This window comes from Electrophorus electricus, chromosome 10 (assembly GCF_013358815.1).
Source record: "Electrophorus electricus isolate fEleEle1 chromosome 10, fEleEle1.pri, whole genome shotgun sequence".
Taxonomy (NCBI): domain Eukaryota; kingdom Metazoa; phylum Chordata; class Actinopteri; order Gymnotiformes; family Gymnotidae; genus Electrophorus; species Electrophorus electricus.
In genome coordinates this window covers 16,782,405-16,853,622 of record NC_049544.1, presented here as the reverse complement: position 1 = coordinate 16,853,622, position 71,218 = coordinate 16,782,405, and the positions used below count along the sequence as shown (strand labels likewise).

The 71,218-nt window shown below is 40.3% G+C and overlaps 3 protein-coding genes across 7 annotated transcripts; 2 read left to right on the top strand and 1 right to left on the bottom strand.

Moving 5' to 3' along the window:
• Positions 1-13,367: 13,367 nt before the first annotated feature.
• On the top strand, positions 13,368-40,967 carry LOC113579398 (NEDD4-like E3 ubiquitin-protein ligase WWP1). 3 transcript variants are annotated; one of them, XM_027013312.2, is made up of 25 exons: positions 13,368-13,533; positions 23,328-23,385; positions 23,957-24,047; positions 24,723-24,861; positions 26,952-27,076; positions 27,346-27,486; positions 27,653-27,716; positions 29,492-29,676; positions 30,213-30,549; positions 30,845-30,940; positions 31,031-31,205; positions 32,314-32,368; positions 32,484-32,568; positions 32,712-32,840; positions 32,971-33,043; positions 33,156-33,227; positions 33,486-33,574; positions 33,764-33,923; positions 37,504-37,637; positions 39,053-39,193; positions 39,290-39,410; positions 39,507-39,611; positions 39,785-39,881; positions 40,070-40,142; positions 40,253-40,967. In XM_027013312.2, exons 3-25 carry the CDS (start codon positions 23,978-23,980, stop codon positions 40,350-40,352), a joined length of 2,766 nt encoding a protein of 921 aa, XP_026869113.2. In that variant the 5' UTR covers positions 13,368-13,533; positions 23,328-23,385; positions 23,957-23,977; the 3' UTR covers positions 40,353-40,967. The 3 variants fall into 3 exon arrangements, with proteins under 3 accessions (XP_026869113.2, XP_026869114.2, XP_026869112.2); XM_027013313.2 differs by having other exon boundaries at positions 27,650-27,716; positions 30,249-30,549; XM_027013311.2 differs by having other exon boundaries at positions 27,650-27,716.
• A 2,073-nt stretch (positions 40,968-43,040) lies between these two features.
• rmdn1 (regulator of microtubule dynamics 1) lies at positions 43,041-46,584 on the bottom strand. Of its 2 annotated transcripts, XM_027013309.2 has the most exons (9): positions 46,416-46,584; positions 45,893-45,998; positions 45,686-45,773; positions 44,750-44,909; positions 44,574-44,663; positions 44,357-44,412; positions 44,069-44,156; positions 43,852-43,882; positions 43,041-43,743 (listed from the first exon to the last, which is right to left on the bottom strand). In XM_027013309.2, exons 1-9 carry the CDS (start codon positions 46,509-46,511, stop codon positions 43,565-43,567), a joined length of 894 nt encoding a protein of 297 aa, XP_026869110.1. In that variant the 5' UTR covers positions 46,512-46,584; the 3' UTR covers positions 43,041-43,564. The 2 variants fall into 2 exon arrangements, with proteins under 2 accessions (XP_026869110.1, XP_026869111.1); XM_027013310.2 differs by lacking the exon at positions 43,852-43,882 and having other exon boundaries at positions 43,655-43,784.
• Positions 46,585-56,323: 9,739 nt separating this feature from the next.
• On the top strand, positions 56,324-70,951 carry cul2 (cullin 2). 2 transcript variants are annotated; one of them, XM_027013322.2, is made up of 22 exons: positions 56,324-56,351; positions 56,536-56,628; positions 57,677-57,818; positions 58,088-58,190; positions 58,339-58,433; positions 59,362-59,467; positions 59,708-59,790; positions 59,964-60,060; positions 60,286-60,396; positions 61,686-61,848; positions 63,794-63,918; positions 64,370-64,477; positions 65,037-65,096; positions 65,265-65,393; positions 66,269-66,355; positions 66,652-66,804; positions 67,195-67,272; positions 67,459-67,525; positions 68,309-68,511; positions 68,801-68,902; positions 68,995-69,111; positions 70,344-70,951. In XM_027013322.2, exons 3-22 carry the CDS (start codon positions 57,700-57,702, stop codon positions 70,473-70,475), a joined length of 2,238 nt encoding a protein of 745 aa, XP_026869123.1. In that variant the 5' UTR covers positions 56,324-56,351; positions 56,536-56,628; positions 57,677-57,699; the 3' UTR covers positions 70,476-70,951. The 2 variants fall into 2 exon arrangements, with proteins under 2 accessions (XP_026869123.1, XP_026869122.1); XM_027013321.2 differs by having other exon boundaries at positions 56,325-56,351; positions 57,680-57,818.
• The last annotated feature ends 267 nt before the right edge of the window (positions 70,952-71,218 follow it).

The following is a 71,218-nucleotide window of genomic DNA, read 5'->3' as shown; positions in this document are numbered from 1 at the left end:
GTAACTTCCTATCGATGACTCAACCACAGGTCAAGCCTGCTCTGAAAACATTATACTTAATCTCATACATGTCATACTTAACCAATACTGAAAATACTATATATAGGAAGAAAAAAAATAAACAAACAAACATATATATATATATATATATATATATATATATATATATATATATATATATATATATGTGTGTGTGTGTGTGTGTGTGTGTATGTATAACTACATTAGTTATTCTTAACACTGAAAACCCCATACCCTATGTGGTATTACATCAGTCATACATAACCAAAACCGGAAATACTATATATAGTATTACATCAGTTATTCTTTACACTGAAAACACCATTCTACATATGGTATTAAAACAGTCGTACTTGATCTTAACTCTCAATAAATTGGCATGTATAAAACTGGCTGATTTTTTTTTCTACATTTCTTTGATGGAAGTCCTTTCCATTTCTTTCAATTATTGTGAATGTGACTTCCAACCTTTTTTTTTAGTAATTTGATGTCTGTTTTCAACCTCCGATTGATCAATGGGCAAAAAGCAATAGTTTCCAGCAAACTGCAGTTTCAAAGCAAACTTTCTGTACAAGTGTGCAGTCCCAAAACTTCCAAGATTCTCCACTGCTCAGATGAATTGATTAATATTTAGAGGATTTACTTAAGGTATTGCATTTCTAAGGAGGGTTTTCTTTTAACCACTGTATCCTTCTAAACCATGAACAATCCACGATTGACCTGCGTCTGACCTGTTTCAGAAAAGCAGAAGTAATGTGTAAAATAAGCTATTGCAGACACTTGTCATACAGTCCTGTAGCAGACTGACTCGTTGGAGAGGGGGAAAACCAATTCAAAATGCCAGGGAGGGTTAATGCCAGTTTCAGGGGAGAAAGGAACAGAGGCCTAGAAATGCGTAAACAGAAGTGTCGCATCCTAAAATGTATGCAGGTCTGGCCTTACAAGTATTAAAGATGGTTAAAGGATTTAGATGGTTAAACAATTTAGCTACAATCATTATCATGAAACAATTTTGTTTATTTTCAGTGCTAATGCAAATTATTTAAACCATTAGGCTTTACGATAAAAAAGATTCTGAAGTGAATTAAATACAAACAACTTAAGTATAAATATTGGAATAAATTGGCTTCATTCAATTTATAATTGAATAATTGAATAAATATAATTGAATAATTGAATAAAAGCGTTGATCCTCCAATGCTTGTACTAGAGGATCACAACATGTTATTTTTGGTATGTAGGTATGCGCACTGTCAATTTTAGACAAGCTTACTGATGGTTATTGGTTTGTAATCTGCACCAGATATTGCTCTGCTATTAAATCTGCTTCAGTTTCTTTATTTTGTAGTGCGGTCTTTAGGTCTGTAGTGCCGTGTCCTTCATTTCTGAAAAGTTCTTGTCCCTCATGAAATTAGACGACACAGTTTCCCTAATACCTTTCAAGTGCCCAGTGTGATCTGGTTTACATCAGGGCTCTGAAAGTATTGAGACCCAATGATCAATGATCATTGATCAATGATGATTAAGAGAGAAAAAAAAAAAGATGTTTGAATAAAGGTTTGATTGAAGATGAACAAATGTTAATGGAATGAGAGAACAAAGTTTGCCTTTTGTTTATTGGTATGACTGAATTTTGTTTTATCCTGTAAATAATAATATTTTATATGCTCAGATATTCATTTTAAATGAGCACTGGAAAATAGTACAGGAAGAATGACCAAGTAAATAAAGCAATATAAGAACTTGCACTGGGTCAAAGCCTTGAACACACTAACAGCTAAACTTGCTAAGTATTAGCTGAGGATTTGTCTGGTAGAAAACACCATTATTTTCACAGACCAACTCTTGAGCTGCTTTTGTCAATGCATAAAGATAATCAGTTAAAAAATGGCAAAACCATAAAGGAAAATTTAGAACATGATTTGAGGACCTATTTCTCCTTTACAAATAATCTATGTAAGCATCCAACTTTTGAATCACAGCAAGGTTCTTACAGACAAATGTTGCCTCACATGTCTGCCTGGGATGATGTTTCGTCTGATCTTTCGTCTGATTTTTCATCTCCTTTAGTTCTGAAATGCTATCAGTCCTTAAGCTGTTGAAATTGGCTCAGTTAAATCCCTGACTTTTGCTTTTGCTCCTGCCTAATGTCACGAGGACTGTGAGAGCGCTTAAAGCTCTCTTAGGTGGGAAGCATCTTGTGGATCTCGCAATACATTTCATTCTTAATACATTTATTCTACAAATATGTCACACAAACAATTCAATCATTCAATACTTTTTGCTGGGACTGTCTCCAAATAAGCTATCTTCCTCATTTCCTCATTATCACTTTCTGAGCTACACATTTCAAGGTGTGTCAGACGTTTTTGTTAACGGCAATGAGAGATTTGACTTAATTAGAAATTTGTCATTATATTTTTAAATTAGGGGCTGGATTTGCTGTATCCAAATGTCATAATTATATTTTCTAAAGTCGGCTTGATTTGTATGTGAATTCTTGAAGCGAAACTTTTTTTTTTCATAAGAACTTTGAAAAATAAATCAATCTCAGACAGCATTCTTGGTTTATGCACAGTTAATCTATTTTGGTGCAGTGTAACTCAGAAAAAGGCATGTTGGCTTTCCGAGTAAAGATTCATCTATTACTTTCAGAGTAGTCCATTACTTGTTCAAATAAAATATTTAGGTAAATGTTTTTAAAAATAGGTTTACAATCTTTACAGTCTAATACTAAATACCATTTGAAGATTTTACCCTTTAATCATTTAAGTCACTGAGGTCACAATTATAATTATAGCAGGTCCTGTCCATACAACACGATATAAAGACTTGTATAACTCGAAGGAAATTCAAACAGGTGTATGCTGCATTTCTCTCAAGTAAGTAAAATACGATATGAGGGTGTTAAATCATAAAATACAGGATGTCATTTTCAAATGATCCCCCGAAAACTATATACAAAATAAAAACTGTTGGAAAAATAAATAAATCAGTAAAATCGTTCAAGGTTAGTTTTTGCTGTTTCAGTGTAAGTTGCACTTGTCTTTCAGAGTCTTAATGTTTACATGACCATGACAAGAGCTTGGCATGTAAAGAAAGTTCTTTGTGTGAAGAAAATAAACAAACAGAAGCAAAGAAAAGAAAGAAGTACTCAAGAAGTACTGGAAGTCATGGAGTGATATGAAGACCTCTGTTAAACGTCCTGTCCTGTGGGAGTTTCGCCAAGGCATTATTCCATTTTGGAAGAATAATCCTATTATCAGTATTAATGCAGTGTTTGGCTGTATCTGATTTTGTCATTGTTGATTTGTGTCAAATATTAAAAGCTGTTTTAACAGACGTTATGTGGTTGTTTATCTAGAAATACTTTGTATTCTGCACATAACAAAAAACATCTTATATATTTGTCTTCTCCTGAAAAACAATGACTCTTTAGGTCGAGTATGTGGCAATTCACAGCTTTTTCTAGGAAATCTTCTAAACTGCTGTAATCAGCACCACAGTTCTAGTTAGGAGTGCTATTTAGCAAAACAAATTCATTGGATTTTCGCACAGCACAGGGAACTTTGTTTCTTTTTGGGGTGAACTAGGTCTACGTTTAATGATAACGCTCCCTTTTACTAACGACCTCTTGTGTAGCCTAATATTCCTCAATAGGGATTATTAATTCTAACAATATTGGAATGACGGAATGACATATTCTTGTGCCTGTCGGAAATCTGCTAGACATCACGAAGACTTTCAAAACGTTGCAGATAATTTTTATTTTTATTTTTTTTATTTATTTTTTATTTTTCATTGTAACAGTAGTAGCAGAAGCCGATATAATAGCCAAATAAGCTCTGGAAATGGGTGGGATGTTGAATTGTACATACACAGACTCTGTGTATACACTTTATGTCTACACTTCAAGGCGAATATAAACCGGTTATTTTCCAAAGCTAGTGCACGAGTTAATTTTTCTCGACTTCCGTACCGCTTTAGTCTGTTATTTGACGAGAACCCATCAAGCTGTTTGAGGCAGAGATGAACGTCGCTATACACTGTGGATTTGTCTTCCCCTCAGGAAATGAAGAACATGGTGTCATGTCCCTCGACACAGGTAAAGGACGTTTCAACATGCCTGCCTTGTATAACACACTGTGGAGAGAGAAAAGGTGTACTGCCATTTAAATGATCTGTTTTCAACATTCCCCAACATTTCATAGTCTTCCTACTATTTCTTTTGCCATCTACCAAATGAGGGCACTGGAGTACCTCTTACTATAGTGGATTATTTCTTCATCTTCTTCTTCTTCTTCCAGCATATTGACAGGCTTATTGCATATTGGACATGTCAGCAGCGCTGAAACCATGGTATGTCCTCTCATACTACATACTGCCCTTTGACCCAGTTGTCTCCCACTCATACAGTATCCCTCCATCAAAGTTCTTTGTTTTTCACTACAGAATCCTACTCTGAATTTTCCTTCCTTCATTTAAAACCATTACAGGAATTGATGTTTCAAGCATGTTCTACATTCCGGCAATGTCCTTCTGTTGTCCTCAGACAAGCGAAAAGAAATCAGTATGGTCATCGTCTTTTCCACAGATCTCTGGAATCAGGGCAAATTATGGAATTTGTTTGCCAGAAGTGAAGTTGTGCAGTATGAGAAATTCCCAGCAATGGTAGGCTTTCATATGACAGTGTCTTATCAAGTTCACTTGTGTCTCATAAAATCATGATCCAGTGGGGAAACATGCCACAAAGATTGGGGACAATCTGATTATTCTCTTGGACAGGGGGAAAGAAGCATCATTCTGCATATCTGTACCATCTCTGAACTTATGTCAGACTGCGAATTAGTGTGCAGCATTGAGAGATGATTGAGAGAGATGGTCTGGACATAGCAGGACAGAAAAACAATCCTGTCCTCATTCATCTCACGAGATTGTTGTGCTCTTCCATGACAATGGTATAATATTTTTGTTTGTTTTTGTCATTGTTAAAATGAACTCCTGGGATTTCCATTCCCCAACATTTGACGTTTTTAATAATTGAAATAATTTTTTTACTGAAATAAATTTTGTTTTCAGCCATGTGAATGTGATTTCTCCTGATGGTGTTAGAGAGAAAGACAAAGAAAGAGAAAGATAGAGAGAAAGAAAGAGAGGGAGAGAAAGACAAACACAGAGAGAGAGAGAGAGAGAGAGAGAGAGAGAGAGAGAAAAGAAGAAGTACAAGCAAGCTTCATTTAATCTTTGTCCATAACAGAATCTCACTGGGGACAAAGCGTACTGCCACCAGACAATCCCTACAATCCATTATTCAGACATAAACATTCGCAAACTAACCACGTTTTATTAAACAGCAGCAACAACGAACAACAGTACTATAACTACAACTACTACCATTTCAACTACAACAACTACTACCATTACAACTACAACTACAACTACTACCATTTCAACTACAACTACTACCATAACAGCTACAACTACAACGACTACCATTTCAACTACAACTACTACCATTACAACTACAACTACAACTACTACCATTTCAACTACAACTACTACCATTACAACTACAACAACTACTACCATTACAACTACAACTACTACTACCATTACAACTACAACTACTACAACTACTACCATTACAGTTACAACTACTACAACTACAACTACTACCATTACAACTATTAGTAACACTACTACAGCTACTACCATTATTACTACAACTACTACTACTAGAGCTACTACCATTACAACTACAACTACTACTACTACCATTACAACTACTACAACTACAACAACTACTACCATTACTACTACAACTACTACAACTACAACTACTACCATTACAACTACAACTACTACAACTACAACTACTACCATTACAACTACTACCATTACTACTAATAATAATAATAAGAAGAAGAAGTAGAAGAAGAAGAAGTAGAAGAAGACAAATAAGAATAATAAGAATAATGAAATGAATAATAATTACATTTACATTATTAATAATAATAGATGAAAATAATAATAGATTAAAATAATAATAATAATAATAATAATAATAATAATAATAATAATAATAATAATAATAATAATAGGGAAAAGAACAAAAGTTCTTGTCCCTCATGAAATTAGACGACACAGTTTCCCCAATACACAGTTTCCCCAATGTTCAAAAATTAGCAAAATATGAAGCTTCATTCACACAGATCTAGATGAATAGACCAGTACAGTGAGGTAATTTAACTGAAATAACACATATTGAATAAGACTGCATTACAGTACAAATGCTGGGTAGAGTGAATAATTTGTATTTTTGTACTGTGGAAAAAGATAATAGACCAAATATTAAAATAAGAGGTACTTAATGTATTAATGCTTGAATTTATCACAGTTATATTTTAGGTTTGATGCAGCACAAAGTGTCCTGTTTAAACAAAAAATGACTGTGGAATCGATGTTGATTAATGATTTAAGTAAATCCACTGGATCAGAAGAACATGTGGTCATTGGTGGCACATAAGAAAACCATTCAAAAAACAGTTTTAAAAGTTGCTTCGTTGTTATAAAATCAAGTTATAAGAATCAGTTGGGGTTTTTTGTATAGGTATAGATAATGCATTATTAACTTTTACTAAGTATATTACTATGTTCATTTCAATATTTGTAAATTTTTTATCTAGTCAAATAGGTACAATGACAATCCAGTTTCTGATTGTTTGTATTTTGAAATGTGTTTGGATGGATTTATTTTTAATTAATAGTGTATTTCTTAGAATGCAAGAACATATATTTCAGTTTTTATTTATTGCATGAGCTTTATTTAAATAATATTAATAAATCCTTGTTTTGATACATATTTCTATGGTACTGAGTCATTAGAGCATTAAACATGCAAACTCAGAGGCAGAGGAATCAGGCTTTTTTGCCTCAAAAACTCAACATTGGCTTTTTGCAGCATATTTCCAAAATCAGTCCAAAGTATGAAAAGTAAAGACTTGCCTTTTTATTGTTCAGTGCAATAAAAGTTGAGATAGTTGTGGTAAAAAGTACCATCAGCAAAATCAATGCTTGGGTTTCTGAGAGTTAAATGATGTGTAAAAGTTGTTCTACATATCCGAGGTGCCTAAAAAGAATGGTTTTAAAAATAAATAAAGTTCAGTTCACATCACTTCAGATCTTTATTGTCCCAAAAGGGGGAATCTGTTTTCCAACATGACACATGAAACAAATAACACCAGTATCATAAAGACAATGAAAAACAATGAAAATAATCAAAACTTAAAACAATGATCATCCAATAGCTCATACACCGTACAAGCGCGATAATTCACAAACCCCTAAAGGCAAAAAGAGACAAAAATCATCTGAAATATATACACAAATTTGTATTTCTTAAAATGTTCATGTGGATAACAGCAGCTTTAAAAAGATGCATTTGGCCAAAGTCTTTCTAACTTAGCAGGACTTAGAGCCAAATGACCAGTTTTTATGATTGTAAGGGCAGTAGTGGAGCAGGTCTTCTTTTCTCTGATCATTTTCAGATCTTGTCTGTACTGTTGTATTGGTTGGACCGGTGATTGGTACTTTGTCATTGTCTGGAGGTTGTTCTTCAGGTGTAATATCTGGGAGTGACTATAAACAAAGTAACAAAAAATATAAACAATCAAAACAAAAACTGCATTTATTTATTAGATCCATCAATTGGATATTTATTTTTCCAATAGTTCTTGCTTATACATAGATAACACACATGGTGTAATTATTCTTTTTTCAATCTTTTGAAGAACCTTTTGAAGAACTTTTGAAGAAACGATGATCAAAAGCATATCGGATTACTGGGACTGTTTCTACTCTTCCAAAAAAGGGTTTGCGTGTCAGTGTAATCTTAATGTAACATATAGGAAATTGTTTTTATCTATTTTTTCAGTAAATTTGTAGATCAATGTCTTATGCCCTGAATCAAATAGTTATTTCCAAAAAATACCATCATGCCTTTCATGTTTATGTAATTCAGAATGCTGTACCAAACACTTTAAATGTTTAAATACAAAAAGTACCTGCATTTTACAAATACTGAACATCAGTTATTAAGACTGAAGCAGTTGTTTGACAGAACAGCAAACATTTCTCTTGACATTTCCTGAACATCTATGCCTTAACCTCTAAATCCAGTTACCAAAACTACATGCAAAAAATAACATATTACCATAAACTCTTACAGTGCACTTTATGCAAACACTTCAAACAGAGATTTTTTCTTGAGTTATAACTCAACGTTAGTTTGTCTGTGTCATATTTCCAATTAAAAATGAAGTTATCAGACTGATAAATAATTAGCTACACTTCATGTACTAATAAATTAATAAACACAGGAAATAGTGTTTTCATGTGACTATTTCATTGTTTTTTATAACCATTTATAATAAGTAACATTTACTTTCATTCATCATTAATCCATCTGCATTTAAGAAAGTTTCATTTGTTTTGTTACTTTTCTCTAAATAAACCATGTATTCTGTGGAAACTCTGCTTCTTTCACTGTCTGTGGACAATGCTTCCAGATACACTCACTCTGCTGGCTGCAAGCAGAACCTGCCAGGTTTTCTGTACTCCAAGCAGTTGAATAATACATGAAACCATCACAGGTTTGAAAAAACACAGCCTCAAAGTAAAGCCAACTAGTAGTGCCTGAATTTGGACAGATCTGAATTTGCATCTCTAACTTGTTTCATATTGACATAGACAGTTGAGAGCGCAGCAGGCCATCTTCACAATTAAACAATTTTCATTCACAAGGAGACATTCCCATTTCATTCAGCCGATGCATTGTACGGATGGGTATTATGGGTAAATTAAGTAATTTAAGTTACAGTTTAAGTCATGATGCCTTGATGTAATTTGGAATAAAGAAAACTAGTTTTGTCAGTCATGACAATCAAGTTGTGTCATTCATGATAAAAAGAAAATTACAGAGAATGCTAAAATAAAATGAAAATGAAAAGTGAAAAAAAATGTACTTGTTTAACTGAAAAATAAAAATGAGTTTTAAAAATACAATAACTAAAGCAGAACTATAATGTTCACTACAACATGAATGAAATCAAAACGGAATTGCATAAGGAAAAACTGTAGATTTTGCATTTATGCTAAAGTATTGGTGGCTTTAGAGTGAATTCCTCATGTCAAAAACTAGGAGATGTCATTAAGTATCCTTTGGAGGGAATGCATTAACATCACTTTTGTGTCAGAATATGGCCCCTCAGTCTGACCGAGTGGCAAAAAAATTAAATTAGAGTGTTCTGTGTGCTGTGTGTGTGTGTGTGTGTGTGTGTGTGTGGTGTATATATATATATATATATATATATATATATATATATATATATATATATATATATATATATATATATATATATATATATTTAGAGAGAGAGAGAGAGAGAGATCCCATGATGAGGTACACCTCCTTGCAGACTGTAAATCTTTTATGTTTAAATGTTGTTGATTATAACTGATGTGGTGTATGTGTCTCAGATATTTTAATTGTGTCTTCTTGCAGTTTAAAGGTGTATTTTGGAAAGTTACTGCCCATTAGCCAGTTGCTATTCTGCCCGTTTCTTGGCCTGTTAATGAAAGTATTCATAAGCATAAATTATAAGTCCTGAGTTGTCTTCTGTGAGAATGCTTGCTCTTCAAATGGGTCCTTGAATTATAGACATCCTGCTCCATCAATCTGAACACTCCCCAGGTGTCAGGAATGTGTGAAATCACTGTACAGATGTTGACAAGACAAGAGTTGGTTGCAGACTTCAGACAGATGCACATGCCTTACACCTTTCTGGTGGTAGTTCAGTGGAAACAGGGCATTGCTTCATGTTCACGGCAATTAAAATCACAGACAATCTCTCATGGTCCTTAAACACATCCTCTTTACTGAAGAAAACTCAAGCTCAACAACACCTTTACTAAGGAATCTGAAGAAAGCCTGTATGTCCACACCCATTCTTAACTGGAAAGGTACCTTCCTCAACACTGAAACCATTCTATTCATTTAGAATGAATAAAAATGGGACATAAATGGGACAAAGATTTCTTAAGAATTTGAAATGTTAGATAACAGGTCCTTGCTGACCAGGTTACCTCAGGAACTTCAAAATAAACGCAGGCAATATAAAAATTAATGGAGAAAGTAGTTTATTTGCAGATGTGATGGACCAACAGAGAGAACAGCAGCAACATGTGAGGACATGTGGAAGTATTCTTTGCCTGCAAATCCCTGACATCCGACTTTGTAGTAGGATGAACAATAGACTGACTGACTGGGACAAGAAGCTACAGATGCTAAAATTATACAAATGGTCAGTGGTTCTCTTAATTGGTTGGAAATTAATGCATTAAGGCCAATAAGAGAAGATAAAACTTTGATAAACAATGATCCTATATGTAATATTTTGGAATAATATATCATTGTGAATGACAATAAAAAAAATATGTATCTAAAGAGAAGATTGTTTTTATTTTACAGTAAACCACATTTCTGGTTTATATCACAATAGTGAAAACCTCTGATTCTAATACTTATCGGGAATTGCACCATGTCTCATTTGCTAAGACAAAAAAATTAAATTTCTTCGAATTATCCATGGAACAGAAAAGAATTCTGCATGGGTCATGGTTAGGGGTAGAGTTGTATACAGAACATATGGCTGTGTCCAGAATGTCCAGTGGTAATGGTCATTATGGTAACAATATAAGTAATTTATTATCCCTTGAACATTTGAGTGGAAGACAGACTGCTTCCATATGTTATGCATCTGTAAACCAACAGAGAGCAAGAGAGAGAAAGCATTACCTTGTTTTGCTTGTGGTTCCTTCTGACTTCTTCTAATAAAGTATTCCTTATAAAATATACAGGGCCCAGTTATGCCCAGAACATGACAATGAAGGCAAAGCAAATTTATTTATATAGCACCTTTCATATACTGCAGTCACTTAAAGAGCTTTACAGATAAGAGCTTACAAAGAAACAGATATAGGATAATAGAAATAAAACAGAAATATGATAATAAATAAAATGGACTGAAAAGAACAAAAAGAGAAATAAAATCATAGATAATCCTGAGATCTAGCACCTCAGAAAGGCTAAAAATTAAGTTAAAAATTAAGACACGAAATAAATTAAAACAAGGAAAAATTATACATACAGTGAATACAGTGAAAAACTAAAAGTACTATGAAGTTAAATTGAAAAGGCCAACAAGTTATTAATGAGTATAAATATGTTCTTGCTCCTTGGAGTTTTTATGTTTTTGACAGCTTTGTATAAGAAACCCTTATAGGATTATCCAAGTCTGAAATAAGTCAGAAACAACATTCTGCAGAGCTTTCAGGAAAAAAAAAGGATAAATTACTACTTCACTTGGAATGGAATACTCATTGACATGTTCTTGAAGCGCACCTACAAGGCCTGCAAGGAACACAGTTACTATTAATATAAGCATGCACCACATGTTGATTGTGTGGGTTGTTTTTTAGGGGCAATTTAAGAATTTGTGTGCCTCAGAGAAATAAGGTGATGTGGCGTCATCTGCTGGTCATGATCATATAATAGGCTTTATTTATGTTGCAAGTGCAATATATGGCCAAAGTTACGAGGACATTCATCTTAATTATTGAGTTCAGGTGTTTCAACCACACCCATTGTTTAAAATCAATCTGCTGCACACAAGCCTACACTTTGCACAATGTCCAGCAGGAGTGTTGTAAATTGTGCTGCCACTGGACTCTGGGACAGTTTTATAACAGTTCTCTGAAGTGGAAAATCATACTTGACTATCTAGCAGGCTGATGGGCTAATCTGGGTTTGGCAGATGTCAACTGATTATTAATGCCCATGATTTTGGAATGGGAAGTTCAACAAGCTTATATAACTGTGGTGACTAGGACAGGTCCAGTTCTATCTTATTTATGAATTTATGCACAAAGAAAAATGTAAATGAGAACAATATTTTTAAATACATCTAGCAATAGCCTAAATAGTTTTCATTTGGAACTTTATTTTCTCAGACAAGTGCTCTGCATATGCTAAACTTTAAGGAACTGTATGAGCTTTTAAGAGCATTCTGGCTGGCTACTTCATGAACCTGTTTGAGGGGATGCCGAGTGTGCAAAGCTGGTATCAAAGCAAAGGGCCCGTTTCCCAATCCCAGATTAAACCCAGGGCAAGACTAAAGAATTCACAATGGAAATTCAAAATTGGCACTGTAATCTAACCTATGCCCAGAGTCAGCCCCTAAAGAATTTGATTTTTTTTAAAAGCTCCATAATTGCATGTATTTCCTAATCTTGATGCCTTCACTATTTCAAAAAGTTTATAAATAGTAGGACTAAAGAAAGAGTTGGTGTATACATGCAGGTTGGTATATTTTATCTAGTTAGTTTGTTACTTTTATAAGTCGTTCTGGATACGATCGTCTACTAAATGCCATAAATGTAAATGTAGTCATCAGTCCATCCATTTAGGCATGTCAGTCCCAATACAATTGAAGAGGAGCTGTGCAGTCAGGAGGATCTTGGGTGCTTATAAAGTTTAATTATCTATGACTTTTAAAACTTCAATTGTTTTATACACTGCACTACTACTAAATACACACAATACTTCATTATAAACAATTTGTTAGAAACACCTTTTTAAAGTGCCAAGCATTTTGAGTTCTTTAATATAGAAATTACTGCAATGCAATACAAAATGTAGTAATACAATCATGATTATCGTTATGTAGGTTTAGCTCTAATAAATCCGTTCATCTTCACTACACGACATCATTTGAATTCAAGTGTCAGAATTCCCTTGTCAAACTGTTTACTTCTAGGTATATGCGTTTTTTGAAATATTTTGAGTGAATTTCAAAGTTTAGAATAACATCACAGTCACTGCAAAATCTCTATTATTGTTCTAATGAGTTAGAGACGTTTATCACACCTACATCTCCTCAGTTGTTCATTAAACTGAAACATTTTTCCAGGGCCGCTAAAATAGCCACGTCCGATTATGCTACTCGCCAATATTACACATTTCCAAATGGAATTCGTTTAAATCAATGAAGAACCACAGACTTTAAAAAATCAGGACGGCATATTTATTAATGCGTTTATTGAAATAAGCTAACATTTTAGTCACATATTAATGACAAGTTTAGCTAGGGAAACGTCTTAGATAGACGCGTGAGACGCGATAAGCGTTGCATTCATGACGTAAGACGCGTGAGACGCGATAACGCGCTCCATTCATGACGTAAGACGCGATAACGCGCTCCATTCATGACGTAAGACGCGTCAGGCGTCCTGTTTCGCTGCGGCGTGAAGCTGTCAGTGGACTGAGAAATGGCTCTCGGCAGAGTCCAATCTGCCTAGGTGAACACACAAGCGGCACATCGGGGGGACATAAAAAAAAAAGAAAAAGAAAAAAAAAAAACCCACTGCGAACTTTGGCGAGGGGTAGCTGACTCGGTAAGTTTTGAAAATCACCGATTTTGACGTCTTAATTCGTTTGCAGGTCGCGCTGGGAATCTTTTCGTAACCCGTCCACCACAGCTGTATCCGGAGTATACGAACTAGCTGGTGTGATTTAGGAAAATCATCGACGGTAACGCTGACTATGTTCGGTGGCTTCAGAAAAGCCAGCTAGTTACCTGGGATAGCCGATCCGGATGAATTTGAGCAAGGCAACTGCTAGCTGGCGTCTTTGCTACTGCTGCTTCAGTAAAAATGGCGGTCGGTAGCCTAGGCCTTGCCGATATTTACTTGTACACACTTTGCCGTGTGAAAACGCTGTAGCCCCGTAGCTATCTTAACTAACGAACGCTGTCGTTTATTGTCCAGCGTAGAGCATGAGGAAAATAAAATGTCGCATATGTGTCTGGTTGTGTTGGATAGCTAGGTAAGATAGAGACACACGATGAATGCCAATTAAGTAGATACCCATGACCAACTTGACTTTTTTTAGCTTTTAGCGAGTAGCAGCAAATAATATATAATATAGCCAGTTATTCAGAACCAGCTAACTTCAAACTAAATTGTCTGCAGTGGGATGTGCAAGTTAATTCAACAAAGCCAGACAGATTTGGATGGCTAACCTACCTAGATTAGCTAACCTAGCTAAGGTAGCACGTAAGCTATTTGCTTCCCCTAGGATATATAGTTAGCTAATAGCTGAACTCGTTCGTGTAAATATAGTTAGTTCGCTATCCACCTACCGTTATCGGTCACCCTACATGTATCCTAACTACCTCACTGCTTGGATATCTAGCGTTAGTTAGTCGTTCTCTGATTCAAAGGTGTTAACCTGTAATCCTCTCACCCTTCGTTGCTAGGATACATATTCCAATGCTACCGGCAATTTAGCTAGCTAGCGAGGTTAGCTACCTACAGTAACCGGGTACCAGTGTTTCTAGCTGTCTGGTAGTGTTATTCCGCTAGCTTTAACAATTTAACTTACAACACCTAACACTTTAAAGCATTTAAAGATGTTTATCCACCTACAACAACATAAAACTGGGCAACGCTAGCCAAAGCATTTTTAATGTTATTGTGACTAACTTTTCTAGTTAGCATAGCTGGATAGCTAAGCTAACCTACCTGACCAATTAAGACTTCGACATGGAGGGCTAAAATAGAGCGGGTCCTAATTAACTAACCATTAAACCTAAGTGGCTAACAAATACACCTTAAGTGTTTTGTTATTGTAACACACGTTTAGTTCAGATGCCCTGTAGAAATCATTTACATGCATAAATGTCTGGAAACAGTAGGCCTAAGTGAAATCCATTTGTGAGCGGTGAGTTAGCTGGCTGGCTAGGCAATTCTGTTGGCTGAAGGAACCCTGCTGAATGATCGAAAACCAATATTAAGCTACGCCGTAAACCAATACTTTAAATGGAGTTCGCGCAGAGCTCATAAATCCCCCCTATTTGGACTGATTGCGTTGCTTATGGACTACTGTTTGGTGATCTCCCTCTGTCCGCCTTGTCGGTTGTGCCCTCCAACGCTGTGACGAAACTGGTTACGGTAAGATGTTTGAGTAACGGCACTGGATCTCGTAAATGTTTCTGTCTTTCGTATCGTTCCTAGACTAGAGAGCACCACCCAATTTGTAGTTGTTTCGACTTATTCTGATTTATTATTATCTAAAGTGAGTGTTGTCCAGTAGAAACGCATCGTACTTCTCTTATTAGACAAACTCGACTTGGTTAAGTGGGAAATACCTCCCGTGTTTTATAGGACACTGAAGTGCAAGTACTTTACATTATAATCAAATATACATTTTGATATGTTTAATATATACTTCTACTTAAACATGCATTTGAAGACTTTTAATTGTGGTAGTTTAATAGTAAGCATTTCACATATTTACACGTTTATGTAGTTTTACCCATTTAAATGTAATTTTAGAAGTGCCTACAAAAATAAGTGAATGTTATAACCCAGGAAAAGTATGTGCTTTACATATGATTTCCCTGGGTGGTTTGGGAGGGGGCGGGGGAGGGTGTATTTCCCCCCCCCCCCCCCCCTTTTTTTTTTTTTGTTCTAGTCAGCATTTGTTATTTAAAGCATATGTTAACTTTTTCAACTGAAACAGGAACTGTCATTGCATGTATTAGTGTAATGTGTCTCTAGCTCACTGAACTTTGACATTAACCGCCCATATGCACTGAGATGCATGCACCTTTACTGCTTCTCTCTTAGCACTTTAAACAACAAGCAACACCTTGCCCATGTGCAATAGGATTGAAACTTGCATGAGGAAATGGGGGAAAAAAAAGTCTTTATAATGCACTCCTCTGCAAAGCAAAAAGATTTTCTTTAGCCTTCTTACATAGTGCTGATAATATATGCGATGGGCTGACTGGTTGTGCAGTATGCGTGACATTTTTTGCTGCTGTTAAAATGGATAGAAGTGGAAAACAATTGAAGCAATTGGATTCATCAAATGAGTATTTTTCCCACATCTTTCAGGAGATCTGTGCAGTGTCTGCAGAAGTGTGCATGGCATGCAGAGGAAAGGCTGCTGATGCGCACAGTAGACACCAACAATGTAGCTTAATCAGGCTGTAGCTTGCTGAAGGGCAGCGGTGGCTTCCCACTATAATTGGTGGTGTCTCTCTCCTCAAATGAGTGCTCAAATTCCAGATTGATTTGTGTGTGTGTGCGCACACTTGAATTCAACTGGGCGACTTTTGGACATTGATTTAACAAACCGTGTAAGCCCTGATGTCAACATCGTGAAACCTCATCATAAGCTTTGGGAAACACATTTGGATGCTGTTGAGTGGCACCTGTCTGAATTTCAGCATTACACTGGGCTCTGTGTTTGGACTTCCCAGGGTCCACACATTACCTAAGCACTGAATTAATGCACTCAGAAGCTCTGTACATATGCAGCTGTGCTGATCAGCATGAAAGACCGTCATCTTCATATGCCAAGGGTCTTCCCCAACCAGTCTCTGAGTCCTGCAGTCTGGAGTTTCGCAACAGCACTTCAGGCTGGTATCATTTTACGAGGGAACCAAGGAGAGTGAATCTGCTGGTGGCATTCAACATGACCAACAGAAGATGATCTGACTCTAATATATCCTGTATACTGCATGGTTTTGATTCAGAATAACACAGTCCAACTTCTCCAAAATGGGGACGAAGCTGAGTCACAAAAAAGGAAACGGACTAGGCTATTGGCAGGATGGAGCAGTGTGTGGTGTATTCTCTGATTCAGTGCATGTGGTTCATCTATTTCGTTTTAATAATCTTTCTTGAGGACCCTTGGAAATGGACAGCAGTTCAGTTCTCTCTTGCGATCTCCTTTTGATTGTCAGAGGGCCTGTAGCTTTAAGTCCCACAAAACACACTTCATTCAAATCTGCTGATGTCCAAGTTCAAGTGATAAATTGGAGGCAGTGGAGGAGCTAATCAGAGTTTTAGCTAATCACTGCTGGTTTGCGGAACTTCAGGATCAAAGTTGTTCACGCCTGTCCTAATGGGGTGAATGTAGACCATAGAGCTCAATGTTTCAAATAAATTCTATGGGAGGAGAATTTCAAGTAGTGCTTAATGACTCATTGATTGGAGGCATAGGTTATATTCCAAGTTATCAGTTCTCTGATATCCATGACATCAATTTGCTGTTATTTGTTCTGACTTGATATGGTTTAAATGTAATAAATTGCAGTATTAGCAAAATACTAGGATATTGCTTGTATCTGTGTGTGCATGCGTGTTGGTCCGTGGTGTATGCTCTGCATGTACAGTCTATTGTTACCTAGCTAGCTTTCAGCTTTGGAAAGCCTCCTAGGCAAATAGGCAAGGCACACGATTCCGCACACACTTCAGAAGCTGTCTAATGAGGGCAAGCCACTAGGTGAAGCTAGCACAAAGATATCTCTGTATTCTGCACACGAGAGTGCCGTCTGACATACCACAGATTCAGTGCTTTTGAAACAAATGATTAAAAAGCTGCCTCTGGTCACCTTTTCTGACCTGCTGTGTGTGGTGTTTTCTGTGGTGAGTGCCCTGTAATCTCAGGGCTAGCACCTCTGCCCAGTGTTCTCAGTTTACACTGATGACCATGGCAGATATTAACTGACTGTGGTGTAGCGTAAGACTTGCAGGAGGGTGTGTGTATGTGTATATTTGGAGGTAGTGGAGGACAGGGTTGCCACTGCTTTGTAAGTAGAACTCTTTTTGTTTAAATGAGCTACATGAGCACAAAAGCAGTTTGTTCTCCTCAGGGTACTGCTTCAATTTAATGCACTCGAACTCCTCTGGTGCTTCCCAAACAGCTCATTTGTTCTTAATGGCAATGATTTATTTGCTTGTTAATTAGCTACTCTGTAGTTTGTAAGTGCAGAGCAATGTGGTACAAGGACAGTGGTGGGGGTTGGGGGTTATCGGGCAGAAGGGCAGCATCAAACACTTTTTGGGTTTGGTTTTAGTGGCGTACAGGGTGCTTGTGAGTGAGTGTCAGATGTAATATATATGGTCACACACGGTCAACCCTGAGCTTTATTTTCAGCGTGCTAATGAATCATCTGTCCAAAATACCTCACAGAGAACACAGAACAGAGCAAGGCTTATTCATTTTAGTAATCTCCTGTGATCCACTTAATGATGCTGTGTCATGGTGTCTGTCTACCCATCTCTTATCTGATCTCTGTGCTTGGCCTGAGTTGGTTAGGCTTAGATCACAGCAGGAGCCTGGTGGTGGTGTACTCTTCTAAAGCTTCAGCGTGTGTTCATATCACAGGTGTAAGATGATGATGGCTGTTGGCATTTGGCTTTCGCCATATCTAATTGAGGAAACTAGGCTCACATACACATGACTGTTCCTTGTGTATAAAAGTCTGTTTGTAAGGGGGCAAAACCCTGAATATTGATTGAAATTAAGTGCAAATTACTCAAAGCACCTGTCCAATATGATGTTACTAGCCATCAACAAAACTGGAACTTTGAAATGAAGGTGTGATCTGTGGTAACAATGAAAACAAAGTTTGCATAAGGATATTTTAGAAACAATTGAAGTATGCCTTTTAAACTGTAGCATATCTGGTCCACAAGCAAACTCGTAACTTCTGAGATATAATTGTAATGCATTAATTTATCCTATTTGTAGATTTGTTTAATAATATAGTCCCTATGGTAGAGAGCATTATGTGAGTATGTACACCATTCATCCAGAAGTGCGTTGATTGTGAGGTCAGACACTGGTGATGGACGAGAGGGTCTGGCTCGCAATCTCCATTTCTATCTTAGGGCTGAAACAGTTCCTTGAGAAACTCAAGTAACTCTATTGCTAAAAATCATTAATGCAACATTTTATTACTGTATAAAATCTACTGTGGAAAGGTGGGGGGATAATATGAAGAAGCTAAAAGTGACTTTCTGAAGTATTTTTGCATATTTTCTTGAAATCATTAGCAAGAGGTAGAGAGGCTATGAATAAGCTCCCAGAATCCAGTATCTTCATAGCTGTAAGGTTGAGCGTGTTCTAATGAAGGCAATAGAGGAATACGTTTACTTTAACGCGGACATCGAGTCTAGCCATGGAACAGTCCGTACCATCATCCTTGGGTGATCATTGTAGAGACAGGAGAGGTGCACACAGCAGGGTGATAGTCATTCTGCTGCTATTTTAGACAAGGTTATTTGGCAAAGTAGCTTGTTCGCTAACTATGTGAGATTGTTGAATTGTACCAGAGTGACTTCTCATCATGTTTATTGGCAGGGATGTGGAATTTTAAATTTTTAAAAAAAAATCTATGCAGAAGGCATTATGCTAAATGGACTGGTCCAAGTTGTGTTGCATGCAGCTGTATTTCCAACGAATGAATTAAGTGAATGAACAAATAACTGTTTGGGAATTACCTTTTGTACTCCTGGGGAGGTAATAACTTCTCAGAACACAGAGCAGTTTTTGCTACAGTTTTCAAAAACTCACATGCTGAGGCCCCCTGAGTGCTAAGGAAAGTAGCAAGTAGCAAATTACTTTTACAAATTAGTTTTACCTGGTTTAAATTTTTGATGTTTGTAAACCTAACTGTTTTGTTTGCCGTTAATATCAACAATCACTTAGCAATGATTCTTCCATTCACAAACAGATGTCCTGCATGTCTTGAAAAATAAAAAGGTCAAGTAAAAAAATATCATGGCTCCCTTTTAAAAATAACTTTCAATTGATTTCAATAGATTTTTTACTTTTGTTTTTGCATTCCAGAAAATGTTTTATTTAAAACCCAGAATGTAATATGGCACTTAACCTAATTTAGTGTATTTTTGACAATGCAATTGAAGCAATAAAAATGTTGACTTGTCTAAAACAGAAACCAGTTTTTAATTTTTAAGATGCAGGTCTTGTATTCTCTTTGTAAATAAAAAATATTTCTGATTACTCGATTCATTGATGGAGTAATTGATTGAATACCGGATTACTAATACAATATATTACTGCAGCCCGCCCGCCCCCGAAACAAAGAAAAGTAGGGTTGGGGTTGAGGTCAGGACTCTGTGCGGGCCAGTCTGGTTCTTCCACACCAAACCTACCCGATCTTGACTTTATAGACCTGAACCTTACTTTGTACACTGGTGCACAGTCATGCTGGAACAGAAAAGGGCCTTTCCGAAACTGCATACAATTGTCAAATGTTTTTATATGCTGAAACGTTAAGATTTCCCTTGATTGTTTTTCAGGGGTTAGTTCCAATCTCATAGCATTATCCCTCCACCAGAAATTACAGTTGGCGCAAAGCAGTCAGACAGGCAACACACTCCTGCCACTCCATCCGACACTTGGCATTGGCCTTGGTGATCTAAGGCGTGCATGCTGCTGCTTGGCCATGGAAACCCATGCTCCCAGTGCACAGTTTTTGTGCTGATGTTGCTGCCAGAGGAGGTTTGAAACTGCAGTTATTGAGTCAGCAGACTGTTGGCAACTTGTACACTCTATGCACCTCAGCACTCCTGCTCTGTAATCTTACGAGGTCTGCCATTTCTGTGGTTCCTAAATGCTTCTGCTTTTTAATAATACCACTCAGTTGATCGTGGTATATGTAGGAAGGAAGAAACTTTTGCAAGCTGGCTTTTTGCAAGTTGTTTGTAAAGGCATACTGCTAGGTGCTCGATTTTATTGAATTAAACACCTGACTTCAGTAATTAAGCGATGTCCCTATACTTTTGGCCATATAAGTATAATTTGGAAAGGCACACACTTGGACCTAAGCCCAAAATGTACTCCATATACAACCTTGAATACAGTCCTGAACCTTCCTAGAATTGTTTTAATTTGGCATCCAGGGACCTTGGTGCAGTCATCACAGTGAGATGCCATGAACGCACGTATTGATTTTCAGTTAAGAGGTCAAGCCACATGAAAACTAACAGAATTGTTTTTTCATTCAGGCCCTTATTCTGTATGTTGCTATAGAAAAGCAATGTCATGTATTGCACTTTTTTTTTTTTCCCACCGTCATGATTTCCATTTGAATTTGACATGAATTCCCTCCTGTACTGCTGGATTTTTGCTCAATTATTTTCATGTCTCAGCATTGCTTCCTAACTGCGGGGGGGGGGAGACGACATCTTAAATGTCTAACTATGAAGCCACAGTTCAGAATTATATATTGGTGACATTTTGGTTATGTAGCCAGTTAACCTAGCCCGCTTCTTACATTGAAACACTTGAAAAAGAAATCAACCATGACCCTGGATATGTGTTGCCATGTTTTGGTGCTTCGTGTTTGCTCTTTTGCTGAGCACATGGTGAAGCTTGATAATGTACTGCAGAACCCACCTCCTCTCAGTAAGCTTCCTTCCTTTTACTGCTTAAGGCACAGACGCCATGTGGTATGGCTGAATAGTTTCCATCAACATGGATGAATATAGAGTTTTTGCTAGAGGGCTGTGGGATCATTTACTGTAGCTGCTGGGTCTATCGGTTTTCTCTGTATGTAATACTTTAGAGCCCGTAAATTCACAGAGAAAAGGGTTTCCATCTCATGAGCCATCTTAACACCATCAGTTGCCACAGTGCAATATTGCAGTAAGAGTTAAAGGTGAAAGCCTTAAGACATTATTGAAGTTAAGGTGGGGTTGGCTGGTTATGTCAGGGCCCCAGGACACCGCAGGACACAAACTCAGCACTAGGCCCTCCAAAGTAACCGCTGGCACTCTGTTCCCATGGCCAAGCCCGTAGCCTGGTACACTGAACCTGGCCTTTGTTGATTTGCAGTAATTGAATGATGTCATTTACTCAGAGTGCAAAGTATGACTTCTGTGTAATGTACCTGGGCTACCTGAGTACCTGGGGTGATATGTCAGGCTGGCACATTGGAGCATTTAGCCAGTGGAACATTATTGGTAGTATTAGTAGTGGTGGTGGTGGTGGTATGTGGCTCTTGTTGTGGGTCCAACAAGGAATTCCTGATGGATGTTAAGGTGGAAAAACTGGAGAGCCTTTGAAGCCTTGCATTGCACCCATGAAGTCTCTTTTTCCATGGTGATTCTGAGGGTTCATTTGAAAGGACCTGTACCGATGAATAACAGTCAAATCTCATGTTATTGTAATACAAATGTGTATTATGCTACAAATGCATAAATTGTGTTTGTTATTTTCTAAAAGTGTTATAAATGTTTGTCATGCTGAATGAACTGTTATGATAGGACAGCTGTCAGCAGTGAATGATCAGAGTGCAGTCAGCCCACATGGTGCCAACTGCTCTAATTTGCTAGAGAGCTTTAGAGGGTTGATGCTTATTGAAACACAAAATGCTTTATTATGGTGTTGGCTTACGAAGAAGAATGCTTTGTGGTCTTTGCAAAGGCCAAAACTAAGATTCCTTAGTCAAATGTGTATTGTTTAGAGGTAAATTGTGTGAAATCTGATCATATCAGCCTAACCAACTGGCTTGCGAAACGTAATATACCAGCCATTTATCTTGGCTATCTAAAGATCCTAACCAGGAAGATGAGAATGAAATGAAATAATTATGACATGATTGAGGTTTAGCACACAACCTTCTCAGAGTGCTGCGGTCTCCTATGGTTCAGTGTCAATTGCTCACAGCCACCTAGTTACATCTGGTACTAAATGCAGATGCAGTTTTTATACTCTGCACCTGCAAAGGTGGACTAACTTGCCTAAAAATTCATTGTGCAGTTCTAGGACCTACAGTAATGTCGTTTAAATTTCCTGTACTACTGTTGCCGATGCACCTTTTCTCCTTTCTTAAAAAAATAAGTGTTAACATGTTTTTGTTAAAGTGAAGGTGAGCACTATTTTACCAAAACCTGCATATTTGGCAAAAATATTCGCCTCTTGTTTCTTCTTTACTCTGTACCTGGAGTCCCAGTTATATCGGGTCGTGTGCGTGCGTTCATGTTTACATGGTGTCACGCTCTTTATTCTTTACGCAGTGTCCCACTAGTGCTTTGTGTGTGAGGGAGCAAGAGTGCATGCCTGTCTTCCTGTGCAGTGATGGTTTAGTGCCGCTGATCTGCCTTGCCGTCAGCGTGGAGCTAATGCTAGCTTTAAGCATCTTAAAACGAAGCCAGTTAGAGCGGCTCGAGTCTCCTCTTCAGCCTCCAGGTCAAAGACGCCGTGCACCCAGCCCTCATCACATACTCTGTGTTGACCAAGCTGTGCCCCTCTGTGAGTTTTCACACTTCAGTGTAACGGACCTGCAGCGTGCTGTGGTCAGTCTCTGCCTTTTGTCAGTCTGCTTTTGTTATCATTGCTGACTACTTCCTCTTTCCCACCCTAGTGGTAATCATGGGACACAGTGTGGGATAAGGATCTGGAGGGCTTCGCACATACCTACTGTGAGTAAACCAAAATCAGCCTCCAACTCCCTGCAAAGTGAAGTATTTGTGTATATTCACTGTATCCAGCAAAAAAAAATCCGTTGCTTAGGGGGAGAGAGCTAAGGAAGGATTTTCAGATGTACTAAATGTTAAATTTAGCCCAAGCACTGTTAAACAACATTAACCTGCAAATCTGTTTGTTGGTGATATTAACAATCTCAAGATAGCGGGGCACAATGAGATTGCTTTGTAGTGCAGTCCCATATAATGCTAGTTGCTCCACTTAAGATAATGATTTGTAAGAAAGTGCACCTTGCACTCCTGAGAGTTTGCTGCGCTCAGCTTTCTCTGAGAACTTCCTGGTTCAGGCTAAGTGCATTTGTCCTCCTTCTTTGGGTCTGTGGTCCCCTCTGTCACTGTACCGCTCTGGCGCAGTCCATCTCCCGGCACCATCCTGATGAAAATACCGAAGGCTCCCTGATCGTGGCCATTTCCTCTGATGCACTTTGCAGCACAGAGTTGTTGGGGGTTTCTGCCTCCTTCCCCTTTTGCTTCCCGTATTTCCTCACACTTCATTTGTTTTTCTCAGGCTTCCATCTCTGTGTATGACATGGCCACAGCCTCGTCCAGAGCTGACTGTAGTAATAACCACGGAAGGACGTCACAGCTACGTGCCATCGGTAAGGACAGCGCATGTACAGACACGAACTGAACAGCAGCAGGACGTTCGTCACTATTTTCTGAGGTGTTTCACTGCCACCGTGCACCAAATTTGGTGTTGGCCTTGAACTGAGCATTCCAGCATGAGTAATCATCACACTGGGTAAGCTAAAGGTGTTGGGCTGCCCTGGAGTGCTATGAGTAGGGATGCATCAGTGTTGAATTTCTTGGACTGATGCAATAACCGAAAATTAATAAAATGATTATTAATCACCGATCACTTTACCTTCATTCATTTATAGCAGGTTCAAATTCTAATCTGTGCAGTGCAGTTGGTGTAAAACACAAACTTTTAAAAATGGATGCCAGATTAATTATTCATAGGCATGACGCCAGTAAATCAGACATCACAATTATGGTAAACATGCATTGCAGTTAACACTAGTCATTTCATTACACATTTTCTGACATTTCCCAGATGTTAAGTTCCAGTTTTTGGCCTTGAAGTGGTGCAGCTATGAGAGAGACTAGGGCTGGAGAACCTAACTGCAAATCCACACAGTCCTTTTATTAAAATTGTCCTTGTTGTCAAAAAATATATTTGCCGCAGACCAATTACACGCCTCTTTCTGAAGGCAAGTTTGTTGCCGGCGTCAAGTCTTGGCCGGGTTAAAGCCGCTTTTCTTTTGCTTTAGTTTCATGTGCCAAGATCAAGCGGAAGAAGAACTGGTTCGGGACGGCCATTTATGTGGAGGTGACAGCTGAGGGCGAGAGCAGGAAGACGGTCAAGTCCCACAGCTCCTCCAGCCCAAAGTGGGAGGAGCACCTTACCCTGTAAGGGAGCCTCTCCCCAAGCCAGCACATGAATTGGATGTTTTACTCAAAAATGAGCATGTACAGACGAATGTCATCCGGGTACTTGGCATCTCGTACCTGGTTTTTACCTTTTAATTTAAAAAAAAAAAAAAAAAAAAAAAGCCCTCTAACCAAAAAAGGGGTAATTTAATTTTCTGGCTTGATTCTAAAGCTTTAAGGTTTGTTGCCTTGGAGGTAGCGAGGGAACCTTAAATTCCCATTCTCAGCTCCACTCATTTTCCGGCAGGCAGTTATAGCCGTAATATTCTGTCAGGATAAGTGTGTATGTATGCAACCTTGTATACTTCACTGCAATTTTGGCATGGCTACGTGTTTTATTACAGTGTATTACTATATACTGCGTGTGCGTACATGCCGTCGGGTTGTAAGTCAAAGCACCCAGTTGGAGAGTGTGACTGAGCAGGTAGCCCAGCTGTGGCCCATCCCTGTTCTACTGCACGAGGATTTCTACTGCTGCGTTTAGGCATGGCTTGTCCTTGCATTTCTTGGTTTTTGTTGTTTTTTTTGTGGATTTGTTTCCTCTGATGTGATGTTTCTGTGAAATCTGATGAGGGAGGTTTTCCCACAGGCATGTATGCGTAGAGAGTGATGTTTAAAATCTTAGAAGTTTATGGGGTTCTCACAGGAGGAGGGGGCGTGTCGGAATACATTTTGTAGGCGTGAGGACTGAAAATGTCTGCTTTGCCAACAGTGGTGGGGAGGCCACATTCTCTAGTGTCCAGGAGCAAATGTCTTCAGCGTTGTAATTCGGGGTCATTTTTTTACTGTAGCTCCTCATGCTGCAGTTTGGCTGTGCTCTGACAGGAGTTTTGTTGTGAGGCGCTGAATGCGTTTGTGATTAGAGGAAATACTGCAGTGCTGTCGAGTTGGTCACTGCAGCGGTTTGGTGGAGCGCTCTCGATGCACGGCTGCCTCTTAACTCTTTGTTCTGAACATCATTGCCATGTTGACTGTTGTTTAGGATTTTTTTTTATCCAGAAACATTTATAATATATTTCTTCATTTATCTGTAGCGTTAATGGTTTGTAGAGCCAGGTTTTTGCTTTAAGAGTTTGTAAGCTCATGTCCTGCTCAGGGGACCGGTTGGCTGTGCCGAGCTCAAGGCAAGAGCCGGCTGGGAGTGTAACTCGTCTCCCTGTGAGCGCTGATTGAGCTAATGGGGGAGAACGTGACGGAAGGGAGGCTGGTGGGGCAGAGCCCCTGTGTGCTGAATACTAACTGCCACGCTCATCCGCAGCGAACAGGGAGGGAGGGTATAGGAGACCGGGAAAGAGAGCGAGCGAGAGAGACTTTGTCCTTCAGACCAGTTTTAGAGGTGTTTACGCACCATTCTGGCCCACCAACTGGCTGCATGGTGCAGGCTGACTAGGTCTGCACGCTTGGCCATCCAGAGCGGGGTAGGAACTCTCGGCGGCTCTAAGGGAGCATGCCGTTTAAAAGGCAACACCACCCCTCCGTCTGTCTCTCACCTCTGAGTCACAGGAGAGGAGTGGCACACGCACGTCATGTGGGAGATCTTTGCAGGCAGGACAGGGGAAACGTGATGAGGTCTGTTGCCTGCCGTGTCTCTGATGAATCAAGGATACGGTCGCAGGATGAGGGGGAAAAGCATAGGAGTCCACAGAGGCAAGACATAGCCATAGTGAAGCGAGCAAAGGCTGAAGGAGCTATGCAAATGCATTATGTGAATGCTAATATTAAAGGTTACGCCACCACACAGTAGTATGAACCAGATTGTTCTTAACAGGTATGCTCCAGGCCCTAAAGTAGCTAATGGTAGCTAGCTAATGCAAGATTAATGGAATATTAAAGTTAAGTGGTTTTACAGTAGGTAGCTTGAGAGAAATCAGCAATACCACCACATGTGACCTTAAGGATCTTTGTTCACATCTTGGGTTTACCTGCCTGAGGCAGCTACTGAACATTTCTGTTCGTCTTTCTGCGTTTCACTGAATATCGTCGTGCCGATGGCGGTCTGTGACTGTGTCTTCTGCATCCTTCTGACGCCTCTCGTGGTCATGTTCGTATGCATGTTTGTGTGTTCACAGGAATGTAACACCACGCACGCAGCTGGAGTTTAAAGTATGGAGTCATCACACTCTGAAGGCAGACGCTCTGCTGGGGAAAGCCACACTAGATCTGCGACAGGCCCTCGAGCAACACAACAGGAAACGTACGATGATATGGCTTTGACATGCCGCATCCCTTGCACACGCGCGCGCCCGTACTACTTCGGTTGCTGTGTAAAAGTTGAGTTTTTCAAGAGAGGTTTAAACAAAGAGGAAAATTAATTTAAGATGGGTCCTGATTATTTTTACACTAGTTTAGAACTACGGCCTGTTCAGTAATAACTCGGAATGTAAGGAGTGTTGTTTTTCACACAATTCTGCTCTGGTGGAAAAGTTGTCAATAATGTGCCCACTGCTGGATGGGTGTATGCAGTTGAGAACGTGAAGGAGGTGCTGAAGTTGACTCTGGAGAATAAGAACGGCGTAGTGGCCACTGGAGAACTCACAGTCATTCTAGATGGCCTTACCGCCGACCAGGAGCCCCTGCGCAATGGCAACACAACCACTACGACCAGTGAGTACTCTTCTCCTCTGCTCTGCTCGCTCTCTCTCTTGTTTTTTTTTATTCTCATGCTAACTCACCCACACTCCTTTTTATATCTAGGTTATTCTAGTGCGCTCTGCAGATCTTTTGGAATAGTTGGATAAACAGTTCTTTTTCTGCTCTTTTCCAAAAGAAGCTCAGCATAATGGAGACGCTGTCCACGAGATCGGGGAGGAAAGCACGACCCGAAACCAGAGCAGGTGAGGCCACCCTCTCTAGGAGTGCACTCTAACCTGAAAAAATGAGAGGCATTTCTGGCTTGAGGTGGTTTCTGATTAAGAAAGTGATGTGTTAAAACTCGCCCTTCTCACCCTGTTTTGACGGCAATGGATGGATGGCTAACGTGCTCTCCTACATTACGGTGGTGTGTTGTGCCTAAAATGGGCCTCCTCCCCCTGCTAGTAAGTGGAGAAGCACCACTGCAGATTTGCCCCTTGTGGCAGCTGCTACTGCAGTGCTCCTGTTTGCCCTCTGTCATTATTGAAAAGCAACTGCTGCCAAATGATTGCGATTTCCTCTACGCCCACACAGTCGCTTGCAAACTTACCGGTGCCAGCTTTCATTTGCAGTCTTGCACATTCACCACCTAAGGTCTTAAAAACCTTCCTCCTGCACTGACATACTGCTTCGGCAAAGAACGCTCTGTTTAAAAGTCAAGCTTTAAAATGCACCATTTAAAAGGAGAGCTAATTAGCTGTCTGTTTCTCCACTCAAGTTAAATTTAGTCAGCAAATGGGGGGGGAAGAGAAATGTCTACATCAGCAGAACAAATTTGTTATATATGTAACAGGCCATGTGCAGGGAGTGGTCAGGGTAATATTGCATGAATTACCATGTCTTTCTCTGTAGGAAATATTGCTCTGGCCAGTGTGATTTGGTTGAAAGAAGCCTCTTTAATGCTGTGGTTGAGGTGACAAACAGATGAGTAGATTTGAGTCAGAACTTCCTGTCCTGTGCAGTCATAACTTCCTGTCCTTCCCAGACATGTGTGGCATTTCCTGGTTAAGCCTCACACCCTGATGCTCTCTAGCCACTTGTTGATTATCCCATCTCAGATTATCCTAGTGGGCTTCAGACAAAAGCTGAGCCGTTTTACAGGGGAACTGCCTTTCCTTCTCCCCCCCCCCCCTTATACATTTTTTTTTTTATATAAACATCAACATTAGAAAGAATATTGTCAATCTCAAAAGCCCTGGCTCTCTGAAAATGATTTTGGCCGTGCATGCTCGTCACTGGTAGAGAAGGTGGCATTGTTCGGAGCAGCAGCTATGAAGAAAGAACACCACGCGAACACATACTCTGCTCCAATTCAACCCTGTAGCTGCCCTCTTCTTTCTGTGTCCTGCACAACAATGGGCTCAGTGTCGGGGGAGTGCGTCACGTGTTCCTCCTCTCCTATAAGCAAACGTCCTGCCCGCTGCCCCTTCCTCTCAAGCTGTGAGGGCGGAGGGCTGCCCTCTCTGAACAGCTGCCTACCAGCCGTCTGCCTGTTCTGGTCTGAACGCACTGAACAGACCAAGCAAGCAGCCCTGTGTCACCTGTGCTGTATAATTCTCATTGAACTTGTTCATATCACGCAGGAGTGAATGGTTTCAGCAAGTTTGTCTTACACTGCACAAAGTTTAGGTAATGCCTAATTAGACAACAGACTATGAAAACAGCAACTGGGGGTGGGGGGGGGGGGGGTGAACAGTGTAGTTCAGTGGGTATTGTGCGAGTTCATCAGTTCAGAGTAGCGGGAAGAGGCAACGTGTGCCTGTGGGCAGAAGGTCTTCACCAATCTTGTTTCAGCCTTCACACTTCTAGGAGGAGGGGTGTAACCTGGAGGGAGTACGTTTGAACTTTTTAGTATGTAAGGGCTCAGGTCAGGACTGTCAGTATTCCCCTTTACAGACATCTGAGATGACAAGCAAGCCATTATTTAGCAGACGTCTCGGTCAACCTACACTAACGTGTGTGTGTGTGTGCCACGCAGCTCAGTGAATGATGGCACGAATGGAGTGGACTGCGAGGCCCCATCCACTTCTTCTGGCAACAGTGATGGCAGCACCGCCCCCGTCGTCAATTGCAACGGCGAGTCCACGCCTACACGGCAGACAGACAGCCCAAAGGCCACTCCCACCCCAAAGTGCACTGACAGGGACGCGGCCGGTTCGACTGGTGAGAACCGATGCACCACAGGTCCACAGGCCCCGCCAGTGTTAAAAGTGAACATCCGATTTATACAACTGCTTGCAATTGCCATATGGAGTCTACACTGGATTTCCCCTAAAGTGTGGTTTGGAATAGTGGGCATACTCTTCTGGGTCGTGTGTTCCTCACATACAATTTGAAAATACATTGACTTCCTGTTCCACTCCTTTTTGCAGTGTGTGCAGTGTATACTGTGTGTGCATGCTTGTATACAGTGAGCAGAGTACAGGATTTGCTGTTTCATTGGGGCGAGTCCCTAGCAGGGCTCATTTCCATTGAAATGCTGTCTAATCCATGCAGTCAACACTACCTCTGCTCCTTTGTGAGAGCTTGCAGCCAGAACAGGTGGCACCAAAGGCACTGTCTTAAGGACCGCTTCGGTGCCTGGCAGCTCGGAGAGTGGCCTATTCACTGAACGATATTTCATTTGAATGTAGGCTTTGTTTTCTGCAGGGTGGCATTGAGACTCTTATTGAATTGTCTCTCTTGCTGTTTCCCTCTAGTTAATGGAGAGAATTCCACTGCTGCTGTCTCCTCAGGGGAGGACGTAGTGCCTCCTTCTGGTGAGAGTGAGGAGGGAAGCGAGGTTGCTTCTGCTGGTATCTCCGCTCCGGCCTCCTCCTCGTCTCCGCGCCAGCCTGCCTCCAGCTCACAGGCCGCCAATGCCGCTCCTGCTGCTAGCTCCTCTTCATCCTCTTCCTCATCCGCACCCAGCCAAGCGCCGGCCGGCGCTTCCGCCACCTCCGCGGCAGAGGTCGCTGCGGGCGACAGCACAGCTGACGGAGGCAAACCCCGCCAGCAGGCCCCCAACGCAAGCACATCAGACCCTCTGCCTCCAGGGTAAGACACCGTCGCAACCGTGCTGAGCTGGAGTCTGATCCCTGGGATTGGTTTAGGTTGGTGATGTTTTGGTGGTTTTTCCTGCTAGAGACTTTCCTGATTGGTTAATACAGCTGGATCATTTTAGTTGCTGATTAGAGTCCAGGAGTGTCATTAAGGTTTTTCTTTAGAGAATTTTTTTTTTGTGATGGCTATATCATATCATCTAAAGACAGTTTAGCCATACTGTTCTAATCCATCACTTCATCATTCATCGAATGTAATGCTTTAATGTTGCATCTACTCTCTTCCAAAGGTGGGAACAGAGAAAGGATCCACATGGCAGGACATACTATGTCGATCACAATACCAGAACAACCACGTGGGAAAGACCACAGCCTCTGCCCCCAGGGTGCGTCCTTGACATACACCCACTTCCCTGGCCGGAGTGTAGGTTTCATATGTTGCACGTTATACATGTCTGTGTGTGTGTGTTGCATAGCTGGGAGAGGCGAGTTGACGACCGGGGCCGGATCTACTATGTGGACCACAACACCCGAACCACCACTTGGCAGAGACCCACCATGGAGTCAGTACGTAACTATGAGCAGTGGCAGTCCCAGCGCAGCCAGCTGCAGGGAGCTATGCACCAGTTCAACCAGCGATACCTCTACTCGGTACGGTGACCCCACACACCTCACACACAGCGCACACACACCTCTACAGCCCAGAGAATGCCTTTGAGCCTGGGGAAGATTTAAATGGCTTGCTTTTCATGGGTGTGCGATATTTATTTATTTATTTTTAAATTAAGACAGTGGTCGGTCTTAATTTTAAAAATTATTAATGATTTAATCATTTAGGTAATTTTTTAATTAATCAAAATTAAGGACACCTACTTTTGTAACTCTTTCAAACAGACTGCCATATGTTTTGTAGTTATTCTGTAATCTATCTAGGAGGCACCGTTCTGAAAATTCTGAATGTGTGCGCACGCACCCTATTGTACATAGTCCTATATCTGCTTCGACTTTTAATTGCTTCTTTAATGAGTGACCTGGTTTTCACCAATCAATGGGTGTAGGCTGAGCGCATTTAATGTGTTTATGCAATATTGCACTAGTAAGTACTGTTTATGTAAAAACCTACGAGTATAGCATAAATTTAGATGTGTGAATAAAACCATATATACACTAAACATTCTTATGAGTTATGAAAACAAGTCATTTATGAAAAAAGCCACAGAAAGCCTGGTACAGCTGAGCATTAAACAAAAACAAAAGCTTGATCTTTTATTATCTTGACTTCAGAATACACCGACTGTCCAAAAAAAGAGTACCTGTAGACAGGAGGACCTGCCTTTTTGTTTTTGGGAAGGGCAGGAGTGAACTTTAAAGAAAAAGGTGCATACATAGACTTTGCCACCTCAGCAGGGTTCCTGATATCCATTCAGACTGCATGAGTGAATTAGGGCTGTGTCTTCAATAGGGTTACAGCTTCTGTTCTTGCATTGCATTTTTTGTCTTGAGGCTCTCTGGGCCATTGAGGTGCACTTTTAATCTCGTTATAGTTTGATGACCATGATTAGCTTATGCAGCCCTGAGCTTCTGGTGGTAAGTCAGCGTGTTAGGGTGGGCCAGCTAATGTTGTTGACGAGCAGAAGACATCAGGCGTTATTTCAGGTCTTCTGAATATATATCCCAATCCTCGAGTGACACACTCACCATTTCTCTCTCTTTCCGTCTCGCTCCTTTTAAAATGGATTTGTTACTGTTTTGATTGCAGGCTTCGATGATGTCTGCAGAAAACGACCCTCTGGGGCCACTACCTCCTGGTTGGGGTAAGTTAGAGTAATGTATCTTGGACCTTGTAGACTCAGACATCTGTTATATCTGTTGCTATAGCACTGGTCATTTCTACATTGGCTAGTAATACGCCTTCTTTTGCCATCCTAGAGCGGCGAGTGGATTCAAATGATCGGGTGTACTTTGTCAATCACAATACTAAGACCACCCAATGGGAAGACCCCCGCACACAAGGGTAAGGCTAAAAAAATCCTTTTAGTTTACTCAAACCACTTCAGTGTAGAGCAAGCATGCCAAAATTCTTAAATGAGCTCTGTCTGCTTGAATAGTTAAATGCTCTGTCATTTCCCAACCCTCGTCCCATCCTCCCTTCTCTAGGCTGCAGAATGAGGACCCTCTGCCGGAAGGCTGGGAAATCCGCTACACCCGAGAGGGCGTGCGCTACTTTGTGGATCACAACACCCGCACCACCACGTTCAGTGATCCGAGGACTGGCAAGTCCTCTGTGTGAGTGTCCATCCAGCTCCCGCCCACTTTCTCTCACCGTTTGATCCATTCTTGTGTGTAACCGTTTAAGATCCTTAATGGAAGCTTTTATCTGTGGTTTCTCGTCTTGCCTCTGTGGTTCGCCCTGCAGCACCAAAGGGCCCCAGATAGCGTATGAGCGCAGCTTCAGATGGAAACTAGCTCACTTTCGTTACCTGTGCCAGGTAATAGTCGTTCATGTTCTCCCTGCCTCCTGCATTTAGGTGCGATGTTCAGCACAGTGACGTTCCCTTTCTTTTAAACATCACACATTTTCTGTTCTTCTTTTCCTTCCAGTCCAATGCACTACCCAGCCACGTTAAGATCACCGTGTCTCGGCAAACGTTGTTTGAAGACTCTTTCCAGCAGGTAAGAGAATATTGCACATCTGTGTAGGTGCTGCTCACAAATCAAGAATATACTAGCACAAGCAGCAGATTTCAAGCACCAGCTTTTTCACCCTGAAGTGCCATATTTGCTCTTTACATACAAGTTTATATGAAAAAATCTAAGGTTTAATCATACAAGTTAAACGTTTTCCTGCTGTCTGGAAAGGATTTTGCATGCGTGTGTCAACTCTTGCGTGTATGTGTGCACACGATTGTGGATTCTTTTCTTTTTCTGTAGATAATGGCTCTGAAGCCGTATGACCTTAGGAGAAGGCTTTACGTCATATTTCGGGGAGAGGAGGGCCTGGACTATGGAGGCCTTGCCAGGTTTGTGCACTAATAGTTTATGCCATAAATCCACCCCACAATATTGTCTTTAGTTACTAAATATACCAAGGTTTATGTGGTTTGTGTTTTAATCTTAACCACAGCATGTAACTCTATTGTAATAATCATAATTATTAATAATGGTTTTAGATTGAACACATTAATTCCTATCCTGTGTGTGTGTACCAGGGAGTGGTTTTTCCTCCTCTCTCACGAAGTCCTGAACCCCATGTACTGTCTGTTTGAGTATGCTGGCAAGAGCAACTACTGTCTGCAGATAAACCCCGCCTCCACCATCAACCCAGACCACCTCTCCTACTTCTGCTTCATAGGTCGCTTCATTGCCATGGTAAGTGCAGTCACTCTCCGCTCCTGCGCATTCTAATGACGGAGCACCTCGGACAAGGGCGAACTTAAAGATGCCACATCACCATGATGAGAAATGATCTGGGAGCTCTTTCAATTTCATATTTTTCTTATTCATGGTAGGCCTGTTTATGTATGTGAGTTCAGGTGGTGTGCCAAGATTACAGACCAGAAGCATTAATAAAGTAAAGCATCTCTTAAGACGTATGAGAGAAATTCTCAATAGTTCTTTTGTTACCTTTATATTTTTATAGGTCCAACCCAATTTTTTCTTTATTTAGCATCAAAAATGATTGCTATACAAAATCTTAAATTAGATAGGATTCATAAAATCACAAGTTGAATAACGTGACACGTACCCTCTTTTCTTTTTTTTTTTTTTCTTTTTTTTTGCAATGTACCTAAAGAATTTCTGAGAAGTAACCAGTGTGGTTGCGGGTGGCCATGATTAAGATGTTCATTCGGATGGTGGGGTGGGAGTTGGTGTGTGTGTGTTAACGTCTAGCAGGAGACAGGGGCTGGCCTTGATGGAGCTTGGAGATTAGAGCTCTTGGGGTTAAAAGGTGATGCAACTCCACAGGGGGGAAAAAAAGGTTACTAATGACGGGTTTGACGATACCTGCCTCAGTATCAATACTTTTTTTTTGATGTAAATAACAGTTGACAGTTGGTGATTAGGGACAGCCGCCGGGACTTCAGTTTTGTCTGTGCTAAGTCTGAGAAACCTGGAGCTGATTCAGTGCTTCATGTCACAGATATAGACTGTCCTGGAAGGATGTTAATGGAGTTGACTCTGGTAAAGATCTGTACAGCCTCAGTTCATGACTGTGCTGACGATAATGTGGCATGTTTTAAGTAAGGGGAAAGCATGTTAAGAAGAGGAGAGAGGTGAGAATGGATCTTTGAGGGAGAAGTGGAGAAAGTTGTGGTTTGGCTCCAGATGAGCTGTTTTCCATCGGTGAGGTAAAACTGTACCAGGAATGCAGTAGCTACAAACTGAGCAAGATGTATGCCGTGGCATGCTCTCTCAGATACTGAAGTAAGGTCAAGAAGTGTCTAGCAGAAAATCATTTAAGATTATAACTGTGTAGTGTATTGTTTGTTAAAAATTATTGCAGTCTTAGCCATTGCAATACTTAGAATGTGGCAGAGGGTAGAGGGGTACAAAATGCAAACCAGCCTTGTAACAAATCAGATTTTTATTGTTATCTTTGTGCATCCTTCACATGATTTCACATTATCTAATGAATGGTCATAATTTTGGTCAGGCCAGTTTTTAACCGTCATATCGAGGGGTTGGCAGAGTATTTTGTAATATATTTTGTAATATATTTGCACATCAGTCCCAGTGTGTAGCAATTTAACCACAGTGCAGTATTTTGTCCTTATGGTGCAGCCGTATTAACAGCACAGAGGAGATACAGGAGTGCAGAGTAACGAACCAAAACCAGATTGGAAGGACTTGGAAAAGATTAATGGAAGCCAGATGGGACTGTAATTTGGAGGCAACAACTCTTTCTAGCGCTTTTCTCTGAAAAAGGAAGTCTCAAATCACTCTGTAGTCATTTGCTTTGGTTGCATCTGAGCCTTTAAGAATTATGGTGACTGCTGCAGTTTTTGGATCTCTCAGAACAGTGCCGGAAGCAAGACGTGTTTGTCAGCTGGAAAACGGGGGCAGAGATCTTGGACAGACCTTTGGTGTGGTGGAGGTGTCAGCCACTTATTTTCATGCATCTTAGAAATGAACTATGGAGTCGAGTGAGAGGAGGGTGCAGGCCTAGTCTGAGTAGAACATGTTCATATAGTGTAGAGATTTTCAGATGTACATCTCATCCAGTTTCCACTCCGGGATTATAAAATAACTAGTAGATTATTATACAATTAATGTTACTGATTGGCCTCTTTATCATGAATAGTTGGAATCTCTGTTCTATAAGAGAAATTAACTACTACTGATTTACAGTGTCATGACTAGTTTTTGGTTTAAAGACCTCTGCTGTAAAGCATTAGAACTGGTGTATTGTTGAGGGAACATTTTCTTGAAGACATGAAAGTTCAGTGGGCACATGAATTGAAAGTAGAAGGTTTCATTGCAGTTCAGATCTGAAGGGGTAGTAAAAGCAAGCCTGTAGTGTGTGGGTTTCCCCCCGCCCCAAGATTCTGCAAGCAGAAATGTTGGTGTGAGGGATTGGGCAGTGTAGCTTTTTTGAAGAGCAACAATTTGACAACACACAATTAAGATGTAAAGTCTTGGAGTAGTTAGCCCACTTACACTGGTAGTATTTGTCATTAGTTAAAGATCTGAGGCAGCTTTGGTTTATTCCACCATTTGACTCTTTTGAGACTGCAAATGGTTGACCTGTTAGACTGAATGGCGGGATTAGCAGTGGCCACACTGCGGCACACATTCAAGTAGCATCAGAGTCAGCGACAGACGTTGTGCGTGATCAGCAGCTTTGAGCAAGTTTCTAATGCTGAATGTTTCAGCGTCATGACAGGGCTGAAACTAGCAATTCGTCACAGCGCAACTACTCAGATGAAGCCTTACACCAGTGGTTTAAATTCCACAGAATGCATGACTGTTCACCAAGTCGCTTATCCTAATGGCATGCCAGAAGGTTTCCAGGAGACATCAACACAGAGCCAAATGAAGCTCCCCACCTACCAGTCAGCTGAGAGCAGAATAACAACCCAGCTGTCAAACACAGCAGAAAGATAGACTTGCTCACCATTCAGGATGCATTCCTGTCCAAACATGGAAGGTAAAGTCTAGAAAAGTAGAAAAAATAAATAAATAAATTGGCCTGACGAGCAAAGCAAAACCCAGACAGTACCAGTGGCAGCCTTGAGAACACTCGCCACAAACGATTTGGTGCTTACTAGTGGTCAGCCAATATGGGTTTTTCAATGGCCAGTGACTTTGGAGAGCAGCTTATATAGAATCTTGTTTTTTGTGGTGTGAAATAACATTTTTTGTGTTGTTTTTATGGGGTTTTTTGGGGGCGTTAGGATAAACAGCTTTGCACTGTGTCCACGGTTCATTTATTTTAAGTAAAATTGAATTAATAATAATGTGCCTGCAGTAGCACCTAGAAGCATCTTTTTGTTTTTGGTCCCAGTGCACATTGATTTTAACATTTAATGTTTTATTCACTTGAACACAGAACACTAGTTCTTACTGTCTACGCTGAAACGGACTCTTAAATGCTTAAATAGATTTTGCTAAGAAGCCAAGTAGTCACTGAGGGTTTGATATTTTTCCCAAGATTAAATATGTTTAGACACCCTATGCATGTTCAAAGTCTCACACACATGAATGTGCATGTGTACAGTATATGTGTAATTATACTAGTAATACAAAGACAAAAATGGTAGTTTTGTGCATTAAGACTCTTCAAACTGTTTGTTTTAAAATTGAGATGGTCTAAAACTCTTCAACCGTCTGGTCACGCAATGTGTCGCAGCGACAGACTGGCATGTTCCGTGCTAACCTCGTTAGTGTCACAGTGACGCGTTCGTGGTGGTGGGTGAACCAGTGACCCTCTTTTGCTGTCTGTTCGTAGGCTCTCTTCCATGGCAAGTTCATCGACACTGGCTTCTCTCTGCCATTCTATAAGCGCATGCTCAATAAGAAGCTCATCCTGAAAGACTTGGAGTCCATTGATCCAGAGTTCTACAACTCTCTGATCTGGATCCGGTATGCACACTATGCTCTGTGCTCCTCCTTGGAGTGGGAGCTCTTCACATGATGTTAATGTTAATAGTTCTGTTAAATAATGGCATTATTATTATTATTATTTATTTCAAATGTCTATAAAGGAGAATACTGACGGTCCTGACCTGCGTCCTTGCGTCGTCGTAGTAGTAGTAGTAGTAGTAGTAGTAGTAGTAGTAGTAGAAGAAGATTAGATTTTTCATGTGCTTTTCTTAAACCCAAAAGTACAACAGACCAACAATGGAAACAATACACAACAAAATATCAAACATCCATGAAGGCGGTACTAAAAAGATGAGTTTTAAGTAACTTCTTCAGACAATCTAAAGTAGGAGACTTTTTAATGGCATCATGTAGAGCATTCCATAGTCAAGGTGCTGTATAAGAAAAAGCTCTCACCATGGATTTAAGTTTGCTGTAGAGTGAAGGAACTACCAGAATGTAAAGAGCAAGGAGGTATGTAAAACTTCACCAGATTACCAGAGGTAAATTGGGCTAAACCATGAACCGACAATATTACGCAGATGGTAGATGTTTTTGTGTAGTGTAGAATGTGTAATCTGAACATCTACATAAGATTAAAATGACTATTTGATCGTCGACTGTCAATTAACATATTCTGTCTCAGAAAAATTTAGCTGAAAAAAATTATCGGCTTTTCCAGGGTATTTGACGGAAGGAGATTAGAACACAATCTGATCCAAATTGTTCTTAGTGATGATGATGATGATGATGAAGATGATCTAAATTAATGAATAAATAAATATAAAGCTCAAACCAGATTTCCTAATCTGCCCCAAAACTAACATAAATACTAAACAGTAGCAGACCCGGGATGGATCCTTGAGAGATGAGAAATCCTTGGCAAACCCGTAGAGTATTTGAGCTCGGTAGATTCAGTTCCAGATATACCCAGCCATTTTCCCATATGGTCTAACAAGAGGCTGACAAACTGCACTGAACCCATGTAGGATCAGCCCTGTTATGGCGAGCTTGTTTCTGAATAAACAATAAGCGTCTGTGCAAATAAAAACAAAGGGCAGGTTGGCACATGTGCTCAAAGCCAAAACAAAAACTGGGAGAGGAAATGACCCCTTTTTATACACTGCCTCTCACCACCTCTCACCTCGCTACTCTCATCGACCATCATTCTGTGCTTGCCAACATTGGTACAGCAGGGCTTGGTGGGGAGCTGATTACAAGCAAGTATTGGTGGTGTGTTTTGTTTTTTTTATATTTATATAAAGGTGTGTTATACATTTATTTATTATATATTTTGTGGGGTGGGGTTCACAATGATGATTTAGGGTGAGAAATTCAGTGACCTGATTTTGAATCTGTCTTGAGCTGGGCGGGCAGCGAGAGGTGCTTATTACTAAGCTCCCCGTCTCTTGCAGGGACAACAACATTGAGGAGTGCAGTTTGGAAATGTATTTTTCTGTTGACATGGAGATCCTGGGCAAAATCACCTCGCACGACCTAAAACCAGATGGTGCTAACATCCTGGTGACTGAGGAGAACAAAGAGGAGTATATTGGGTACGTGCTTTCCCTTCCCACCTGGAGAAGGAGGCCGATGAGGCTACTGTATCTAATGACTCATACAGATGTGTGGGGGGGGTCTGCCCTCTGCAGGCTGATGGCAGAATGGCGGTTCTCACGAGGGGTTGAAGGGCAGACCAAAGCATTTCTAGACGGCTTCAATGAGGTGGTTCCCCTGCAGTGGTTGCAGTATTTTGATGAAAAGGAGCTGGAGGTGAGGCATGGCTTTTCCCTGTTGAGTTTGAAGACTTGCTTTCCTGATGTTTTCTATTTAAACATGATCCAATAAAGGGGTGGGTGTGTGTGTTAGGTGATGCTTTGTGGAATGCAAGAGGTGGATCTGCAGGACTGGCAGAGGAACACTGTGTATCGCCACTATACGAGGAACAGCAAACAGATCATGTGGTTCTGGCAGGTACAGCATGACCTTGTTTGCTCCCTGGGTTATCACTTTTAGCCATATGCCATTATACAGAAAAGAACCTGGTTTCTCATCTCACTTAAATAAATCAGTGACTTTATTTAATTTTTTTTCTGTATACATTTAGTATGTGGAAAGTCCTTATGTAAATTTTGCTGTGTGTGCAGTTTGTGAAGGAGGTGGACAACGAGGTTCGTTTACGATTGCTGCAGTTTGTAACGGGCACCTGCAGGCTGCCTTTGGGGGGCTTCGCCGAGCTCATGGGTGAGGCAGGCTCATGCACGACGCACACACAGCATACGCACACAGGTTGCCTGGTGATGTCACTTCACAGTGACAGTGTTTCAGTTACTGGCTCCTTCTGTTTTCAGGTTCAGGTGATGGTCCATAGTTTCAGATGGATATAGCTGCATTTTTTCACTGTATTTCACATATTCTGTTCCATTTATTAGGGAGTAATGGACCGCAGAAATTCTGTATTGAGAAAGTTGGCAAGGATACTTGGCTGCCCCGGAGTCATACATGGTGAATGCTTTTTTTAATATATAATAGAAAATTTTTAATCTGGATATTTGAATATTCAATGTTTAGGCCTCTGAATAATTTTGGATTTTAAATATATTTTTGTCTTTCAGCTTTAACCGGTTAGACTTGCCACCCTACAAAAGCTTTGAACAGCTGAAAGAGAAGCTGCTTTTTGCAATCGAGGAAACGGAAGGATTTGGCCAAGAGTAGAGAACGGGGCCTCTCTACTGCATTTTGTCCAGCCAAGTTGGGGGGGGGGACACACACACAAAAAAGGAAAATTGCACAGATAACTACCAATGTACATAAGCTATTTTGTCATTTTAAACCAAATCTTAATCCAAAACCTCATTTAGCAATCTCGATAACATTATTGCCCATGATTATGCAAGCATTTCAGCTTTTTTTCTTATCTCTTAAAAGCAGAAATCTAAATACAATAATAGTCTTTTCCTTTTGGCTGTTTTTTAAAAGGGGATTGACAAAAAAATCTGAGAGGATTTTATAATGAAACCATACCTACAGCTCTAGTTTTATAGAGCTCTTAGAGTGATTGTAGTGTTCAGTCTGGTGCCTGGGTTTTCTCTCTTCTGTTTTGGGATGTTTAGTTGTGATTGTGCTGCGCTTGCATGGCTGTCTCCAGAGCAGATCAAACCACCCACCCTCCAACGCAGCAGAGCACACCATGCACCATCTCCATCCTCCCAGATCAAACCTCCAACACCGCACACCATGCACCATCTCCGTCCTCCCGGATCAAACCTCCAACCCAGCACAGCACACCATGCACCATCTCCGTCCTCCCAGATCAAACCTCCAATCCAGCACAGCACACCATGCACCATCTCTGTCCTCCCAGATCAAACCTCCAACACAGCAAACCATGCACCATCTCTGTCCTCCCGGATGCACATCGCCCTAAGGGCCTGCATTCTGTCTGACAGTATTGCTGCTGTCACTTTAGATTCCTCAAGTCTGCTGATCACGTTAGATTTCATATGAATGCAGTTGCTTAGTTAAGAGAACAAATTCCCAGGGAAAGGATGGTGCTCTCTCTCTCGCGCTCTCTCGCTCTCTCTCTCTCTGTGTGTCTGTGTGTGTGTTGAGGTTTTGGTTGATGGTGTGTCACCATGTAGAAGAGAGCCATAGCGTTTTACACATTATCATATTGAAGTATTGTCATTTAATTGGACTCCTGCATTTGTCATTCCCCCACTGAATTGGCTGCCAGGCCAGAAGGGTCTGTGCTCTGGACTGGCCAGCTAGGGGGTCTGGTGACTCTAGCTGTGTCGTCTGGCCTGAGAGAGAGAGAGAGAGTCTGTGTGCGCGCGCATGCCCCTGGGCTAAATGAGCGTCCCATCACTCCTCATTTCTCCCCCACCATCATCATTTAGTTAATTAATTGCTGTCAGTTTGATTGTTTTTGATATAAATGGTCAGAAGTAACACAAGCAGATACAGTAGTGATTTGAACATTCACATTCTGGAAAGTTGAAGCTGAGATTGAAAACTGTACCAAATGTCCTCAGTAACAGCCTCTTGAGATCTTTTTAAACATTTGGCTTCTGAGGCTATTGTGGTAATTTTTTAAAAAAATATATAGCATTCTCAATTTTAAAACAAATGATCCTTAAATGCCATTGTTCAATCTACTTGTGCATTACTTGTGCACTAGCATTATGACTGCTCAAACTATTTAAGCGCATATATTTTTATGTAGTTTAAACGAGACACCATTTCCAAAGCAAGTTACCTCATGATTTACCACAGGTAGTTTAGGTTTATAGCCAGGTGTTGGTTCAATTTATTTTTAATTAATGTTCTTTATTGCTTTACCCCAGGTCTCCACTACACTATAATGGATTACTCTGAAATGACACTCGTAGCGGTTTAACATTTTAGTTCCCTTAAACAGTCCAAGGTCATTGCTTCAGCAACTAGAATTCAATATGCTGTTTGCTTACGCTGGGTTGTTTATTTCTTGTATTTGTTTTTGTTTGTTTGTTTTTTTGGGGGGAAATGTGAAACTACCAAAATCTGTCTCTGGTGCTTTCTGTCGGATGACTAGAGCAGGGAGAGGAGCTCTCCATTTAAACAAAGGCGTTTGCCGGCAAGCTGCTGCTGTTGCAAGTCATTACAGTAAAAGATTTCAGTACTGTTGGTTAAATTCAATTTGTTCATTAGATTTGTATATAAAAAAAGTGTGCTACTCCTCAGTAAAGAATGATGCCGTTTAAGACTGAACTCCATTGCTTTTGGTCTGTAACGATTGGCTTAAAACGGCAGCAGTTGCTAAGTAAACCTCATCACCATGGTACTGTGCTTCCATCTGAACAAATGTGCAACTAAAGAGGAAAAAAAAAACAATTATATGAAAACGATCCTTCAGTTATCATAGTAAAGTTCTAATTGGTTGTATTTGGAGCAGCGTCGACAACAGGCTCTGTGACGCCTTGTTCATCAGATGAACTGTAACATATCACATGTAGATACACTGTAAACACCTACACTGTACAGAGTGCCCATACCTGGAGACCATGTATAAAATTCATTTTTATTCTACTTTACCCATTTTAATATATTGATTTATGACAAATGGAAACATGCCCTCTATTTTTGTCCAGCAGACTGAAGAGAGGGAGGGAGGGAGGGGTATATTGGCCATTTTATTTTAAGATTCCCCCACCACCTCCACCTCTTATTCTTTTCTTCTTCGCTATATAATTTTTTTTTTTTGGGGGGGGGGGGGGGGGGGGGGTTGGCAGTAGGGGGTTATTGGTTGGATCTTGCCTGTGGAGAGAACCATATTTAATAAATGTGTATGACCATCTTTATATCAAATTTGACTTTCTTTCACATTTGAACATGAGATTCTTGTATGAAAAATCAACACTGATGGAAAATGGTAAAATGGCTTTAATTTTGCAATCTCCAACTAACGTGAGGCTCTTTGATTCCCCTCAGAGCTCATTGTAATTAACATTACAATAAAAAGCATATATTACACTCAGGATGAAGATACTTAAGGGAGATTCTAGCACTAAACTTCATAAAAATTCCAGCAGAGTAACTTCAAATGGTTTTACAGTGTTTATAGCAACTATTGGTAGAAGACTTCATGTAACTACTGGCAGGCTACTTGCTGCTATATAAATATCAATTTGGGTAAGTATATTAAAATATCTAACTTGTAAAATATCCTGAGGACATCTTGAATCAAAACTTGTGGGTGTGAGAATTTTGGAACCAACTGTAACTATCTCTGGAACACGTATCTGCCTTATGATCTAAAGTTCTCAAATTTAATATAACTGATTAATACATTTTTTTAAAAATGTAAGGGAAAAAAAAACCCTGAATTAGACGCAGGGTATAAGATTCACATTTATATAATAATGATCCTATTCATGGCTCACCATTAATCAGCCACTTAGTTTCTTAAGCAAATCAAGTGCTTCCTTATGAACCTGTTTGTCTTCTTCTGAGATGGCAGGATGGTCCCTTGCTTTCTGGAGCCAATCAACTGCCGCCTTCTGCTCATTAAGCATCATGTACGTCTTCCCAAGCATAAGCAGATTCTTGCTGTAGAAGTTTGGGTCAACTGAAGAGAGAGAGCAGTGGTGTTTTCTCCTCCTGACTTACCTTTAATAACGTGCAATCAGGTAAACATTGACTTTTGATCAAATTTAGGAAGATGCTTCTACTGTACCTTCCTCAGCTTTCAGGAAATATGTCAGAGCCTAATAACGACATGAAATGCTTAGACCATATGTAAATAGACATAAATGTCTGCTTGACCATGCTGTTAACATGCATATAGTTTGAGGATTGTCTCATTAAAGTATCTGACATTTTAATTACCACATGTATAGGGCAAGCAGTGGAAAGTAGGGGAATTCTACACTAAGTTACATTTGGCATTTTACCTCTTCATAAGTAGCCGTCGGTGGGGAGGCAAAGATGACCTCCGCTATTTTGCGCTGGTACCATGGCAACTCTGCAAAGGCGTAGTGCCTGAGAATGGTGCAAACAAAAGTCCCTCTACTATGGTTCACTTACACATGTTTACTGAATAGGCACATCGTCTGATGCTTGGTGTAGAGGGGAAAAGAAAACTGTTACTTGGAAGTAAGCTGACAAATTTTAAGTTGGAGAGACTCCAACTCCTTTATCACTGAGTTTCCAATAGTAGTCAGCAGGGCATACAGACTCACCAATAACCCAAGATATGGATAGATGTTGCATCTTTTGGATTTAACTCAATAGCCATCTGTGAAAACACCATGCTGTTACAACATGACCTTCTGATGGCATTATCCTTTTATGTATATAAAATACATATTTTTATATATAATTTATTTTTATTTATTTTATTTTTTTTACTTTTAGATGTAAAAAAAAAAAAGCCTATTCCATATTCTTATCCTTTACCTTCAAATGGTCCTTAATGATGATGGAATTTCCAATTTTAACTTTGATCCCTTCATAATCTCCTACATCACTTAGGCATATAGCATACCACTTGAAAAAATGTCCAAAGAAAAACATGTTATAAGACGTACAGTGATGTAAACAAAAACTGATGTTCACTGCAGCTCACATATTACTTTGTGTGCAGCAAAGCAAGATTTGTTTTTCTCCAGTGCCTTCTTGCTGTATTCAAAAGCTTCGTAGGTGAGTTTTTTCTTCTGCTCAGACACGATGTTGGGCAGTATGGAGAGATCACGTAAAGCCCGTGCCAGCCTCCACAGGAACTCCGCGTCATCGCTACACAGAATTGTAATAGGCTCCATGAGAAGGTCAAAACACATGTTTCACTACATGGGTTATTAACCTGAAAGAAGTTTGAAAGAAACCTTCCTAATACAAACCTTGATGACAATTTAGTGACATTTAAAATAAAACTCCAGAGGAAGATGCATGTATTGTTTCAAATTGTCTATATTTCTGGGGGGCAATACTCTGGTAGTGTGATCACCTGACCATAAAACATTTTGAGTTGTCTAGTAGGCCTAAATGTGTTTAAATATTGCTTTAATGTTTCTGATGACACCACATAGCTACCAGACCAGCAAATACTGTTAAAACTAACAAAGAGTGGTTGATGAACGCTATTTGGCTAGTAGAGATTATTTGTCTTGGTATTGATGGAAAAAAGTGACAGCTATTCGTTCTATATTTCAGTTCACTTTGCGTATAGAGATTATCCAAAACATTTTAGCATATGCACAGGCCAGTGTTAATGCAACCTAGACTTTTTAATGATGCAAGAGGCTTCACGAATATATGAAAAATCATCTATAATATAAAGTCTAGAAAATTCTCCAGGAATGCGAATAAGTTTTGGCCCGTTTTAGCGGGCCCTGAAAGGAGACATTGTCTCTGCTTTTCATCTCTCTCAACCAATCAGGTCCACCCCTCGGGGCACTGTAGGACGTTGCCCGCAAATAACACTCTCTCCCGTCCGTCTCTCCGACCTTTAGTAATCACTGTGGCGCATCAAGTAGTCTATCTGCTTCTGAGAATAAAAAGCAAGTATTTACCTGTCCTTATACTGCAGCAGGAGCTGGTAAAGTTTCTCTGTCTCTCCACAACTGTATAAGTAATCAGCTTGCTCTAGAACTTCTTCAGCTAAAGGGAAGTGGGTTGACAACACATGCATCAAACCTGACAAGCTGGGAAGAAACGGTGTAGACACTTAGCTATACTTGCCTTCAAAATATACAAAATAGATGTTATATAAGTAATACCTCTGTCAAGTGCAAAGACTGCACCTACACTAGACATCCTCTTATATGCTTCATATCCCAGATAAGAGAGTGGAGGTAGAGCAAGCAGGAGTGCAGAGTTTTTAACCTGCAGGTTGAGTCATGAAACCACATGTTAGACACATTAAAACGGAAAAATATACACAAATAAATGATGGACTGTAAAGTAAATTTGCAAACACATTTATATAAACATATACTCAAAGGTATGGTATCTATAGCTTCAAAAAACATGTAAGAACAACCAAACGCATTTTGACTGCCGGATTATAGGTGATAGTTTCTACATATTCTACATACATTCCTCCCTATTAAATAAGAAAGTTTATAACTAGGTCAGAGTTCAAGGTGTGTTTAGTAGCCATACTGAACAAAACAAACACAATGACAAGAGACTGTCGTTAGCAGGTTTTGCAATAGCCTAATGTCGAAACATCTGAGTATAACGTTAAGACATAACGATCTCTAGGTAGATAAGAAGTGAGATAAAAGCTGCAAATCATACTGTCGTTGTGGTCCTCCGAAAAGTCCCGTATTGCGGGTTCGTGATTCTGTTCTTCAGGTGTCTAATCGCACCCCGTACAAATAACCGAATAGACATGCTTCTTCAATTCACTTGACTTGCAGCTAAAGAGCGACTCAAAGCTAGCCAGCTGGATCAAACTGCAGCTTAACCAGAGAATCAATAAACTGCTCAAAACCTGGGTTGCCACGTACTCCGCAAAATCCCGCCTTATGTTTGCACAATCCCTCTTGAACCGGCAGAATTATGCAGATGGCTGAAAGTGGCGAAATTTGTTTGATATGTTCTAGTCCACGTTCTCCCTTTGCAAAAACCATTTGCCTATAGGTAGGTTCGCTTCATCAGGTTATTATACAGTCCTTTGACTAACCAAGAAAGAAATGCAAATAGGATAATAGACACAGAAACAAGAAGTAAAGGATATAAATTACCATCACATTTAAACTGCTGGAAATAAATATTTTTGACATCACAACAGAGCATGAACCCTCATTTAGTGTATCTAACAAATATATAAGAAATACATTCATACAAGCAAAGTTTATTCTAGCAATGCACTCAAAACTGTAGCTCTTTCAAAATTAGCTATGTCTACATATAAGTTATGTTGCCTACTTAAGTCACATTCAGACCAGCAAGGCTCAGAGATTAGGCCATATAGTAGATAAAATAATATGCAGTTTTTAAAAATGCATTATAAGGCACTTTGCCTTCATGGTGAATTTAAGAGGGGGGAAAAAAGCCAAAACCTTAGACTTTAGAGAGTTAAACAAGGTTGCATACTTGCTCCAAACCTGTTTGGATTCTCCTTTGCGGTCAGGCTGAAACACGGCTTTGTGCTCTTCGGTCAGGCTGAAACACGGCTTTGTGGTCTTCGGGCATGCTGAAACGGCTTTGTGGTCTTCGGTCATGCTGAAACACGGCTTTGTGCTCTTCGGTCATGCTGAAACACGGCTCTGTGCCCTTCGGTCATGCTGAAACACGGCTCTGTGCCCTTCGGTCATGCTGAAACACGGCTCTGTGGTCTTCGGTCATGCTGAAACACGGCTCTGTGGTCTTCGGTCATGCTGAAACACGGCTCTGTGGTCTTTGGTCATGCTGAAACACGGCTCTGTGGTCTTCGGTCATGCTGAAACACGGCTTTGTGCTCTTCGGTCATGCTGCAACATGGCTTTGTGCCCTTCGGTCATGCTGAAACACGACTCTGTGCTCTTCGGTCATGCTGAAACACGGCTCTGTGCTCTTCGGTCATGCTGAAACACAGCTTTGTGGTCTTTGGTCATGCTGAAACACGGCTCTGTGCTCTTCGGTCATGCTGAAACACTGCTCTGTGCTCTTCGGTCATGATGAAACACGGCTTTGTGCTCTTCGGTCATGCTGAAACACGGCTCTGTGGTAATGCGATGGTAATTCCCCTCACATGAGGGGAAGGACAAAGGTGCTTGATGTGTTCGTCAGGAATTTGCAGTTTGCAGATGATGCAACGCTGACAAACCAACATGAAAACAAATACGATGAGCCACATCCTCCCTCCATCAGAGTCAGCAACTATGAACTGGAAGTGGTGCATGAGTTCACCTTGCTCAGGTCTACCTTCGCCAATAACCCGTCCGTGGCCGGTGAACTTAACACGAGAACTAGGAGGGCAATCTCTGTGCTTGCCAGACTGACAAAGGGAGCCTGCAAGAGCAGAGAACATTGCAAACCAAGGCAACCGTCTACAGGGCCTGTATCCTCAATGGCCTGTTGCATGGCGGCAAAGCATCGACACTCTATTCAAGGGCGTAGCGCAAAGTTCTGAGGGCCTACAGCCAGCAGACATCACCTGGAGACCCCGTGCTACAATGTTGCTTAGGTTGAGGTTTTCTCCTGACATCACTAATACCCTCCACCACGTTTGGACTGTACTATTATGTAATATGGGGAGATTTTACATGTATGTACCACAGGAAGGCACATTCAAAAAATGGTTAATGAATTGGTCTGTAGCTTCATGATTCAAGCTTGGATTCAAGATAGTTTTATTGCCAAATGTATTCGCAATACAGGGCTTTTATAAATGCAGTCAAATTCTTATACAACAGCAATATGCTCCTAGTCGAAAATGAACCAAATGAGCCAACATGAACCTGAGGAATGAGGTAGTAAAAATGTAGCAAAGTGTAATACAATGTGAAAACAATACAATAATAACAGACCATATAAAGCGTAGTACAGTATACAGTTATACAGAAATGTATTGAATCATTTAGTATAATAATATAATGTAATATAATATATAATAAGGGCATGGATGGACAGAAATAGTTTAGCAGAATATGCAGTTCCGTGGGTAGATACTTTGGCAGGGTGGACTGAAGGATCCAAAGTCTATTTTGGTTGACCCCCCCCCCCATGAGAGGGGTCATCTGAGGAAACTCATATGAGGCTGGCCATTAATTGCATAAGAGACAGTCAGGGAGACCCAAATTGGGATTATGATGACATAAATAGATACCTTGCTACATGGACCAAGATGGGATAAATATGTTAAATCAGATTGTAAAAAGAAAATAAGGACAAATTTGTCTTGGCTCCACCGCCGGCATATGTCATGTGTTAGATGTAAAGAAAACCAAATCCATGTGTGACAAAAATGGTTCTACTTAATAGAAAAATGAAGAATAAAAATTAGACATGCAGTATAGATAGAGATGACAAAAAGTAGAGTAGAGATTCAAATGACAGGGACCGATATGAAAAATGCAATGTGGCTGCAACTTTTTCTCTTTTGGGAACTACTGTAACCCTAACTGCTCCTGATATTACTGTCATAAAGCAAATTGTTTCGCGTTTACCGTAAGTAAAAGAGCCGTATCAGTTTGTTGACACACGTATGAAAATGACACAATATTCACATCTGTCAGGACCTGAATACAGAATGTTTTTATCACAAGTGTTGAGACCGAGCTATGATGAAGAGTAACTCGTTAAGAAGGTGCCGGCTCTCGCGCTTAGATATGCTGTTCCCCCAAAACATGATAAAACTATTAAGGAAAGCACTGTTAAACACGTAGAACTTAGAAGTCGAACAATATCTGAAGGTAAAGTAGAAACGGTGGACTTATGCGTAGATGATTAGTTTTTGGTTGATGCAGGAGCAACTTTTTCATCAAATAGCGGCAATCAATGAGGGTCCCGTTTCAGGTCTTATTGTTAATTCTGCGGGAGTAGGTGGTTGCTAGTTTCGTGTCCATAAACACATCAGCTGCCCGTAACCTGTCCGAGTGATCCAGATATTGCTTTTCACACAGACTTGTAATTATTCCTGAGTCACCGTTTAACGGAGTAGGCCGTAATATCGTATCAAAATTAAATTTGTCGATTTCATTTGAGAAGCATAAATGGTGTAGTTGTTCCATGAGACCATAGTCTGCAGGATGTGTCAGCAATTTTCAATACAATTCCTGCTACACCTAGTCACTTGACAGTTATTGGTTTATGCTCAGCATTTTTCTCAGCATTATGATCAATGTGCTCAGCATAAGAAAACCCAGGCTATTTTTGCTTTCACTTTTAAAGGGAGCAGTAAACCTGGAGAGAGACTGGCGCAGGGCTTCGTTGGCGAGCCTGCTGTCTTTGCAGCTGCCGTACGCGACTCCCTATCCTGATTAACGGCATCTGAGGGCTGAACGGTGCTCTAGCACACGGACGACATAACAATGACCGCTGAAAACGAGCAGACGTGCAGAGAGGGTTCAGCAAGGCTGCTGAAACTTTTGGCTGATGCAGGTTTCAAGGTTGCACTTGATAAACTGCAATAGTGTCAAACAAGTGTCTCATATCTCGGCTTTGTTTTAAGGAAATCACGAGCTCTCCCAGGACCGCGTACAGGCTGTCAAGGCATGATGTCGTTCCTGGGTCAGATCAACTATTCTCGTTCGTGGATACCAGACTGCTCATTCCATGACAAGATCCTGAGACAGTGCTGTAAGACAGACGCCCCTGACACTATCACATGGTCTGGTGAGATGGCTGAAGCCTTTTCTTCATGGAAATGGGCATTGTGCTCTGATCCAGCACTGGGGCTGTCAGATTATGCACAACCCTTGCACTTATACAGAACATGAACACCTGGGTATTAATAGCAGTGCGCTTGCTCAGCGGCACGGTGGACGGCTCAGGCCTGTGGCACACCTGTCCAAAACCTTAGATGCAGTAGTGCGAGGCTTAATTGCCCGACTATGAGCTGTGGGAACAGTGGCGCTTCTGGGCACAGATGTAGAAATGACTTGTTTATCACACTGTTTTTACTGTCGCTCTTTGGGACTTCATGCCAGTCTTTGGGACTTCATGCAAGTCGTCTGATTCTCGCATTTAGCTGATTTTTGTTACATCTGAGAGATGACTATAAGTTGTGTCTTGAGCAATGATGTATTCATTTAAAGTGTATAAACGCTACAGTTCCCATCTAGGCCCCTACATTTCTAACTGGCAAGAAAGGGTTTTTTTTTCACCCAGTCTGGGTGGAGGGATCTCGCATTGTAGGTGTTGGAGTTCCCTACAATGGGGCTCCTTTATCTGTAAATAAAAAGTGTGTGCGCGCTTCTCAGCATCCATGACTCAGCACCGTTCATTCTGAGAAACGTGCCCAGGGGGACCAGAGGGACAGGGTTGAGGAAAATAGGGAGTTTTTCCCCTTATTTTTCCCTATTTCCTTAATAAATATACAGGGCTAAATATCCATGCTTTCTTTTTTTGGTCTTGTTAGCATAGTTTATTTAACATCAAAAATTGATCCTTGAATATCAGAAATAACTCAAAATGCATTTATTTTTACGCTCCTCCAATACGCAGGACGTTGCTTTCACTTGTCAATAAATATGCCGTCACAGCACAGCATATTCCGCCAAAGCGCTATATGCATAATATCTAGAGGTTTTTCTTAGATATGGCAACACTGCTTCGTGCCTTGAATTTGTTTTGAAACTGCTTTTACGTAACATCCGGAGAAGTTCCGCACTTCTAAAAAAAAGTGACACATAAAAAGTTGTACGTGTTTGAAGATAACGTAATTACAGAGACGTCTATATGTCTTCACAGCTAAAAATACGAAACGAGGCTTTCCGAATCTCTTAAGCTTTTTGAACTATAGTATTGAAAATTGGCTCGCTACTTGAAGCGTCATTTATAGCGCTCGATGGTGACATATGCTGGTCAAGATGATGCTGTCCATTCAGCGAAGACACCGTTGAGTATTTTCAGATGAGACGAATTGCACAGTAAAATGACTCATTTTCTCTATGTCTGATACATGCCAGTTGGCAAATCACATACAACAATGCATGTTTTCACTTCTTATATATTTCTTAAATAAAATACTGACTTATTCACTGATATCACTTATCATGCATATAGAAAAATTATTGGGTGGGATACAGGGTAAAACATGCACTTGTGCAAGAGGTTGGTGCGACTAGGAATTGTCCTGTCAGTTGATATAAGTGAGCATAAAACTTTATATGTTGCAACATTGTAGGTGACATTACATTCATTATATCAGTAGATGAGGGCTAATGATAGATTTCTATATTTAGCTGTGGGTGGACAGCATTGTAATGGTAGGTAAGAAAAACTATTTTATAGTCAATCCTGCTATATTACAATTATTTAAATGCTTTAAATAAATATCCAAACAGTCTTATAAAACGGTGTAGTAGGTGAGCACAGAGAATGAGTGTGTTTACATGCACATAATAATCTGATAACTGCAGAAAATCAGATTTTGTCAGTATATTCACTTGGCTAATGTGGTAGGTCAGTGGTTAAGGTACTTGACTTGTAATCAGAAGGTTCCTGGTCCCACCATTGCCAAGTTACCACTGTTAGGCACTTGAGCAAGGCTCTTAATCCTCAATTGGTCCCATTGTTTTCAGTCATAATTGTAATTTGCTTTGGATAAAAGCGTCGGTTACGTACCTTAAATGTAATCAGGTGATGGGAAAATTCTGGATTTACAAGTGTCAGGCAATAATTGGATTTCTACTTTGCAATAAGCCATCTTTTTGTAAACATGAACCCACTTTACAGGTAAATGTGGATATTTGTTTTTTATGGTTACTAATAGTGTGCCATGCTGCCATTCTTACAGCTTTCAAATTCTTCATTTCCTCGAGCATGTACTACATTTCAGAATCTCCCCAAAAGTGTTTGTTTGCCATTTCAGGGGTAATGATTTTATTCTGCTAGCCATTTCCAAGACCTCTAGGTCTTAATACAATATAGGAAGTCGGAATGTGCTGTTTACATGACCACTTGAATAATCAGATAACTGCAGAAATCAGGCTATGATCTGATTATTAAGTGCATGAAAATGCACTCAGTGTTTTCTGCAGAGTCAACTTACAGATTTGATATCCACTTAATATCACATAAAATTATTAGCATCTGACATATCCATAAAATCCATAAAATTCGTCATTACTGCAAGTTAACAAACTCAGCACACGCTGAGGCAAAATGAAAGTCTCCTCACTGTTTGATTCCTGATCCATTTTATGAACTTGGAGGACTGGCTGTGACTCCAGGCTTTCCGTCTGAATCACAGCCAACAAGAATCATCCTCTTTATTTTGATCTAATGAGTTTTCTCACCCCTGAAACAACACCATTTGCTGGTTTGCAGACAAGCAACTGATCCATGTCTTTTTTGGGTCCCCATTTTCTAAGTGTAACGGTGGCCTGAGTGCCGTAGGGCACCGAACAGGATGCACAGACTCCCTCAATTTAATAAGACATTTAATGACAGAACATTGATGACACTTGCAGCACTCACACATAACAGCGAACATTGTAGACAGGAACGACGACATATCACTCTAATAATGGCTACACACACACACACAATAACACAATAACACAGTAACACAATAACACAAACGATGACAGTAAGAGTAACAATGACCAGCGAGGAGGCAGACACAGGCAGGGGTTTAAATAGACAGACAAAAACTTAACATCAACCCCTGCACAGGTGTGTGCCATCATGGAGGGTGTGGCTATAAACTATGGTGAACCCCCCTGCACGCGGCAGGCTGTACCACGTGACTCGGGGGGGGGGGGGGTGAGCGTTCCATGACACTAAGAATAAATGGTATTCTTCTTTTTGTCAAATACAAACTCTCGATATAACAAAATTAAAACTGAAACATTTAACTATGTCTGTGACAAATAAACCAAACTTGAAACTTGAAACTTGAATTTAAAGTATACTATACTCGTAATTGCACACATAATTAAAATAAACAGTGCATAAAAATTCCCCACTCGCCCACCTCCTGGTGGTCTCTTTTTCCTTCAAGCTCTGGTCCTCTCCCCAAGGCCTGGAAGCTTGGGAGTCTTGCGTAGTATCCTAGCTGTTCCCGGGACTGCATTCTTCTGGACGGAGATCTCGGATATTGTTCCTTGGATCTGCTGGAGCCATTCTCCCAGTTTGAGGGTGACAGCCCCAAGGGCTCTGATTACCGTGTAAATCACTATTACAGTAGCAGTCAAAAGTACTCTTTGTGGACACACTGACTCTTTGTTTAATTTTTTACTATTTTCTTCATTTTACAAAAAAGAGTAAAGGTATAAAAACAAGGAAATAACACATGTGCTTATGCTCCATTAAACAAATGCTGTTCTTGTTTAAACAAATGTCTAAGTAGGCACCCTTTACTTAGATGATAACTCTGTGTGTTCTTGGTGATCTCTTAACCAGCTTCATGAGGCACCTGTGATGACATTTTGCATTTACAGCGTTGCATAGATTTAAGTTACCATGGGCTTGAATTTAAATAAATTTGTATTCATAATTGTTTTATTAATTATTGTTGTATTAATTATTAATTATTTAGACTGTTTGATTGATGACTGACAAGTGTGCACTGTGCAAGTGATTTATAATCCACAGCTGGCACTATCTTAGAGGAAAATTATGTTTCTGAAATTTCACTCTCAAAAAAAAGAGTTTGCAGTAAATGAATTTGTATCCTTGTTGTAACAGTAATGTAGAATATTCCTAATGGTATTTACTAACTTTTAAATACATAAACTGTTTGTTAATTGTACACATCATCCTACAACCAAAATATTTTGTTGTAAATGCTCTCTTTTTAGGACCGTAATTGCTGAAGATCTTATCCTTGTTTGCCATCAAGTATTACTACTGAGAGATTGAAGCATCAGAGATTGCCTGCTTTAAATATTTTCTTTTTCAGTATTTGACAGCATATGGTACAATGATCATAGCAGGTGAGAAACAATGTTTACAGTAATGAGACATTTGTCTGTGTACTTTTTACATGGGAGTGTAAAACTGGATCTAATCTGGGCACACTGAGGACACATTTTAATACGAAGTGTAAACAGAATCGGGCTGTTTATATAGTATATCCAGATATCATGAAACTATTATAGTGACTCCTAATGGTTTGAATGTTTAGATTCTGTAAATTATAAACATGGTTTCCTCCGTGTGGGGGATCAATATATGGAGCATAAACTGGTTCATTTGAAGACTACAAAGCAATTTGATTCTTCATATCATGTGAGCTGCACTTTATAAAAAAAAAGAAATTAAATAAATTTCGTAAATATTGTTTGATCCTTTTTGGTGGTAAAATGATTTATTGCTCCTTTAAGTCTGCAAGTGTGGGGAAAACCGGAGATTTTGGATGGGCGTCAATGGACTCATGATTTTGGATTTACATTCTGTGCTGTTTGTTGAAGTGGCCAACCTCAAGAAAAGTCTGCAAGGCCACAGGACTGCACGCATATACAAAGTGCAATGGCACCTCAGCTCCTCTCGTTTCCATGGTTACTCTTGACACCCACATATGATAGACCTGTTGAAAGAAAGATGAACACAGCCAGCAGATACTCTTGGTTATTGTCCATTTGGTAACCGCTGCTTGCACTCGGCTGCTGCAGGTTAAGTCTGCAAGTCTGCAAGTGTGGAGAGGACCCACCTTTTTCATTGGACGATCAACCTGAAATCCCATACTAAATACACAGGCTAAAGTTTTAACATGGAAAATTACATTTAAACATAACCCCCCCCCCCCCATTCTTCTGTTTTATGGAATAATAAACACTTTCATACAAAAATGAAAACATTATTCAAAAAATAAGCAATTGTTTGTAACTTATTTGTAAACACGCATATCAGAAAGGCTTGTTATAACAATGGATAAAATATGACAAATTAACAGACATTTTGTGCACAACAAGGATAAAGAAACTCATCTCAAGATACTTCATAGCATACGTGCAATGCATATCTTCAGGAATTACATATTAATGTAACATCACAATGCACAGTGTACAATGAACATCTGAAATTGAAACAATTGTCCTTGTGTTTTTCAGCATTTGGAATGAGGTGTCACTGTTGATCTTTAAACGTTTTTGCGAGTATTCTGCATTGATGAGATAATGGTGTTATTTCTTTTGGTCATTACAGGTCTTCCTTTCATTGATGATGTCATAAAATGCATTTACGCAAAACCTGAATTACCTCCACTAAACCTACCTTTAGGCTGTTCATCAGAAATCTGAAATTCCTGTGTGAGTCCCTGTGTAATCTTTTATAACAAAAGGCCACCAAGACTTTTCTTATTCTTGGAAAGATTCTCCTTCTGTATTTGGTGACCTAATAAAACAACAAACATTTAAAGCTTCCGTTCCGCCATACATAGAACACCCCCACCGAGTGTAACGTCATGACGGCGTTTTAGTCTATTTCAGTTCACTCGTGACGTTTAGCGAATGGATGATGTCATAGAGTACGCTGTCTTTCGAGAACCCGCGACCTGTACTCAGCGTTAATGTTCTAAGCCGGTTACCGTAGTTCGACGACACCATGACAGAATGGGGGTGTTGTAACTGGTTTTAATAGGTTTGTTAATATTCTCAATTATTTTCCCATGCAACCTGCATATTTTGTACATTTCTTATATTGTTCATTAAATATAACGTCTCGCCCAATGATTTGCCTGTTTTGCTGTTGAGGAGTTACTCATAGGCACAAATTAATTCCTATTTGAAACCCCTCGTCCTAACGCAGTATTGCGCTCCTTTAGGTTCGACGATGGACGAGGTATAAGTGAAAGCTATCAAGCTTTTTGACAGCAGGGGAACTTAAGTTTTATTCAGCACAGTGACATTGTCCCGAGGTAATCGCATTTATATACTGGAAACATCTCTTTAGCGGTATATGCATATACGTCAATATGTTTCGAATGTCGTACGTGACAGATTCGCCTCGGCAAGAGACCTTGTAGCTGAGCTGGCTAGCCGGCCAGGTTAGCCGTTAGCTAGCTGCTGTGTCGGGCTCAGAAGGCGAGATGGCTAAAATAAGCTAAGCTAGCCGAGTAGCAGTTAACTCGACCTAACCGCGTCGCGTAATATAACGGAGAATAGGCCTAACCACTTCACGTAGCTATTTAGAAATCCCTTCTTGGTTTGCTCTGAGTGAAAACGTATCGCCGGGCCGGCTCGCTGGCTCGCTAGCTCAGCCGGGTTAGCTGTCCTAGGCCTCCGAACAGTAGCGCTGGTGGTCGCTGTGCCTCAGGAGGTGAGCGCATTTTCATAAGACGAAGAATTTGTTTTCTGTGTTTACTCGCCATGGCTCACACGGAATTGAACATTTGCCAGCGAAGTGGTCGCATAGCTTAAGCCCCAGGTAGACATTTGCTTTTGTGCATGTGTGTGGACGTGCTATAATAACGACGGCGTCTTGCAGACGTTCAGCACTTTATTGTGGACTGAGGTCCACACACCTATAACAGGTAACCCTAGCTAGTTGGTTTCTGCTGCTGTTGCGAGATGTTCAGCTGCTCTTCTTGGCCGTCCTTCATAAAGCGTGTTGATGACTTGCCCGCTAACCTTATTTGATTTTATCAAATATTCCTTCATTTTACATTTGGCCTGTGTTGATAAACTTTTAAGAATCGGACTATAGCGTTAAGCGTGTATTGAGATTTAAAATTAAATGTTTGACCCCCCCCCAGCCTAATACATGATATGACTAGTGTGAGTAGGAATTATGGGGGTAGCCCCCCCTCCCTTCCAAACTATGCCTCGGTGTTACTTAATTTTCCTGGTGTTCATATTGTATGATCGTACTAGGTTAGTAAGTTGCTAACTATGAAATCAGCATTGTTCTTGCATTTCACAGTAGTAACATAATAACTTGCTAGAATTAATTTTTTCTTTTGTCAGCAGCTTGTAGTAGAAGCCCCACAATGTCCTTAAAACCACGGGTTGTGGATTTTGATGAGACATGGAACAAGCTTCTTACGACAATCAAGGCAGTGGTGATGCTCGATTACGTGGAGAGAGCGACGTGGAACGATCGGTTCTCGTATCCTACCTGGCGTTTCACGTTGAATCCATGAGACATAGGGAAAGCGTAGTTTGAAGAAGTGATAAATGTGCTTAGTCATTTCATTCAGATTTTTGTGCTGATCAGGTTTGGTCAGTATTGGATGAAATGGTGCAATAATTTATAGAGGTAAACAGTAATGATGATGTAATGGTCATAGTGTTGCACCTTTCCATTTAGATATCATATGTAGTATTTCTTTTCTTGTATTTACAAGTCCACCTTAGTTCCTTTAACCCAGACATCAGCGATATTTACGCATTGTGTGTCGCATACCCAGAACCCCTGGGTGAACGGCTGTACACAGAGACAAAAGTATTTCTGGAGAATCATGTACGTCAGCTGTATAAGGTGAGCTGGGGCCCATGGCCTGGTCTCTTGTCATACTGATGATGTTTCTCACTGTAGTCATTGACTTGAATGTTTACGGGGAACACGCATTTCCCTGGCAAACGGACACGGATGTACCACTGTGCTGAGCTGAGCTGTCTCTTTGCAGAAAGTGCTGGAGTCTGAGGAGAAAGTCCTCCTGATGTATCACAGATACTGGGAGGAGTACAGTAAGGGCGCTGACTATATGGATAGCTTGTACAGGTGGGTGGATGTTTCAAAACACTCTTTTGCAGACATGCTTTTAAAAAAAAAATATCAATGAAACTTGAACATTTTATGTAGATGTAAAGTGTTTATATTTAGTTCTTATGAAAGTAATATGAGGTGAAAGTATATGGAATATATGATTTCATGTAAACATCCTTTGCAAATTACATAATTTGTTTATAAATGCCTTGATTATTAGTGGTTTTCACTGTTCGGCTGATTTCAGTGAAATGAGTTCATGAGTCACAGATGAGACATACCTGTAAAACAGTAGCTGCTGCTTGATAGTTACATTTATTGACTGGTACACTGTAGTGTAAGTGCATCTGTTTTTACCTTTATTTCATGATAGGTCTATTTTATTGACATATAGATGGATTACTTCGGCACTGTATCAGTTCACCTGTAGTTAAAAATCTTGAACTTGGGACTTTAAAAATATTGTTGATTCAAATTAACTGAAAATCTTGGTGGTTTTGGTTTTGTTTTTGTTTTTTTTGTTTTTTTTTTGTCTACTCATATAAATCAAAACGTATACAGTTTTGATTGCACACTGCAGTCAACTGTATGACAAGGATCAAGTCCACTTTAACATTCCTAGAAAAAATGTTTGTTTCCCATAAGCCCAGTCAAAGTTGAAGGCCAGTCCCATAAGATAGAGTTTACAGGGCTGGGCTGGTTCCTGGCAGTGTCACTGTTCTGCTGAGGTTGGGCAGCTGTGGAAATAAACAACCGTTGAAATGAAGCCAACAGTGACTCATTGTAGCTTTGGGACTTTTTTCTACTGCTTGTCTTTGATCTCAACCATTTCATGCAGGGGCTCACATGAGATGTTGAACGTTGTGTCTGAGGGTACCAGTGAGGGAAGAACAGACCCTTCAATGTTTGCTTTTTACTTTGTTTTCCATTGTTGGTTCCTTAGGTACCTCAACACACAGTTTATAAAGAAAAATAAGCTGACTGAAGCAGACCTGCAGTACGGCTATGGAGGGGTGGATATGAATGAACCACTAATGGAGATCGGAGAGGTAAGCCCAAAGACACAGTCAGAGCCACGCTGGTCTTGTTTCAGACACAGCCTAGTTATTCTTCTCTTGTAGTTTATAGAGTCTACAGCGTTGAAAGAAAGTTGGTTGTGTTGGATCCACAGTTTAAACTGTTTGTTACTAGAGGATAACTGACTGAAGATTGCCTTGTCCTGAGGGCTTGAGAACTGAGCCATTTTACACAGACTAAATTTCAAATAATGGTGTTCATTTCACTTTCAGCTTGCACTTGATATGTGGAGAAAGCTGATGATCGAGCCGCTTCAGGCCACGCTGATCCGAATGCTTCTGAAAGAAATAAAAAAGTAGGTCCCGCCGCGCGACTAAAACCCCTCACACACAGCGCTGCGTTTCTGATGTCGCGCTGGTCTGTGTTTATGAACAAACCGGTCTCGTCAAACTGCTTCTCATCAGCTGTGTTGAAGTGCCGAGCAAGTGAATGAAAATTCTGTCTGATATAAAACTGTGATGTTCGTAGTGACCGGTGTGGAGAAAACCCGAATCAGAAAGTAATCCATGGGGTTATCAACTCCTTTGTTCATGTTGAACAGTACAAGAAAAAGTTTCCTCTAAAGGTGGGTGCCAGTGAAATGGGAATGAAAAGGTTTTGGTTTAATTGAGAGAGTTTCATATATCTATGCTTATAATAAGAAATGTATGATTCTTATTGTGAAGTAAGTGGAACACAGAGAACAAATAACTTGTACTGTATACTATTTTAGAAGGGTAAAGACTGATGATATGCTCTGTGCGTCTTGTACAACTAACATGTGGACCACACCTTTGTTGCTGCATTGTAGTTTTATCAGGAGATCTTTGAAGGGCCTTTTCTGACAAAAACAGGCGAGTATTACAAACAAGAAGCCTCCAACCTACTGCAAGAGTCCAACTGTTCTCAGTATATGGAGAAGGTAAGATGGTGGTGGCATCTATTAAGGCTGTTATTGTTATTTTATTTTTGGTCTTTCCAATATTAATATTGCGGATCTTGAGTATGCAAATGTATCTCGGATGTCTTTGTGTGTTTGTTTTTATAATGAGTCAAAGTATTCCCTTTATCTAAGAAACCCATAGAATTGGGGTCACAACAGTCTTTAAGCATGACACAATAACGGTTCACAAATGCGTTTATTAACATATTATTCATGATGTATAGCAGCAGGAGATTCACAATTTGTTGAAAGTTAACATCAATATCCGATATATTCTTCCTAAGTTGGCATCTCGGGTAGCTAGTGGTTTTTGTTTCTGAAATATTGAAGGTGGGGTTTTTTTTTGTTTGTTTTTTCGATAGTGGATCATTCTGTTTTTGTTAAATACAGTTACTCTTACATTGATGTGCAATTTCTCAGGGGTCTTTTTCAGTCCCTGTGTCTCAGGATACAGTGCTGTCTGGATTAGGCTGAATACTATGTCCATGTAGGCCCACGAACTCCTAAGGAATCCTGACACTATCACGTTAATGTATCGTTTTAACTTATCTTGTGTAGCTCTAAACATGCTTGGTTACTTTAAAGGAATCTAGTTGCCTGTGAACTTGTGTTAAGATATCGGTTGCTTTTTTTTAACAAGGTGATTAGTTTAATCTTTCTGGTGTTTATAATATTAGAAACCGTCTGAAGAGGCCTCTTGTCATTTTTGATTTTTCCTTCGGTTTTGTTTTTTATGTAGATAGGGTTTCAGTATGCTTAAGTAGAAATTCCAAGTTTGTTGACTATGTATGTATGTAATTCCTCTGGTGTAGTAGGGGTGGTGTATATGCACATTCTTTTTTTTTTATTTTTAAGTCTTAAGTGTCAAATTAAAGGTCCGATCACATTTATTCTGCCTGTGGGACTTTGATCAGCATATTGGATTTTCCACATTGTTCAATAATGTCCATCATGTCGGGCCTCTATTTCTCCACTTTTTTGTTACTCTTCCCAGAATCACTAACCAGTTTCAGAGTAGCTGGCCAGAATCACCAGTAAGAGTGACTTCTTACTTACTTACTTAACATTACAGTAGGAGACAGTTCTCTCTCTTATATGACAGAATATCGAGTGGATCGTACTGATTACATATGCTGATGTTCAGAATCATTCTAACGCTGTGAACAAAACCCGAACTGTAAACGTATCTCTTGCCACAGTCAGCGTTGCCTCTGATGAGCAGTGTGTTTGGTTATTTACGGTTCTTGTCTCTGGCCTTTCGGCTGAAGGTTTTAGGGCGGTTGAAAGATGAAGAGGTGCGATGTCGGAAGTACCTTCACCCGAGCTCCTACGCCAAAGTCATCCACGAATGCCAGCAGAGGATGGTGGCCGACCACCTACAGTTCCTGCATGGCGAGTGCCAGAACATCGTCAGACAAGAGAAGAGAGATGGTGTGTACACTGCTGACCTCATGGTCATGCCTCCTTTCCTCACTCTACTTCCAGTATTTAGCTTCTAGTGTCTGTAGTGCTAAATTTTTTGCAGTGTTGGGATGATGTGATCAAAGCTGTACTCACTATAACACCAGCTTACCAAAGAGTTTTCAGAGATTCACCTGTTTGGTGTAGCACTACCATAACTAACTGGCCAAAGTTCACATTGCTGGAGAAGATGCTGAGCCATGTGGTTTAGCAGTGTGGCTGCTGGAATTGGACATCTTACAAAGTACGGATGATCGAAAATAGGAACAGTAACGATGTTTGTGTTGATGCAGTGGCAGTAATATTTAGCGTTGTCAGTAGAGGAGTTTCCACTTGCTTTTATACAAATGTTGAATTGATCTGCATCAAACCCCTGAAAGAAAGAAAGAAAGAAAGATAGTTAGCAAAAGGTTGCTTTTTGAGGTGGAAAATTTGGCATATTGAGAGAGGAAGATCCAGAACAGATGATGGAACTAGAGTATTTTTTTTCTAATTTGCAGCATTATTGAGTTGTAATTAATTAGGAATTATTATATATTAGAACAGGAGTTACTGCAAATGTAAAAAATAATCAGACACCCAAGCCTACCTCTACTGCCCTGCAGAGTTCGACCCTGTTCTAATATACCCAATCCAGTTATTCAAGGTCTTCAGTAGCATCTCAGTATTAGAGACAGGTGGATTATGTAAGGATTGGAACCAAGGTCTCCAGGTCTGGACTCAGGCACACCTGCATTTAATACTGCACTATTTTTAAGTTACATTTTTTTTAGTGTTCAGGTTTATGCCTGTGTCACTGGATACATACTGTCTCTTGCAGTGTTTTAGGTGATTTTAAGAATGCTTTAATGTTATGTTGTTCTCACCCTCTGTTTCCATTGGATATGTTTGGTGGGGGAAATGCGGTGATGTGATGGCCGATCATAAGGATTGTGTGTATGTTTGGACGTGTGTGTGTGTGTGTGTGTGTGTGTGTGTGTGTGTGTGTGTGCGTACAACTTAATCAGTTTCTGATCACAAAACTAATATTGGCTGGATGTTTCTAGTTGGCTGGCCGCTCTGCCCCGCAGTGACTCTCACGTTTGTAAAAACTCAAGCAACACTCTCTTTCCTGACACCCTCTTACCAGCAGAACACCCACTACCATATCATTACCATCTTGGTGTCACTGCTGTGTTGACAGTAGTCTGGAATAGTCAGTGAGTACAGCGATGGCCCTGGTCATACACTCATCAGTGCTGAAGAGGGTAAACGCCAAGTTTTGCATGGCTCACCTGGGCTACGGTGTGTAATAGTACATATGTAGAATGCACCTGCTAGGCCTCCCTAATATTATGGCCATTGAGAATGTGAATTAAGTGGCAAGTGAGTCTATATTATTCATGTGGAATGGCACTTGGGGCCATTGGTAGTATTAATCTTCAACCCGACACACTCAATGCAAGTGTACACATTGCAGACCACCTGTAGACATCGTCATTTCCTGTTTTTTTTGTGCAGCCCTAAAACCGATGAAAAGAGACAATACACACCCATTTTTACTGTTCAGTTACTGTAAGTGCTGTATAATTACTGTATAAATGAAAGCTCTGGGCCTCAATCAGGAGTGTCAGAATGGTATTTTCAAGTTGTCAAGTTAGAGTCCCTGGCCCTCCTAAAGCTGGGCTCTACGTTGTGTTGTGCGTCATGGATGAAGGCATTCTGCTGTGTGCTATTCTTTTGTGAGTCAAAGCAATGGCTGAGCGTTTGCGTAACTTTCTACGAGCTGCGCCGCTCGGCTGCCGTGTTTGCTGTTGTGATGACTGTTGTGAAGCAGCACTTCTCCCTGAGCAGTGGGACGCGTCCGAGCCCAAGCACTGGCCTGCCCGCTTAAATGGGGGGGGATTTACCGCTGCTTGTTCTGGCTGGGTTTCAGACATGGCGAACATGTACACCCTGCTCCGGGCTGTCTCCAGCGGCTTACCTCACATGATACAGGAGCTGCAGGTGCACATTCACGACGAGGGGCTCCGAGCCACGAGTAACCTCTCTCAGGAAAATGTAAGTTTGGGTGTGTGTGTTGGAATTAAGGCATGCGGTTTTGGAACATTTCATTAATACATCATCATCATCATCATCATCATCATAAAGGCAGTTTCACCGTGTAACTGGGTCGACTACATGAACGAGTTTGTACGCTGTCACATCTCAGCAGTTATTTGATTTGCTGCAGTAAAATGATTGGCAGGTTTGAAACTTTCTTCCCTTTCTTAGGTGATAACGGGCACCATTGCTGTCACTTGTCTTGCACTTCATGTTGTTTGAATGTTCAGTCTGTCTATTGGTATTGTATGTATTGTTACTTCCAGTAATCTGATAATGGCTGGCTGACTGGTGTGATGATTTTACTTGAGATAATCTGAGCTCTGTTGTATAAAGAAGGGCTTATCTGCTCTGTTTGGTCTTTGATTACTGCATACTTCAGCAGTTCATGTCTTATTCTATTCTGCAGATGCCAACCCAGTTTGTGGAGTCTGTGTTGGAGGTCCATAGTAAATTTGTACAGCTGATTAACACAGTCTTAAATGGAGACCAGCACTTCATGAGCGCACTTGACAAGGTAAACAGCATGCGCTTATTAAACAGAGATTTTGTTGGAAAAGAGGTCACTGTTATAGGTAAACAAATAATTCTCATACAGGGCCACCAACATGCGCTATCTTGTTAGTCTATCAGGTTTGCACAGACTTGTAATCCCAGCATGTGCAGGCTTGTTCTATAATATAAAAGCATATCTAGTTAGTCCTGTCTGAGATGGTTTGGTAAAACATAGGTACTGTATTTATGTAGTATATGTGCACATTTACTTCAGTTATATTTGTTTATACCTCTATATCTTTGAAACACACAACCACAATGCGAAAATGAGGTGTGTGCTATAACCACCGATGTCCTAATATTATTATTTTTTCTTTATTTATACGTGGATGCAGTTGTCAACACAGTTTGAACTGTAATTATACTTTTAGTCCAGTACGTGGCACCAATGTGCCAGATGCAGTCGATTTGGTTTTATGGCACTCAGTGCTTGCAGAAGCGTTGTAATTGTACTTAACAGTGGCATTTTTATTGCATATTTATGTTTCAGGTTTTGACTTTATTGCGCGCTTCTGTTACAGGCTTTGACTTCGGTAGTAAACTACAGAGAACCCAAATCCATCTGCAAAGCGCCTGAACTGGTATTTGTGGTGCTCAACAACCTTTTGTTTCACAATATGTCACTATCGGATGATATGCTGAGACAGTTGGGTTGTTGTTTGTTTTTTTGTTAGGTGTGCAATCGTGTGTGTGTGTGTGTTCACATCTGTGTGTGTGTGTGTGTGTGCGTGTGTGTTTTTGTGTTACAGCTCGCTAAGTACTGTGACAATCTGCTGAAGAAATCTGCAAAAGGGATGACCGAGAATGAGGTGGAAGATAAGCTGAGCAGCTTCATCACCGTCTTCAAATACATAGACGACAAAGATGTGTTTCAGAAGGTGAGTTCAGCAGGAAAGACACCTCAGCTCTGGATTGGTCCAGTCTGGCTCATATTGATTTTTGTATAATTAGAGAGATGGCACAATACTGATTTTTCTGTACTGATCTGATACCAATATCTTGTGAATGTCGCCTGATACTGATCTGATTTTTCTCATTAAACTCCACCGTAGAGCTGTGTTTTTGTTGATTGGGAAATTATTTTGTGCAGAATATATTATATGTGCTATATTTTATAGCTTCATGCATGTATATGAAAGATTTATAAACAAAAAAAGTAACTGTCTACAAGACTGAAGCATTTAATTTTCTACCTTTCATTACTATACTATACAGTGTCTCTCTTAGTGCGGTGATGTTTATTGCCTTGATCATCCCCTTTGTTCTCAGGTGTACTGTAGTCACCCTCAACACACACACACACACACACACACACACACACACACACACAAGCGCACACACACAAGCCCACTCACCCCCCCCCCCCCCCCCCCCATGACTGGCTCACTCAATGACTCCTGACATTTACTCTCTAGTTTGTCTGCATTTTTTTTCTCATTACTGAATTCAACATTAATTCCACATCAACTTAGTATTGATCTTATAATTCTTTCAGACTTGACCTCTGCTTAAAACCAATAGAAATTGGATCTGATAATGATAGCAAGATGATAATTCTTTCTAACTAGAAAAAACTGAACAGCTGAATTTTTTTGCTGATTTCTATCAGATTACCATACAGGGTATTGCATTGGTGCCATCTTTAATAATTATGTTTGTATGTCGTACTCAATTGGGTAAAACATTTGCAAGTGTTTCTGGGTATCTTTACATACTTCAAAAAAATGGACTGTTGGTCTTACTTCTGTCATAGTTTTATGCAAGAATGCTTGCCAAGAGGTTAATACATGGGCTTTCATTATCCATGGACTCAGAAGAAGCCATGATCAACAAACTAAAGGTAGAACAAGAAGCATTTTTCACTCCGCTCTTTAGAAGTGGCTTGTAATTTTACACTCTAAAAGTTCACAGATGTGACTCAGCAGAACTAATCACTAGTCATCCACTCTGTCCCTGTACCACAGCTGTCATTATGTTTGATCAGTATCACAAATGAAGGGCTTTGTTATGAACATGTACAAATCATCCTCTTTCCCTCCTCCTGTTTCTCTCTCTCTCTCTCTCTCTCTCTCTCTCTCTCATATATATATATATATATATATACTTTTTTCTTTCTCTCTGTGCTTTGCTTTGCAGCAAGCGTGTGGATATGAGTTCACAAGCAAACTGCACAGAATGTACACAGACATGAGCGTCAGTGCTGACCTCAACAACAAGTTCAACAACTTCATCAAAACCCAGGAGACAGTGGTGGACCTGGGCATCAGTTTTCAGATCTATGTGTTACAGGTGAGAAAGTGATTGTGTGAGGAAGGGGGAGAGGGGGACCACCCACACACACACACACACATGCAGAGCTAGAGGGTATTATGCCACTGGGCTTGAGAAATTATTGTTTTAGATTGGTTCATAATGCTTAAAGTGTAGGTATTTTGGCATGCAATATCCCAGACAGGTCTTTTCCAATTGTAGACAAATTCAGACAAGTTAACCCTAAACTCTCTTGGTTTTAAGAAATATGAAGCGATTTTCAGATGAAATATGGTGTGCATATGTATTTTCATGTGTGTGTGTGCTTATTATATGTGTTTGTGTCTGTGTGCTTATTATGTGTGTTTGTGTGTGTGTGTGTGTGTGTGTGTGTGTGTGTGTGTGTGTGTGTGTGTGTGTTCGTTCCAGGCAGGGGCATGGCCTCTCACACAAGTCGCCTCTTCTACGTTTGCCATCCCTCAGGAACTGGAGAAGAGTGTACAAATGGTTAGTTAGCCTTTGGCAAACCCGAAGTGCAGTTATAGTTCTGTCACTGTGATTACACAGCAAGATCAGTGTGTCCACATTTGTTGAGGATCAAATTATGTTAAAGGAGAAAAAAAGTCTATAACGTAATGTGCGATTCAGATCTGCCACCGTTTGCTCTAATGGTGATTTGTCTTTTCCCCCCAGTTTGAACTGTTTTATAACCAGCATTTCAGTGGGAGGAAGCTGACCTGGCTACACTATCTCTGCACAGGTACAGTGTGTTTCGACAGAGTCAGAAACAAATGAATACTTATTTAGAGTGCATCAGTAAATCTTTTTACGGTTCATACTACTTCTTTTGTTTTCACATAACATGATTATAGCTTGAAACCTTTATCCAGTACACAGGGCTAATGTCATAGGACTAATGGTAGCCGGACTCCAGAGCTTTATTTAAAACAGTGGAGGATTCTTTTAGTGGTTTAGTAGTTGTAGTGTTTGTTTTCGTTTTTTTTGTGGTTTCATGAAGCATCCGTGCTAGCTGTGTATTCTGGGTGGTGTAATGTCTGGAACCAGGAAAAATTACCATGATCCACAAGATTACAGTGACCTACCCTGCACCCAGAGTCTAATTACCCCACAGATCTGTAGTCCAAAGCATTTAGTAATCTACTGGTACAGCAGGCCAAACACACACACACACACACACACACACACACACCCCATCACTTTTATGGTTATCACATTTACACAAATGGTTATATTGTGTGATTAGTCGTGTGTGATGTTTCAGAGCAGGCCTTTTAAGCATTTGTTGAGGGCTACTTTGTATGTGTAACGGGGATGTATGTGCAAATACCGAATCAACTGATGGCAGCAGAAAGAACCTCTCAAGGCTGTGCCCCTACTTTCAGATGCTGCTGTCTACAAGTTCTCAGTCACGTTTTATTGGAATGGGGGGGGGGGGGGGAGACCCCTGGCGTGCATCCAGTCCGGAGTTGTTTTTATAGTCTCCTTCATTCACTTAATCTCTAACCTTCCCTTCCTCTCTCAGGTGAGGTGAAGATGAACTACCTGTCCAAGCCCTATGTGGCCATGGTCACCACCTACCAGATGGCAGTGCTGCTGGTCTTCAACAACAGTGAGACGGTGAGCTATAAAGAGCTGCAGGACAGCACGCAGATGAACGAGAAGGAGCTCCAGAAGACCATCAAGTCCCTGCTGGATGTCAAGATGATCAACCACGACTCACAGAAGGTAGGGTTGCGGGAGCGCTTCTGCAGCTTCAGATGCAGCTACAATAGCCACTTCCCTCTGGTCGACCACCTTTGTTTAACCCTTTCTGTGTAATGGACAGAAAACTCAAGTGAAGTTGAACCCGCTGATCATGCTCTTATTTCAGTGCTTGTTTTTGAGTATGGCTTCTCACTAAAAATAAATATTTTATGGGTACATTTGGAATGTGACTTGATAGTTTTTATTTTTAGCTGCACATATTGAAAGGGAATCATGATATGATACGACTTTTCCTCTCCTTTATATCCAGGAGGAAATTGAGACTGAATCTACTTTCTCACTAAATATGAATTTCACTAGTAAAAGAACAAAGTTTAAAATCACTACGTCAATGCAACGGGACACGCCACAGGTGCAGCACTACAGGCAACTAACAGAAATACCCAGTGTGTACACACTGTGTTGTCATGTTAGTACTGCTTTATGACTGAGTGTGTATGTTAGGAGCTGGAACAGACGAGGAGTGCCGTGGATGAAGACAGAAAAATGTATTTACAGGCTGCTATAGTGAGGATCATGAAAGCCAGGAAGGTTCTGAGACACAATGCCCTCATACAAGAAGTGAGTCTCACTTTCAGTCACATTCTCTTTCTTTCTGTCTCACCTTCTCCATGTTCTCTCTGTGTGTGTGTGTGTGTGTGTGTGTGTGAGAGAGAGAGGGAGAAAAAAATCTGCAATAAACATTGAAATGATGTGATATGAGGCAGAGGGAAAAGGGGAAAAAATTGTAATATTTTATATTTCCAGCTCTTGCATGTCTAGCTGTAACAGTTGTACATATTGTACTTCTGTTATGAACATATCTTTTGGAGTACACAAACTTTTTTCCATTCTCAATCTCCCTCTATCACTCACTCTCTCTCTCTCTCTCTCTCTCTCTCTCTCTCTCTCTCTCTCTCTCTCTCACACACACACACACAGTCTTATCTAAAGGGTTTTGAAACATATACTGACTCTCCTCATAGTACTTTTATATATGTTTAAATATATTTTCAGGATATCAAGAACTACTGAATTGCCGATGTGCATTAATAGCCATACAATTAATTGCAACTAATGGGATCCCTTAATTTTCACGCGAGCCAGAAAAAGTTATAATGTCCTTTGATATAAAGTGGTATATATACATGAGATGTAGTGCCTTTTAGCCCTGGGCTTACTCTGTACATCTTAAGCTGAATTCCTGCAGAGTGAGAGATGACTGCTCTGTAAAGGCTGGGGTGTGAGACTTGATGAATGATCACTGTCATGCCTGGGGACCATGTGTGTCTTTACACACATACGCGCACACATGCACTGCACGCATGTTCAGCAGGGCATCATGCACAGAACTCACCTGTCTACCTGTGCTACCATACAGTTGTTCAGGCATGTTGTTTTTGTAGATATTAGCACCATGTGGATGAACACATGCACACACCCCCCCCACCCCACCCCTGATGGAGGATTGATTTAGTGGATTTCCACCCTCTCTGCATTCCTGTCGTACATTAGGGCAGCCTGGGCCATTTCCACAAAGGGCTGTGTGCAGCCTTCCTCCTGTTTCCCCCCCCAAGTCTACCAGTTCCTGCTCTGCAATAAACTAATTTCTGCAGAACAATTGACCAAGTTAATTTCCATCAGTGTGAATTGCACTTATGTACAGAAAGCCTGATGTTTTAGCAGTAGTTCTGTAGGTAATGATAGCAGAGAGGATGCCTACATCACCTTAATATGTTCCCTAAGTAAAGAGGTTACTTCACGCATTAGTATCAGTGGGTGAACCTGATGAGTGTCTCTTTGTTTTTTCCAAGGTGATCAACCAGTCCAAAGCCCGGTTCAACCCCAGTATCAGCATGATCAAGAAGTGTATCGAGGTGCTTATCGACAAGCAGTACATTGAGCGAAGCCAGACGTCTGCAGATGAGTACAGCTATGTCGCATAAAGGAAGCGTCATTAAGCGGACAATAAACCGCAAACCATGTCTTTAATTTTTTTGGCTGGGGCTCAGGCTCTCTCCCTGTGGGATGAAGCAGGACTGTGCCTCCATCTTTGGAGTTGGGTGGGGTGGGGGGAGTCCTCAAAGCAAGCAGGCAGCCATCAACACCCCCACCTCACCTCTGGCCCACCCACTTTTCTGATTTTATGCTGTTTACAACATCACCAGTGCCACGCCCAGTGCGTCAATGGGGGGGGAAAAGAGAGAGAAATGCCTATAGCTATTTAAGCGCGAGATGATAATACATTTTTAGACGATATAATCGTAACCAAGCAACCAAGAGAGCGACTGGATGTGCTGCGACGTCTGAGAAACAACCATGCTTTCTTTTCTCACGTTTGCAGTTGTAGTGTTTTGTTTTTGTTTTTTAATGTATCAAAGTAAGGAAAAAGAATATTGTAATAAAACTGTTATACTGATAATTGTATTTACTTTCCAAATGGAAAAAAAAACAACAACAAAAAACATGAGGTGACAAACATGATTCTGCTGCTTGTCAAATAAATAATAATAATAATAATAATAATAATAATAATAATAATAATAAAAACCTCAGCTGTGTGTAAATATTTTATAGTAAATACCTGAATGGACCAGATAGTTATGAGGGAGCATTCTTATTGAACCTGGACTGTTGATTTGATTCAGTAGATGTGTACAAGTTCAAGATGTATAGAGGAAGAAGTCTC

What these genes read in the sequence shown, in the direction of transcription:
- LOC113579398 (XM_027013311.2), top strand. Translation starts at nt 23,978, where the DNA reads ATGGCCACAGCCTCGTCCAGAGCTGACTGTAGTAATAACCACGGAAGG. An exon ending in GGACGCGGCCGGTTCGACTG is followed by an intron (nt 29,677 to 30,212) that starts GTGAGAACCGAT and finishes GTTTCCCTCTAG; the next exon opens with TTAATGGAGAGAATTCCACT. An exon ending in ACTTTCGTTACCTGTGCCAG is followed by an intron (nt 33,044 to 33,155) that starts GTAATAGTCGTT and finishes TTTTCCTTCCAG; the next exon opens with TCCAATGCACTACCCAGCCA.
- rmdn1 (XM_027013309.2), bottom strand. Translation starts at nt 46,511, where the DNA reads ATGTCTATTCGGTTATTTGTACGGGGTGCGATTAGACACCTGAAGAAC. An exon ending in CTGCTGCAGTATAAGGACAG is followed by an intron (nt 44,910 to 45,685) that starts GTAAATACTTGC and finishes AATTCTGTGTAG; the next exon opens with CGATGACGCGGAGTTCCTGT. An exon ending in TCATTAAGGACCATTTGAAG is followed by an intron (nt 44,413 to 44,573) that starts GTAAAGGATAAG and finishes GTGTTTTCACAG; the next exon opens with ATGGCTATTGAGTTAAATCC.
- cul2 (XM_027013322.2), top strand. Translation starts at nt 57,700, where the DNA reads ATGTCCTTAAAACCACGGGTTGTGGATTTTGATGAGACATGGAACAAG. An exon ending in CTTCTGAAAGAAATAAAAAA is followed by an intron (nt 59,791 to 59,963) that starts GTAGGTCCCGCC and finishes TGATGTTCGTAG; the next exon opens with TGACCGGTGTGGAGAAAACC. An exon ending in ACAATGCCCTCATACAAGAA is followed by an intron (nt 69,112 to 70,343) that starts GTGAGTCTCACT and finishes GTTTTTTCCAAG; the next exon opens with GTGATCAACCAGTCCAAAGC.